The sequence below is a fragment of the Melanerpes formicivorus genome, unplaced genomic scaffold, assembly GCF_026170545.1.
Source record: "Melanerpes formicivorus ecotype bairdi unplaced genomic scaffold, bMelFor1.0.p_v2 SCAF_2, whole genome shotgun sequence".
NCBI classification, from domain to species: Eukaryota; Metazoa; Chordata; class Aves; order Piciformes; family Picidae; genus Melanerpes; species Melanerpes formicivorus.
Window position 1 is genome coordinate 3,567,278 of NW_027142354.1, and position 72,089 is coordinate 3,639,366.

Below are 72,089 nucleotides of genomic sequence, written 5' to 3' on the forward strand. Positions count from 1 at the left end.
AGAATCACCTCCCTCGACCTGCTGGCTGTGCTTCTCTTGATGCAGCCCAGGATGTGATTGGCTTTCTGGGCTGCAAGTGCACACTGTGGGCTCATGTTGAGCTTATCCACCAGCACCCTCAGCAGGGCTGCTATCAAGGCAGTCACTGCCCAGCCTGTATCTGTGTTTGGGATTGCCCTGGTCCAAATGGAAACAACTATGCAATTGAAGTCTAAGAGAAGATAGGTTTGTGCTGTAACAAACCATAAATTCAGGTACCTAACATTTATGAAAATAGACTGTTTTCCTGAAAGGATTATCCTGCAAGGAAGTGGCATAAACCAGCCCATGAAAAATCCCATGCCTCAGATGGCTTGTAGAAATTAACCCAGCTGTTTTAACACTGCCCTTTATCAGCCACCTTATGGAAGTGTTTGGCATGTGTAAGCTCAGCAAGCAAATGCTGAGACAGGATCTCACTGCTGTCCATAAATATGCTGAAGAAGGGAAAGAGGAAGCACTGGAGGGCAAAAAAGAGATAACAAAGCTCAAGGACCATGTTGGTAACCTGGGCAAGTGGTAAAAAAATGAGCAAATTCAGAGTGGGAATCGAAAAATTAGTTTTTAACCATCCAAATAGGATAGCTCAAGAGTGGCCCTCTTGTATAAAAAACCCAGCAGGATTAGAACACTTAATTGATTTCACCATTTAATCAAACTGGTGCTCAATTAATATTTTAAAGAAATTTTCATGGTACAGCTGTTTGAAATAATAGAGATTTGGATTCAGTGATCCAGAAGATTGCTTCTAATCCTCTCTTACTGAAATACAGTTGTAAATAAGACCAGAAAACGTGGAAATCTACAACATCAACAAGGAAAATCCTCTGGAAAAAAAAACAATAATGGGGAAAATAAATGAAAACTAATAATAATTAAGGAAAAGCAACCTTGTGGTCCCAGGAGAAAGGAGAATCTGAACAGGAAAGTGAAAGATGCATAAAGAAGGGAGGAAAGCACTAGGCAACAGCACAGTAATCTAGTAAAGAAAATGCTGTTGGTGTCAGAAACATTGTGATTTAATGTCCTTATTAATAATCTATAGAGAATACAAGCTGCACACAAAGGGCTCCCACAGATGACCCTGGTTTGGGAGGAACTGAAAGGTAAGTCAGGACATGGGAACAACACAGAGTGACCTCGTGAGGCTAGGGACATTACTAGAGAAAATAACAAGATGGGTTCACACTAGTAAGCAAGAAAACATTCTCCTTGAGGTCCCTTCCAACCTGGTATTCTATGAAGTCTATTCTATGCCTGAGGCAAAATCCTCCAGAGCACTTGTAGTCAATGGCAAACTGCTAGCGGGGATACTGAACCACTTTGCAGTGAGTGTGGGTGGCCAATTGAACATAAGTGCATATTACAGTTTGGCTTGAAAAAGGCTGATGCCATTTTTAGGGTGCAATACCCTTGATATTTGAATGGAAGGCAATAGAGATCTATTTTCTACATCATTTTAATGCAAATATATCTGGAATAATGCACTCTGTTGGAGGAGCTGCTGTGCATGGACAAATTGGAACAAGGAGGGTGGAAAACAATAAATATTATCAGGAATCTAGACAGGCTGACTTGCACAGTGGATTTTAAATCTCTGTGTGTATGTATTTATGAACAATAAAAGTCCTTCCAGCCTCATTTTACCTATGACTCTGTGCTAAGCAGACACCAAGTCAGAAGATACAAATGCCAAAGGGGAGAAAACAATTTAGACCACTAGAGAGACAGAGAAGTGCCAAATGGGGTGAAATTAGCAACATGAAACCAGCAGCTGACTAGCAGGAAAATCTTTCAAGATGTATCCAGCAGTTGAAGTGCTGTGGGGGGACCTAATGGAAGCCTGGTCACTTAGGATTTTTACAACAAGGCTGGACAAAACACTAGAAAATGTACCACAGGGAGCAATTCTCCGCTGGCAAAGAGCAGTGGAGCAGATGATCTAATAGGGCTGCTTGCATTTCTAACCTCTGCAGTTCTACTGTTGCGTATGGTAAAGCATGATATTTCAAAAGGAAAGAAAGAAAGAAAGAAAGAAAGAAAGAAAGAAGAAAGAAAGAAAGAAAGAAAGAAAGAAAGAAAGAAAGAAAGAAGAAGAAAGAAAGAAAGAAGAAGAAAGAAAGAAGAAGAAAGAAAGAAAGAAAAAGAAGAAAGAAAGAAAGAAAGAAAGAAAGCGAGTGAGAGAAAGAAAGAAAGAAAGAAAGAGAAAGAAAGAGAGAAAGAGAGAGAGAGAAAGAGAGAGAGAGAAAGAGAGAGATGAGAGTGAGAGAAGAAGAAGAAAGAAAGAAAGAAAGAAAGAAAGAAAGAAAGAAAGAAAGAAAGAAAGAAAGAAGAAAGAAAGAAAGAAAGGAAAGGAAAGAAAGAAAGAAAGAAAGAAAGAAAGAAAGAAAGAAAGAAAGAAGAAGAAAGAAAGAAAGAAAGAAAAGAAAGAAAGAAGAAAGAAAGAAAGAAAGAAAGAAAGAAAGAAAGAGAGAAAGAGAGAAAGAGAGAAAGGGAGAAGAGAAAGGGAGAAAGGGAGGAAAGGGAGGAAGGGAGGAAGGGAGGGGAAGGGAGGAAGGGAGGGAGGGAGGAGGGAGGGAGGGAGGGAGGGAGGGAGGGAGGGAGGGAGGAAGGGAGGAAGGGAGGAAGGAGGAAGGAAGGAAGGAAGGAAGGAAGGAAGGAAGGAAGGAAGGAAGGGAAGGAAGGAAGAAGGAAGGAAGGAAGGAAGGAAGGAAGGAAGGAAGGAAGAGGAAGGAAGGAAGGAAGGAAGGAAGGAAGGAAGGAAGGAAGGAAGGAAGGAAGGAAGGAAGGAAGGAAGGAAGGAAGGAAGGAAGGAAGGAAGGAAGGAAGGAAGGAAGGAAGGAAGGAAGGAAGGAAGGAAAAAATTTAAGGTAAAATATGAGATGTGTGGCAAAAAAAGCAGGCAAAAGAAGTTGGAGAATGAATGGAGTTCTGCCCTCTTGCCTGTCTATGTTTAAAGGATTTGCTTCTGGCACATGGTTTTCTTGTCAGAGGCACTTCATTTTCTCTTTCCCTCGCTTACCATTTTCTCTCTCTCGCTTGAAAAGCAGAAATAGCCACTTGGGACTGCTGATGTCTTTCTGAGGAAGGATGCTGCTCTCATGCTGTGGAACAGCATCAAGGCTTCGGTCAGTCAAACCTTATTGTTTTCTTTGGAAATGGATTGTTTTTAAAGCAGAGCCCCAAGCAAGCACATGCATCACAGTATATGCACCAGCATTTCAGCCCTGCTCCTTTCCCACATTGTCTTCACCCTTGTTCCAGTACAGGCTCTCATTTTAACACTTTGTTCACCCACTTCTCACCAGAGGTAACCCTGCTCTTTGGCACATTGCTGCATCCTGTGCTGGATTCTATGGTCCTGCTCTGGCAGGGGGAGTAGGACTGGATGATCTCCAGAGGTCCCTTACAACCCCTAACATCCTCTGATCCTGTGATGCTGTGAGACAGGAAGCCTGGAGAAGAAGAGGTTCAGTGAAGACCTTATTGCTGTATACAACTACCTGAAGGGGGATTGTAGACAGGCAGAGGTTTGGTCTCTTCTCCCCAAGCAACCCAGCTCGCAGAACAAGGAGGACATAGTCTCAAGCTGCACCAGGGGAGGTTAGGTTGGATGTTAGGAAGAAGTTCTTCACAGAAAGGAGTGATTGGCCATTGGAAATGTGCTGCCCAGGGAGGGGATGGAATCACCATCACTGGAAGTGTTTAGGAAGAGGACTGGATGGGGTGCATGTGCCATGGTTTAGTTGTTTGGATGGTCTTGGGTGATAGGTTGGACTTGATGATCTCAAAGGTCTTTTCCAACCTGGTTCATTCCATTCCAATTCCATTCCATTCCATTCCATTTCTATTCTATACTATTCTATTTCTATTCTATTCTATTCTATTCTATTCTATTCTATTCTATTCTATCCTACCCTATCCTATCCTATCCTATCCTATCCTATCCTATTCTAAAACAGTCACCAGACAATGTATTTGTTTATTTGCATATCTATCACAAGTTCAGAAAACTTATTATAAACTTATTATAAAAATATTAAAAACAAAATAAGCCAAACAACCCTGCCCCCCCCCCCCCAAAAAAAAACAACAACCAACCACCCAACCAACAAAAAAACACAAACCCAAAAAACCCACTCTGCATTTGTTAGGTTTCCAAGAGGCTCTTTCAGGAACATCTATTACAGGAAGGATCTGGGCGTGCTGGAATGTGTCCAGAGAAAGGCCACAAGGATGATCAGAGGGCTGGAGCTCCCCTGCTATGAGGACCGACTGAGAGAGTTGGGGCTGTTCAGTTTGGAGAAGAGAAGGCTCTGAGGAGACCTCATTGTGGCCTTCCAGTATCTGAAGGGAGCCCAGAAGAAAGCGGGGAAGGGACTTTCTAGGATGTCAGGTAATGATAGGACTAGGGGGAATGGAGCAAAACTAGAAATGGGTTGATTGAGATTGGACGCTAGGAAAAAAGTTTTTCCCCATGAGGGTGGTGAGACACTGGAACAGGTTGCCCAGGGAGGTGGTAGAAGCCTCATTCCTGGATGTTTTTAAGGCCAGGCTGGATGTGCTTCTGGGCAACCTGATCTAGTGGAAAGCCTTCCTGTCCTTGGCAGGGGGATTGGAACTAGATGATCCTTGAGGTCCCTTCCAACCCTAACAATTCTATGATTCTGATTCTAACACACTGGGGAGAAATAAACTAATACTATTGGTGTTTTCCTGTGTGTACACAAGGCTGGTTTTTGTAGAAGCTGACCATTCCATATTGCCTTTGGTGAGGATTCTCTTCAAACAGCACATCCAAAACCAACCGGACAGTGGTTCAGGTTTTTCAGTGCACATTTGGACTCACCTCATTCACCATTAGTGGGAAACGTGAGACCTCCAGTGACTTTGAAATCTTGATCAGTACATACTCATAACAGACAAATGCACCTTCAAAGGGAATAATGTACTGATTTTCAGAAGTCATGGCAGCTTTGACACACAAAACATGTCAGAGAGATACATATGTAACATAAGAATAAGCACTGCTGCCCATTGCCAGCATACTGGTAACGGTTTCACACAGCATACTGTCCCCTCAGACACCAGGACATCATTCACATTAGATCAGCAGGGGTAGTGAGACCTTCAGGCACTGTTTCAAAAGGCTGTCTGAGCATGGGCCTGCTTTGCCAAGGTCTGATTGTTGTGGATTTTTGGAGGGAGGTAGGAGGAGTAGTAAGTGGTAAGTATAAGAGGGCGGTTTGTAACTACCTATAGCAGAAAGGGTTTCACAACACTTCTCAGTGTTCCCAAGCAATATTTCCTAGAGACAGATTCACCGTATCACCCCTCAAGAAACACTTTTAGGTAACTATAATCATCTAATTGTGGGTTTGGTCATCCCTTTCAATTGGGTGGGCCTTTTATAAGGGAAAATACTTGTTGTATTTTTTGTGCAAATCACGCTTACCTACTCTGTAGAGAAAAGAAACGCTTCATCTGTCCACAAGCTGCAGGCAGCTTCCCCCAAGTAGCTGTGATTTACCATGGAGCAAGGCTGCACAAGCACAGTGAGAAGGGAACTATTCAGCCTAGTGACATTATTAGAATCCTAGAGCTTCTGCCTCAAATAGCCAAGCACATGCTGGGACAGTTAGTCTGTCAGAGCCAGTTAGTTCCTGTGTCCTCCAGCATACAGCTAGTTTTCAGCAGATAAGCAAACCCAGCAGAGGTGCTGCTGAGTAGCAGGAGGTCTGAGGCTGCTTTGGGCCCCAGTTTTGTTCTTTTTCTCCTTGCCCTTTCCAACCTACTTCTGTCCTTTAACAGCCCAACATCTGGAGGTGGTGCTAGCCTCACTTTGAGCTCAGGATATGATATAAAATGAGGATTAAAATCAAGCTGAACCCTGAAGTCGCCTACAGAAGCACTGAGCACAGGCTGTTGGAGATTCTTCTTCAGTGTCCAGCTTGTGGTCAAAGAGGTGCCTAGAGTGTCTGAGGGGATGGCATCTGCCTGTAATGTCTGCCTTACTAGACATGTAGGAAGAGAAATACCCATTTACCTCTGAAAACTACTGGGAGCCTATACAGATTTGTCATGGTTTGTGATATTAATGACAGCAATGGGACCAGGACTTTTAGATTTTACATCTCAGATTCACTTCACATCAGCACCTTTCTGTTAGCTCACCTGGTGCAAAACTACTGCTTTGGTTTCAGTTCAGGGAATCTTCTCACCTATTTGTAGGTACCTTAAGATTTGGCATACGGTCTGAGCCCTTCCCTTCAAAGTCAGTGGAGACAGACAAGACTGGTGAGTTATCCCACCCTGTCCTGGATGACACTGGGGCTGGGTGGGGACATCACACTATCACAGTATCACAGTATCACAGTATAACTTAGGTTGGAAAGGACCTCAAGGATCATCAAGTCCAACCTATCAACACAGACCCCATGACTAGACCATGGCACCAAGTGCCACGTCCAGTCTCCTCTTGAACGCCTCCAGGGATGGTGACTCAACCACGTCCCTGGGCAACCTGTTCCAATGACAAATGACTGCAACCAAAGGTAGCAGGTGCCTGGAATAGGCTGCAGAAGTGGCTTCACTGAGGCAGTTTGTGAATCTGCTTCTGTGTTCAGCTAAAGCTGTACCAGGGGAGGTTTAGGCTGGATGTTCTTCCCAGAAAGAGTGATTTGCCATTGGAATGGGCTGCCCAGGGAGGTGGTGGAGTCACCCTCCCTGCAAGGGTTTAAAAAGAGACTGGATGAGGCACTTGGTGCCATGGTTTAGTTGATTAGATGGTGTTGGGTGATAGGTTGGACTCAACGATCTTGAAGGTCTTTTCCAACCTGGTTAATTCTGTATTCTGTATTCTGTAAAGCACTGTATGACTATAGGGGAAAATGTGAACCATGTCTTCACTCTTAAGTTTGCCTACTGCCTTTAGAAAATACATTGGAATATCTGGGTTTCTTTTTTTGTGTCTAGGCATGCCAGTGCATGAATATCTTTGTTTGCACAGAGTAATCAAAGGGATATACAAAGCCAATACAAGCCTGGAAATTAGAAACGCTTACTTGCAAATATATCTTCACTCAAAATGGGAAAGGAAATGTACTGAGCTCTGTCTGACTTTTAAAAGTCTTGTTTCCTTCACCAAGTCAGTTGTGACAGGTGTGAATAGAACACCACCATGTTTAGTGGCTGCCCTGTAAAGAAAGTCATAAACCCCTGATTTTAAGTTGGAGGATTACATTCAAAGCATCAGGCTTACGATACAGCTCCAACCTCCCTCTTCACAAAACTCTTTGTGCTGCTCTGCCCACTGTCCTATGGTTCTCTTCAGGCTACATGGCCCTTGTGTTTCTACAGCTCCTGTGAGAAAGCACAAATCCAAACCAAAGCACATCAAGCCCAAATCCAAATATTTAACCTGGGGGATAAAAGGGAATATGCTGGCGACTCGTTACTGCACGCAGAGTGCCCATTATTTTTGTCGACTTCAAGGCTGCAGTCACTCACAAAGAACAGGGTGATAGTATTTACACTGGGATTTCAAGGAAGACTGCTCTTATAAATTAGTAAAAGGTATGAGTCATCCCAGCACAGTGTTTGATCCAAGAGATGAGCCCAGCATACCGCACTAGCATCCATCTAAACCACCGTGCACCCTCATTAGCACTCTATTCCTGGGAGTTAAGCAGGCTGGAGGTTGCAAAGAAGGTGCTATTGTTGTACCAGGAGTCGTTCTTATGTTTTATTGATACCCAATAAACTGTATATTAGCCTGTAAGCCGGGAGACAGAGGGAGCAGGCTGGTGGAGAGATCTCTTCCACTCAAGCAGAGGGAGCAGAACTGCCCAAATCCTTTCCAATTACTTTTTCTTTTTACCCTTCTTTTCAATAAATGTCAGGTTTGGGGAGGAGGACCATCTGAGCAATTTAATAATTAATAAGAAAGTATTCATCCCACCATACAGCTGAACACAGCTCCTATGAATAAATTCCCCAGACGATGTATTTGTGAATCTTCATAATGTTGTCTTTGTTCCACCTTTTTTCCCCCTTTTTTTTCCCCCCTTCTTTTTGTAAAGTTCATTCTAGTCCCTGTTGCCCTAGGATTTTCTTGGATACCACCCAGCTAACCGCTTGGGGGAAAGGGAACCAGCATGTGGACCTTAGACCCTTGCCTGCTCGGAAGCAGAACGTGGCATTTGCGCTGATTAGAGAGCTTCTGGCAGAGCGGGGAACCTGACTGGCGAGCTGCGGAGATTAGGTGACGCTACAGGACTCTGTGAAAGACAGGCAAATATGGGTGCTGTGCTCAAGCTGGGAATTATTGCAGGTGTCAATTAACCTCGCAGATCACAGAGTTTATTAGGTTGAATTATTTATCCCGGAGATAAAAACCGCTGAAAGAAAGAACAGCATCATTAAACCGCCCCAGCTTTGCGCAGAATTCAGGCAGCGAACCAAGTTTCCGAACAATTTAATTTATTAGGGACCTAAATTGTCCTAGATTATCAAATCAAGTGGAATGGAGGGAGGCAGTGCATTTTATTTTCGGTGCCCAGAACGGAGTAAGTGTGTTATTCCATTCATACCGTGCCTCAGCCTGAATTATGAAGAGCAGGGAATGTTTCCTCTGAAGGGTAATTTTCCACTTTTTTTCATCCATTTCAAAAGCTGTCAAACAGTTGTCACAAAGGGATGGGAAAAAAAAAAAGCCCACCACAACAAGGTTGCTGGTTTATCACTGGAGCTTGAAACCTGTTAAATGTGAATGTAAAGTGGAGCGCGATATACAGTCCCGATACAACGGGAAGAAGCCTAACTGTTTGAAGTCTGCCTTTGTGGGAGATTATACGCTGGCAGAAAAGGACAATGGGAGAGTTTTGCCTTGGGAAAAGAGAGACTGACAGGCCTGCATGTTTTTTCCACAATCAATATTGTAGACAGAGCTCTTCTTACATGGCGGGGTTCAATTAAAGGGAAAAATCAGGAGAATTTGGGGGGAATTCCCTGCAGAGTTCAAATCCTTCCCAGGAGGAGGAGGGAATGTTCTTTAAAAGAGGAGCTGGCATGAAAAATTCATGCAAGGGATGGATACGCTCATGCAACAACAAAAAAAAAAACATAGGAAGAAAAAATTGATAAATAAATAATTGACTTAATTTTTACTGCCTCACATAGCAATTGCACAGCCATACTGACCACTTCAGTCTGCAAAAACTAGCCCTCAGTGTAAACACATGTAAAATGAAATCACCCAGAAAAACAAAACAGGCCAAAAGGTCACACATGCTAACCGAAGCAAGTGGTTCATACTAAAGTCTGTCACAACACCCAGGAAACAGCAAAACTGCCACACGCAGCCAAGAAGCTGGTACAGGGATGAACACAAAGAGACAGACAAAACACAGCATGAAAACCAGTGATAAGCAGAGATTTGCAGCCATCAGGAAGGAGAGAAGAGGAGGCAGCTGCAAAGACAGGAGGCCGGAAAAGATAGAGGAATTGGGCTGGAAATATATACAGTTATGATAATGGCTATGAAAGCGATTACATGAGGCTGCAATTAGCTGGCTTATACTCGCCTGCTATTCAGTCATACTTGCATCTCTCTCCTCTTTTTTCCCAGTACTGACTGCATGGGGAAGACAGATATCTTTGTAGGAGAAGAGTTATGGACACAACACTTGGGTTTGACAAATAAGGTGCCGGCTGGGTTTATGATCTCTGCGTCTCTGGGCCATGGAGAAGTGCAAGAGGAGAGGATCTCAGGGAAACCCATTGCTCAGCACAGCCTGCCTCTCCATTCCTCTCCTCCACTAGGGAGATGAAACCAAAAAAAGAATAAATGCAATGCTCCCTGTCCTTCAGACTCAATGACATTTGTTTCTATCCATTTCTATCCATTTTTTAGTCCCCGTCAGTTCCTCTCTCTTGCTTTTTTTCTGCTTCTTTGTGGTTGTTTTCTACGTTGTCTTGCATAATTCAACATGTCCTGCAAGTGCAAGGTCCTGCATCTGGGTTGGGGCAGTCCCAAGCACAAATACAGGCTGGATGCAGAGTGGATTGAGAGTAGCTCTGAAGAAAGAGACTTTCGTGTACTGATTGATGAGAGGCTCAACATGAGCTGACAGAGCACTCATGCAGCCCAGAAGGCAAATTGTATCCTGAGCTGCATCAAGAGGAGTACAGACAACATGTCAAGAGAGGGGATTTTTCCTCTTTATTCTGCTTTTGTGAGACCCCCACCTTGAATACTGTATCCAGTTCTGGTGTCCCTGGCAAAAGAAGGGCACAGAGCTGTTGGAGTCCAGAGGAGGGCCATAATGATGATCCAAGGGCTGGAACACTTCTGCTAGGAGGTTAAGCTGAGGGACTTGGGGTTGTTCAGCCTGGAGAAGACTCTGGGGGCACCTTACAGCTGCTATCCAATACCCCATGGGATCCTACAGGAAGACTGGAGAGGGACTTTTCATAAGGGTCTTTACCAATAGGACAAGAGGCAATGGTTTAAGGTGAGGGAGAGTAGGTTTAGACTGGGTTTTAGGAAAAAGTTCTTCAGTATGAGGGTGGTGAGACTCTAGAATAGGTTGCCCAGGGAGGTCATGGATCTCTCCTCCCATGAGGTGTTCAAGGCCAGGTTGGATGAGGCCTTGGGCAGCCGAGTCTAGTTGAGAAGTGTCCTTGCCCAGAGCAGGAAGCTTGGAGTAGATGATCTCTAAGGTCCCTTCCAACCTCAGCCATTCTATGACTCTATGATGATTATCTTTCCTCAGCCAGTTCTTGCCTTGGTTACCTGTGTCTCTGTGGTTGATTCTGAAAATCTCCCTGCACCTTTGCTCATCTGCCTGCTCCCTGTTCCAGCTCCCTACCTGCACCTACTTTGCAGCATGTTTTGTTCACAGTCCTTCCCTTCATGGTCATATTTAGTTGTGTCATTTTGTACTTGCTGAGGAGAGCCCTAGGACATAGAGCTGAAAAGGTCTTATTTTCAACTTCTTTTCCTTTACTCTGAATGGGGCTCCCAAAGGCTTGCTCTGGGCATTCCTCTTGAACTTCTCCTCAGTGACAATGTCATAGAATCATAGAATCAATACGGTTGGAAAAGACCTCAAAGATCACCAAGTCCAACCTGTCACCCAACACCTCATGACTACTAAACCATGGCACCAAGTGCTATGTCCAATCCCCTCTCGAACATCTCTAGGGACAGTGATTCCACCACCTCCCTGAGCAGCACATTCCAATTGCTAACAACTCTCACTGTGAAGAACTTTCTCCTCACCTCGAGCCAAAACTCCCCCTGGTGCAGCCTGAGACTGTGTCCTCTTGTTCTGGTGCTGGCTGCCTGGGAGAAGAGACCAACCCCCACCTGGCTACAACCTCCCTTCAGGTAGTTGTAGAGAGCAAGAAGGTCTTCCCTGAGCCTCCTCTTCTTCAGGCTAAACAACCCCAGCTCCCTCAGCCTCTCCTTGTAGGGCTTGTACTCAAGGCCTCTCCCCAGCCTTGTTGCCCTTCTGTGGACACATTCAAGAGTCTCAATGTCCTTCTTAAACTGAGGGGCCCAGAACTGGACACAGGACTCAAGGTGTGGCCTAACCAGTGCTGAGTACAGGGCAGAATGATTTCCCTGCTCCTGCTGGCCACACTATTCCTGATGCAGGCCAGGATGCCATTTGCCTTCTTGGCCACCTGGGCACACTGCTGGCTCATGTTCAGCCTACTATCAACCAGTACCCCCAGGTCCCTGTCTGTTTGGCAGCTCTCCAGCCACTCTGTGCCCAGCCTGTAGCACTGCATGGGGTTGTTGTGGCCAAAGTGCAGCATCCGGCACTTGGACTTGTTGAATGCCATCATGTTGGACTCTGCCCATCTGTCCAGCCTGTCAAGGGCCCTCTGGAGAGCTCTTCTACCCTCTAACAGATCAACATCTGCTCCCAACCATGTCCTGACTTCCTAAGCAGACCAAATAGACATGAGGCAAAGTCATGCCTCCCTTCCTCCCCTGTGGAGCAGCAATCAGCTTGGGAAAGTTTTCAGTCTGTAGTACTACATAAGCCCACGCTCTGGTTTGACTCCTGACTGGTTAGTTACCTTCAACTGAGGGAACATCAATGTGTAGTAGAAAATATTTGGTTTTAAAGAGTAATCTGAAACCTAGAGGGTGATGGTTGTGTTTAGGACTAGGATACACTCAAACTGCACTGCTTTATTGTAAAACGCAGCCTTCGCTATGCTACGTTTCATCACCAAAGAGCCCCTCTGGGAAGAAAGCTGGTGGGTCAAGAACTGCACAGCCACTGCAGTGGTGAGGACAGGCAAACAGCTAGGTCCATGTGAAATGCCCTGTGTCTCTGCTATATAAATTTGTAAGATTCAGCCATGTAGTAAAAGGAAGAAACTCACATTCCTGCCTGGGTTTTTTTAAGGTCTTGTCCAAAAGACCCCACTACAGAAAACCCATTTAATCTACCTTAGAAGGATGAAGGGCTGAGTCAACCCTGCTAAGATTTGAACCTATCACTCCAGGGAGCCTAATTATTGCAAATGTGGCGCTTAGGCCACTAAACCCTTCCCTCCTGCTCTAATCACCTCTCAAAGAGTTCCTTTTGATCCGAGAAGGCTACGCAGCACCTATGATAAAGGCAAAGCATTTAACAAAGTCTCTGTAAGTGGAGTATATCATTATTCATATTACAGCAGGTTTGAAAGAGCCAGGCAAGGATGAGAACATTGTGCTATAACAAAGATGACAGTGGCAGTGCTGTGAATTGCTTCTCTGCTTTAGTCTCTGTTTTCCTTCTCTATATAACGGGAAAATGGAGCGAGAGGAGAGCTGAGCTAAATCACACTTGCTCCCATCGTGTTTCACCCCCTCAACACGTGTTTGCTTGAAGGACATTCCATCTCACCTACCTCAGCCACAGCCTAGTGGGCTGCACTAGGCTAGAGGGTGATGTCTCTGTGAAGCTTGTCCTCCTCTATACCTGCAACAGGTGTCTCCAGGAGCCATGCAGTTGGGAATGTTGCTGCTCTGGACTTACACCTCCACGTCTGCGCTGCAGTAGTGCAGGAGGCTCAGTCTTGCAGTAGTTTTAGGCTGTGCCTAGAAAATTTTCCACAGATCTCGAACAGAAAGTAGTAGAACATAAATAAATCAACACTGGATGTAAAAAGGAAAGTAATGAGTTCTAAATAATCCCATTGGACAGATATCTACCATAAAACCTAGCTCTGTAAAATAACTTTACAAGGGCAACAAAGCTGGGGAGGGGTTTGGAACACAAGCCCTATGAGGAGAGGCTGAGGGAGCTGGGGTTGCTTAGCCTGGAGAAGAGGAAGCTCAGGGCAGACTTTATTGCTCTCTACAACTACCTGAAGGGAGGTTGTAGACAGGCAGATGTTGGTCTCTTCTCCCAGGCAGCCAGTACCAGAACAAGAGGACACAGTCTCAGGTTGCACCAGGGGAGGTTTAGGTTGGATGTTAGGAAGATGTTCCATACAGAAAGAGTGATTGGCCATTGGAATGGGCTGCCCATGGAGGTGGTGGAAGAGACTGGATGGGGTGCTTGATGCCATGGTATAGTTGATTAGATAGTGTTGGGTGATAGGTTGGACTCGATAATCTCAAATGTCTCTTCCAATATGGTCTGGTCTATTCTATTCTATTCTATTCTATTCTATTCTATTCTATTCTATTCTATTCTATTCTATTCATAACTGTCTCTCCTTTCCCCTTACTTCACTCTAGCAGATACTCGCTCTGGCTTCTGCTGGCTTTGCTGACCTTGGCTGCATTGCTTTGTTTTGGCTGAGTGTTAACATACAACTCTCTGCTCTTCTCTCTCCTTTATCATGTAGAGGGGAGAAGGGAGGGGGAAGCAATCAGTAGCCCCCTGTTATGCCCAGGGGGCTTCTTGTGTTGTTTATAAATTGTACATACATGCAAATATTGTATATTCTGTACATATTCATTGCATTTCACATTTAGATTGCAGTTTTGCATGTAAATACAGCTTCATTTGCTTCCACTGAGCTAGTCTGGCAATTTTATGTTTGGGGAATTTTCAATCCACCACAGGTGTGCAGGCATCAGGGAGGCTGGTAGGGAGGGCATAGGTGCTTGCCCAGCTGCCAGGCAGCAGCAGAAGGATTATCTGCAGCAGGGCCTGCTAACAACAGCTCATGGAATTTCTTTGCTTATCTCAAGCTGTTGGTAGCATTTCTGCACCATTTAGTAGGCATAAGTGAAAGCTGATGAGAATCTCTTGTCTTATTATAATAGGTGGGAAGAATATCAGGGCTGGAGAGCAAAAGGAAGCCACTGATTTTGAAACTTGGAGCTCTAAAGAAAACATATCCCATGCTCCTCCTTGGAGATTACTTTGCAGCTAATAATTTTGCCTTTCATTCCCTTGGACAAAAGGTAATTTTTGACCCTCCCTCCTTCTATTATTACCTGAAGGGGATGCATGCCTTCTATGGAAGTGCAGCTAGACTGAATCTGAAATGCTAATGGACTGGCAGTGTTTGCAGTGGGGTGAACAGTTTTCTGCTGGAAGGCTGGTTGGCAGGATACCGTCCTGCAGTCATTGAATCATTGCACTGAATCACAGCCATGTTGGCAGGATCCCATTCTGAGGAAGTTCACAGTGCTGTCAAACACCTGCTGTTGCCATTGAATGATATTATGCAAGATCTGAAATTCTATTTATTGAGATCCCTACTTGATTTCTTTTTTTTTTTCCTTTCCCATCCTCTTCAGTCACCAGAATCTCAAAAGACTGCAATAAAACCTATTCCCAAGAGAATTATACAATGCTCAGCCTGGTGCCAGGATACCAGTTCTTACAGGGTGAAAATCCGTTCTTCCAACTTTGAGATGATGCAGAGATGCCAAGATAGCAGAGGATACAAAGGCATACAAGCATTTCTACAGTGTGCACTCTGCAGGGTTATTCAGGTAAGGAGACAAAACAGGATTTGACTTGCAGGACCCCAGCCAGTCACCCTTTTTTTACCTTGAAAGCCCTGGTTGTACACTCTCATGGGAGAGGTTATGCCTATAAATAAGTTTTATTTCCTAGTCTTCTTAAACACTGATTGCTTTAAGACAAAACACACACCTGGGAAGTGAAGAATACCAGGCTATATGAGTAAAAGAGCAAGCATATTCTTCTCTCTAATAGCTTTTAAGATAAGATAAGTAAATTGAAGTGGTATTTCCCTGGCTTGCTCTTTATCTTCTGACCTGCAGTATAGTGCACTTCACCTTGATGTTTTTGGCAGTCCTTTCCCAAAAGCCATAGTTCACATCCTGTGAAACCTTTCCAAGCTCCATTGGTCTCTTCTCCCAGGCAGCCAGTACCAGAACAAGAGGACACAGTCTCAGGCTGCGCCAGGGGAGGTTTAGGTTGGATGTTAGGAAGAAGTTCTATACAGAGAGAGTGATTGCCCATTGGAATGGGCTGCCCGGGGAGGTGGTGGAGTGACCGTCATTGGAGGTGTTCAGGAGGAGACTTGATGGGGTGCTTGGTGCCATGGGTTAGTTGTTTAGGTGGGTTGGATTAGTTGATGGGTTGGACACGGTGATCTTGAAGGTCTCTTCCAACCTGGTTATTATTATTATTAGTATTATTAGTATTATCATCTTGCCTCTTTGACATCAGGTACTGCTGGCCCATCTCTGCCCCAGGGCAGCCCCAGCCCTCTTGGCTCTCTAGCCACCTGCATCAGGACCAGGCCTGCTTCTTCTCTTTGCTTCCATGGATCTGGCCTTCTGTTGCCTGCAATCTTCTAATGCTGGATATTCTTCTCTGCAAATGCCATTAACTGGACAGCTCTTTCCTCTACAAATGGATCTGCTCTCTGCACAAGTCCTTTCCCTGTCCAAACTAAAATATCTGTTTGGTTGGCAATTCATTAGGAGATGTCAATGAGTTATGCCAGGCAGCAGCAGAGCTCTTCCTGTTCTGTTCAGCCTTTCCTGCTCATTCTTTCTTGACAGTGCTGTTACCTTGCATCAAGCTCAGAGTCTGGGTATGAGCTTCTCTTTTTCTTCTCATGTCTAACCCTTATCTTAAAATCTCAGCTCAAAAAAAAAAGAAGCAAGTCTTGCTTATCTACTCACACAAATACAACTCTCAACCAAGAGCTCTTGAGTCTCAATTCTTGCAGCATTCTTTCCTTTAGCACTAACACAGTCTTGCCTTGCTCTTGCCTTGCCACTGCACCACTGCAGAGATCATTTTCTTAGCCTGTCTGCCTTGCCATGTCAGCCCTCATGGTGAATCTCTCTGCTGGCTGCCCTTTCTCTTTTGTGTAAAGACCTTGCTTGTCCCTGTGCTGTCATTTTCTTTTCAGCACTTAAAAGGTGATTTCTGTCTCCTCTTTGCCCATGATTCTAATCTCTGCTGCCCCCTTTGAATCACAGACAAGTCCCTTTTCTTTCAAACAGTGTTGTCTCTGACACCCCTTGGAGTTTCAAACAGCAGCTCCCCAAAAAGCTGTAAAAAAATACCTTGTTCTTGTTCTTGAAATCCCTCCTCTACACTCACCTTGTGCAGAACAGTTACAAAAGCCTTACTAATAGTTAAGCTGGCAACAAATTCTTCATGGTGACCAAGAGCCCCTTTCCTTCTCTTAAAACAAGTTAGCATCTCTTCAGCACTCTGACATGACACTAATGAGGTATTTCAGAGGTGACTTTAAAGAAGCAACAGATCAACCAAGAAACAAATAAAAAGTCATTGAAAAACTGCAAGCTACACACACAACATTACAGGAGTGTTTTAGAACAGAGCCTCACAATTAGTTTATATTTTAGGAGGGAGACAAGGGATATGACTGAACCTGCAGCTGGAATATCAGATGTATGCGACTAGGATGGATATCAGGAGGGTGGTGGAACACTGAAGGGTGGTGGAACACTGGAACAAGTTGCCCAGTGAGGTGGTTGAGGCCCCTTCCCTAGAGATATTCAAGGTAAGGCTCAACAAGTCCCTGGGCAACCTGATCTAGTTGGGGTTGTCCCTGCTGACTGCAGGGAGGTTGGACTGGACAGTCTTTGGAGGTCCCTTCTGTCCTGGACCATTCTATCATTCTATCATCATTCTATCATCATTCTATCATTCTATCAGCAATGCAGAACTGTGCCCAAAATCTCTTGCTCCCCCCACCCAGTCACATGTGAAGCCTGTGGCAGGACAAGGACTTGGACCTCTCTCACAGATCCTCAGCTAATGCCAAGCACTCAGGCATTAATCATGGGCAAACTTACTGTGCTATTCATGCTATTAACTTCTAAGCTAAGAGCTTGGAAACAATGGCTTTTAGCACCAGGAAGCAAAGATAGTAATTAACATGGCCTGCCTATCACCCAGATTATTAAACTGCATTATAAATGTTTTGTTGCTGAGGATTAATTATGTAAATCTTCACAGGAGTTTCACACAACTGAAGGAAATATTAATGAGCGATCACCAGCTCAGGTCTCTTCTCTCAGCTCCCTCCTAAAGGTTGTCTGAGTTCTAGGCTGCTGTAAACATTCACACAGTTGCCTTAACAATAATCCCAAGCAGCTAACATCTCTCTGTGTGCATATGGTTGACTAAAGCTTGTAATGGTCTTTCAAGATAATGCTGTCTGGATTTATAGACAACTGCAGCTCTGCCTGAGGTTGCATCAGCTGTAACCTGCTCTTCATTCTATGACCATGAGTTGCTTACAGCTTAATGGAAAATATTGCTTTGTGAAGAATAAAAGGCCTTGGATCTTTAAGGCTATTAGAATAGGATAGGATAGGATAGGATAGGATAGGATAGGATAGGATAGGATAGGATAGGATAGGATAGAATAGAATAGAATAGAATAGAATAGAATAGAATAGAATAGAATAGAATAGAATAGAATAGAATAGAATAGAATTAACCAGGTTGGAAAAGGCCTTTGAGATCATCGAGTCCAACCTATCATCCAACACCATCTAATCAACTAAACCATGGCACCAAGCACCCCATCCAGTCTCTTCTTAAACACCTCCAGTGATGGTGACTCCACCACCTCCCTGGGCAGCACATTCCAAGGCAAATCACTCTTTCTGTGGAGAACTTCCTAATATCCAGCCTAAATGTGCCCAGAGAAGGGCAACAAAGCTGGGGAGGGGTTTGCAGCACAAGCCCTATGAGGAGAGGCTGAGGGAGCTGGGGTTGCTTAGCCTGGAGAAGAGGAAGCTCAGGGCAGACCTTATTGATCTCTACAACTGCCTGAAGGGAGGTTGTAGACAGGTGGGGGTTGGTCTCTTTCAGGTGACCAGCACCAGAACAAGAGGACACAGTCTCAAGCTGTGCCAGGGAGGTATAGGTTGGATGTTAGGAAGAAGTTCTTCATAGAAAGAGTGATTGCCCATTGGAATGGGCTGCCCAAGGAGGTGGTGGAGTTACAATCATGGGAGGTGTTTAGGAAGAGACTGGATGGGGTGCTTGGTGCCATGGTTTAATTAATTAGGTAGTGTTGGATGATAGGTTGGACTCAATGATCTCAAAGGTCTTTTCCAACCTGATTAATTCTATTCTATTCTAGTCTAGTCTAGTCTAGTCTATTCCTCCCCTGGCACAGCTTGAGACTGTGCCCTCTTGTTCTTGGAACACTGCAAGATTTTTGGGCTGCTTTTTCACTGTGTAACACAGATGTCAGGGCAACCTGATCTAGTTGAGGATTTCCCTGCTCACTGCAGAGGGGTTGGACTGGATGACCTTTGGCGGTCCTTTCTAATCCAAACCATGCTGTGATTCTATAAAGCCCACATATCTGTACCTGCCTTGCAGCTGAGGCCTCTCTGTGAATGGCAAAGTGCTATCATGCTCCTGTGTTTAGGGGATTTTGTGGAAATCTGCTAATATGTTCTGGCTCCAGCTTCAGGATTTTTGCCACTAGAGTCTCCACTGCCCAAAGTCACAGGGTTTGGCAACCTGAGAGAACAGAAATGAAGCTGCAGGGGAAACACTCCATTACAAGTGCACAGTAAATGCTATAGGATAAAAAGAGCATTTCTGCTTAGCTGGAGGTGAATTCAGCTCTTTCCTGATGTTAGCAGACTGGGAAACATGAAATTTAAACAGTGGTGCTCCCCAGGGACTGGTACTGGGTCCAGTTTTGTTCATTCTCCTTATCAATGACCTGGATGAGGGGATTGAGATTACCCTCAGCAAGTTCATGGATGATACAAAACTGAGGGGGGGTTGGCTGACACCCCTCAGGCTGTGCTGCCATCCAGCAAGATCTGGACAGGCTGAAACCTGGTTGCAGGCAAATCTCCTGAGGTTCAATAAGGACAAGTGCAGGGTCCTGCATCTGGGGAGGAATAACAGCAGGCACCAGTACAGGTTAGGAGCTGTCCTGCTGGAAAGCAGCTCCATGGAGACCTTGGAGTGCTGGTGGACAGCAAACTCTCCAAGGGACAACGATGTGCCCTGGTGGCCAAGAGAGCCAATGGTATCCCGGGGTGCATCAAGAAAAGTGTGTCCAGCAGGTCTAGGAAGGTTCTTCCTCCCCTCTGCATTGCCCTGGGGAGACCACACCTGGAGTATTGTGTCCAGTTTGGGGCTCCCTAGTTCTAGAGAGACAGAGACCTGCTGGAGAGAATTCAATGGAGAGCCATGAGGATGATTAGGGGACTTTAACATCTCCCCTCTGCAGAGTGACTGAGAGCCCTGGGACTGTTTAGTCTTTAGAAGACTGAGAGGCGATCTGATCAATATCTATCAATATCTGAGGGGTGGATGTCAAGCAGAGGAGGCCAATCTGTTTTCAGTGGTGCACTGCAATAAGACAAGGAACAATGGATACAAACTTGAACACCAAAGACTTCACCTCAACATGAGGAGAAACTTCTTTACAGAGCACTGGAACAGGCTGCCCAGAGAGGTTGTGGAGTCTCCTTCTCTGGAGACTTTCTAAACCTGCCTGGATGCATTCCTGTGCAGACTACCCTAAGTGATCCTGCTTTGGCAGGGGGGTTGGACTGCATGATCTCAGGAGGTCACTTCCAGCCTCTAATGTACTGTGATACTGTGAGCAACTCTGCAATATAAGCTACAGGAGAGAGCAAATAGAGTTAGCCACGCAGTTTCAGATCAGGATTTCCTCTTTTGTGCTCTAGACCTCACAGATTTATGACAGTCAATCTTTGCAGCAGAACTGGGATCTTTCTTTAAACCTCACTTTTTTTCTAGGGCTAAACCATAGAAAACTAATATGAGAATCTGTGTATTGCTGATCTCACAGCTTTAGTACAGTGTTGACCTGGAAGGGTGAAGACAGAGATACAAGATCTCATTGATTTTCAGTCCTTCCCTAATGATCACGTTAACAGAAGAAAAAAACCAAAACCCAACAACAAACCCAAGCAGTTATCTTGTTTGTTTTATATCATCCCCCAAGTACTTCCATGGTTCCTCAGGTGCCAAACCCAGCACTTATTAACACCCTGTTCCCCTGGGCTCCTTGTGGAACACTTTGTCACTGCCGCTCCTGGCTCTCGAGCATAACAGCACCAAATTAAAAACCAAGTGTGTTAAAGAAATAAAGCATGGAAAATGCAAAATTAGCATGTGAACAAACAACAGGGGCCACTCCACTGATTATATTTTCACTCTAGTGTTGTATTAATTAAAGCTTCCCCTCCCTTAATTAAAGTGAAACACGCAGAGAATCTCCACCATACTATGCAAGGTGACTGGACCAGTGCGTCTCTCTGTGGGGGTTATAACCACACTGCCAGATAGTCTCTGATAGGCTCTGAGCGTAGAGATCATCCTGATCAATCATAGAATCATAGAATTGTTAGGGTTGGAAGGGACTTCAAGGGTCATCTAGTTCCAACCTCCCTGCCATAGGCAGGGACACCTCACACTAGATCAGGTTGCTCAGAGCCACATCCAGCCTGGCCTTAAAACCATCCAGGGATGAGGCTTCCACCACCTCCCTGGGCAACCTGTTCCAGTGTCTCACCACCCTCATGGGGAAGAACTTCTTCTTAACATCCAGTATCAATCTACCCATTTCTATATTTTTTTTCCATTTCCCCTATTCCTGTCACTCCCTGACACCCTAAAAAGTCCCTCCCCAGCTTTCTTGTAGCCCCCTTCAGATCCTGGAAGGCCACAATAAGGTCTCCTTGGAGCCTTCTCCCCTCCAGACTGAACAGCCCCAACTCTCTCAGTCTGTCCTCATAGGACAGGAGCTCCAGCCCTCTGATCATCCTCATGTCCCTTCTCTGGACAGGTTTCAGCACATCCAGATCCTTCCTGTAATAGAGGCTTCAGAACTGGATGCAGTACTTCATGCTGGGTCTCACCAGAGTGTAGTAGAGTGGGAGAATCACCTCCCTTGACCTGTTGGCTGTGCTTCCCTTGATGGCATGACATTCAGGGTCTGAATCCAAATTTCCACAAGATGTAGCCTTGTGACCCAAAGTTTTGGGTTGGCCCCACCTTTAATTAGAGCTTGCTCTGGCTTTCCCTAAGTCAGTTGCAATACTTGGCATGGACCTCCAGCATATTTTGATGACAGCTAATGAGGATTTTTATTGAACTTGAGCCTTGGCCGACTGGGAGGAGGGAACAGCTTTTTAGCATCAGATGGAAAAGGCTCTTGCCTCTGGAATATTTCTCAGCACGGAGCAAAGAGCTGGGGGAGGAGAAAGTGATAGGAACACTGTCAGTGCCACCGCTAATGGGGCCTGCCTGGGGCATGCTGTTTGGTATCCCTTGGAAGGTGACCTTGGCTGCTAACATTTGCATTTTAGCAGCTATTTGGCATGTTAGATTGTATCTCCAGCAAAAAAAAAACTACCATAATGCTGGGAGAGACAGGTAGCTCAGATCCAGTTCTTCAATGGCTCTGTCTTCTCTTGTCCTGCCATACTCTGACACTTGCTGTTTAGTCTGAAAGCGCGTGCCACAAGAAGACCAAGGCGTGGCCCCTCCTTATTAATGCAGGTGATCAATCTCATCAGGCACCATCCATACAGGCTAACTCAAGGTGCAGTCTGCAAATTAATGGCCTTCTCAAAACAATTAAGTCATTCAGATAGGTAGGAACAGTGCTTCTTGGCCTATGAATCACAGAATTACAGAATGATGGGGGTTGGAAGGGACCTCCAGAGACCATCGAGTCCAACCCCCCCCTGCCAAAGCAGGCTGGGACTTTTTGTTCATGAAACAAACAGCTGGCCATTATTGTTTGCCTTTGGTGTCATTTATCAGCCCTGGACACGTGGGAGAGATTGTAGATATCTGCCAGAGGTATTGCTGGGTCAGATCCCGGAAAGCTTTGCATCTGCAGCCCTTGCCATTTCCTCACCCCTCAGGATCTGTCTTGCAAAAGGTGGAGATTTGACAATAGCTCCCAGCCCTTGCTGCCACATGTTTTAGAAGCTCAGCAGATGGCTGTGTGCTCCTACCACCTGGCCAAAGGGTGCTGTCGCCCTTCCAAACAAATGGCATTAGCACCTCTGAGGGACAGGCCAACCCACTGCTGCTGATGTGCTTTAACTCACAGTATAAGCATGGCTAAGAGCACACATGGGGCTAGATGTGATGGCTTACCAGATGGGTGGTAATTTGTTAAGCTGCTATGCTGCAAAAGCTTTCAACTGAGTATTCATAGCCTAAGATCTTCGGCCAACCTAAGAGTCATTCGCTTTGCCTCTAACATAATTGGAAAAGATAGGGAATTAAAATTTTAGACCACAGTGTCTGCCAGTCCCTTCACTTGCTTTGGAAATAAAAATCTCCCTCTGCCTCTCTCTGCTGCTGCAAGTTCAATCACTTATCAAAATAGTGATGCCCTTTGTCCTGGCATATTATTCTAATACTCAAACATATGCTAAATTAAATATTAACCAACCACTAATTGGTGCCTCCTTTGGCCAAAGAAAGAGGTGGCTTCAGAATGTCAGTGGCCTTCTTCACTCTTATGATGACTCAATATCCTTTGCTGCTTCTTTCCCCTCCTGCTTGGGTGTGATGAGTGCTGGCTTTGGGCTGGAGGTGCAAATATGAATCCAAGGGCATGAGATTGAACACATCCAAGTGCCGGGTTCTGCGCATCAGCCACAGCAACCCCAAGCAGTGCTGGGGTCAGAATGGCTGGAGAGCAGCCAGGTAGAGAGGGATCTGGGGGTGCTGGTTGATGGTAGGCTGAACATGAGCCTGCAGTGTGCCCAGGCGGCCAGGAGGGCCAATGGCATCCTGGCCTGCATCAGGAACAGTGTGGCCAGCAGGAGCAGGGAGGTGATTCTGCCCCTGTACACTGCACTGGTTAGGCCACACCTCGAGTACTGTGTCCAGTTCTGGGCCCCTCAGTTTAGGAAGGAGGTTGACTTGCTGGAACGAGTCCAGAGAAGGGCAACGAAGTTGGTGAGGGGTTTGGAACACAAGCCCTATGAGGAGAGGCTGAGGGAGCTGGGGTTGCTTAGCCTGGAGAGGAGGAGACTCAGGGGTGACCTTATTGTTCTCTACAACTACCTGAAGGGAGGTTGTAGACAGGCAGAGGTTGGTCTCTTCTCCCAGGCAACCAGTACAAGAGGACACAGTCTCAGGCTGCGCCAGGGGAGGTTCAGGCTGGAGGTCAGGAGGAAGTTTTACACAGAGAGAGTGATTGCCCATTGGAATGGGCTGCCCGGGGAGGTGGTGGAGTCACCATCACTGGAGGTGTTCAGGAGCAGACTTGACAGGGTGCTTGGTGCCATGGTTTAGTTGGTTGGGTGGAGTTGGATGATAGGTTGGACGCGATGTTCTTGAAGGTCTCTTCCAACCTGGTCTGGTCTATTCTATTCTATTCTATTCTATTCTATTCTATTCTATTCTATTCTATTCTATTCTATTCTATTCTATCCCTGCACACAACACTAGGGGCTTTCAGCCTGGAGAAGAAGAGGCTGAGGGAAGACCTCTTTGCTCTCTACAACTCCCTGAAAGAATGTTGGAGCCAAGAAGGGGTTGGTCTCTTGTCACAAGTAGCAAGTTATAGGACAAGAGGAAATAGACTCAAGCTGCCCCAGGGGAGGTTTAGATTGAGCAATAATTTCTTCCCCAAAAGGGTTGTCAAGCCCTGACCCAAGCTGCCCAGGGCAGTGGTGGAGTTGCCATCCCTGGAGGGATTTCAAAGCCATGAAGATGTGGTGCTGAGGGAAATGGTTTAGTGGTGGCCTGGCAGCACCAGGTTAAGGGTTGGATTTGATCATCTGAAAGGTCTCTTCCAACCAAAATAATTCCTTGATCCCATAGTTCCAGTTAAAACACTTTGACCTTCAGCTAGCTTACCACATTACTCTGCCTCTGTCAGCCTTGAGCTTAAGGAGCATTTTGACATCTCCTGAAAGCAGTTTTGTGCTACCTTTTGCATCTTGGGGGTTGGTCTCTTCTCCCAGGCAACCAGCACCAGAACAAGAGGACACAGTCTCAAGCTGTGCCAGGGGAGGTTTAGGCTGGATGTTAGGAAGAAATTCTTCATAGAGAAAGTGATTGGTCATTGGAATGGACTGCCCAGGGAGCTGGTGGAGTCACCAGCACTGGAGGTGTTTAGGAGGAGACTGGATGAGGCACTTGATGCCATGGTTTAATTGATTAGATGGTGTTGGATGATAGGTTGGACGTGATGGTCTCAAAGCTCTCTTCCAACCTGGTCTGGTCTGTTCTATTCTATTCTATTCTATTCTATTCTATTCTATTCTATTCTATTCTATTCTATTCTATCCCATCCCATCCCATCCCATCCCATCCCATCCTATTCCATCCCATTCCATCCCATCCCATTCAATTCCATTCCATTCCATTCCATTTGTCAGGACTCTCAACTTTGGGTGATTTCAACTGGCATGTGTGCTGCTGGGTTGAGCTCTGGATTTTGATTCATTTTGGCAACTCTCCTCCCAGGTAACCATAAGAAAAAAATCACTTAATCTACCTCTTGCTTGTTTCCCAGGTGTTAACTGCAGGAGGAGAAGCAGTGATGTTTAAATTACTATGGTTGTCCCCTCACTTCAGGACATAGGGAAAAACATGTGTTGTAAAATCCCATGCTGGAAAAATCTTTCTCAGAAGAATTGCATCCAGTCCCACTGGTGGCCAACTATTAACTAGGAGATCAGTTCACTCAATGCACCTAGAGATGGTGAGTGACACACTGGCTGTCTCACAGTGTGAGATGGAGAAGTGGCTGATTAACTGAATGGTGGTGATTTTTCAGAACAAGACATTTATCACTACCTTTATTTGTATGGCAGGATCCTCAGGACTAAAAGTAGTTTTCAGGTGCCTGAGCAAAGCAGACTTCTCTCTGAGGGCTGCTGTTGGAGCAGCTGCAAGGAGGGAACAGTGGGTGGATCTGCATCATGTCAGGGATGACAGAAGTCCAGCCCTCTCAGGAACAGGATGGTGCATGCTGGAAACTATGACGATATTGCAGCCTGGTCACTATTTATCCTTGTTGATGCCTGCACAGATGCGATGCAGTTGGACTTTAAATTAACATTCCCCAAGCCTCTTGGCTGTTATCCTGTCCTTGCAGGTCCAGATGTACCAAACTGGTCTATGTGTAGTCTCACAGAGCTGGCCCCATGGTCCATGTTTCCCCAAAATTCTGACGGTGCTGGTGAAAACTCTGAGGCTTCTAAACAGAAGTTGATCATTGCCAGCTCAGGGCTGGGACTAAACTCTCATAATAAAGAGGTTGTTCCCTGACTGAGAGATCATCCTGAAGCACTACATACCTGTCTGACTGAGACAACTGAGTAGGATGGGTGAGGGGTCTTAGTCTCAGGGTACACAAAGGCCCTCATCTCTTGTTTAGAAAGAACAGGAATAAGCAGAGCCTCTCTGTCTGTACTTCCCTCACTGCTGCTCTAAAGCATGGATGAGAGAAGAACCACTCAAGCACCTCCACTGGGGGCAGAAGCCTGAGCTGACCATCTCTTCTCTTCTCTTCTCTTCTCTCTTTCTTTCTCTTCTCTTCTCTTCTCTTCTCTCTCTTCTCTCTCTTCTCTTCTCTTCTCTTCTCTTCTCTTCTCTTCTCTTCTCTTCTCTTCTCTTCTCTTCTCTTCCTTCTCTTCTCTTCTCTTCTCTTCTCTTCCTTCTTCTTCTCTTCCTCTTCTCTTTCTCTTCTCTCTCTTCTCTTCTCTTCTCTCTCTCTCTTCTCTTCTCTTCTCTTCTCTTCTCTTCTCTTCTCTTCTCTTCTCTTCTCTTCTCTTCTCTTCTCTTCTCTCTTCTCTCTTCTCTTCTCTTCTCTTCTCTTCCCTTCTCTTCCCTTCCCTTCCCTTCCCTTCCCTTCACTTCCCTTCCCTTCCCTTCCCTTCCCTTCCCTTCCCTTCCCTTCCCTCTCCTTCCCTTCCCTTCCCTTCCCTTCCCTTCCCTTCCCTTCCCTTCCCTTCCCTTCCCTTCCCTTCCCTTCCCTTCCCTTCCTTCCCTTCCCTTCCCTTCCTTCCCTTCCCCTTCCCTTCCCTTCCCTTCCCTTCCCTTCCCTTCCCTTCCCTTCCCTTCCCTTCCCTTCCCTTCCCTTCCCTTCCCTTCCCTTCCCTTCCCTTCCCTTCCCTTCCCTTCCCTTCCCTTCCTTCCCTTCCCTTCCCTTCCCTCCCCTCCCCTCCCCTCCCCTCCCCTCCCCTCCCCTCCCCTCCCCTCCCCTCCTCTCCTCTCCTCTCCTCTCCTCTCCTCTCCTCTCCTCTCACTCTCCCCTCCCCTCCCCTCCCCTCCCCTCCCCTCCCCTCCTCTCCTCTCCTCGAGTCTCCTCTCCTCGAGTCTCCTCTCCTCTCCTCGAGTCTCCTCTCCTCCCCTCTCCTCCCCTCTCCTCTCCCCTCCCTTCCCCTCCCCATATAGCCAGGCTTAGCTGTCAGGCTCAGAGCCAAGCTAAGGGAAAATGATGATGCTTGTGGTCAGGAACCAGTGAGGCTCCCAAAGTGACAGTCACTGAAGAGCAACCTGCCCCACTGAGCCTGGGTGGCCAGATATGCTGTTAGCACAGCTCTGGATCTGCTTTCCACAGCAAAAGTTGTTGTAGGAGAGAGAACTAAAATCTTATCCTGGACTCCTCAGTTTAGGAAAGATGTTGAGTTGCTGGAACATGTCCAGAGAAGGGCAACAAAAGCTGGGGAGGGGTTTGCAGCACAAGCCCTATGAGGAGAGGCTGAGGGAGCTGGGGTTGCTTGGCCTGGAGAAGAGGAGGCTCAGAGGAGGCCTCATTGCTCTCTGCAACTACCTGAAGGGAAGTTGTAGCCAGGTGGGGGTTGGTCTCCTCTCCCAGGCAACCAGCACCAGAACAAGAGGACACAGTCTCAAGCTGTGCCAGGGGAGCTTTTAGGCTAGTTGTTAGGAAGAAGTTCTTCCCAGAAACAGTGATTGGCCATTGGAATGGGCTTGCCTAGGGAGGTGGTGGAGTACCCATCACTGGAGGTGTTTAGGAAGAGACAGGATGGGGTGCTTGGTGCCATGGTTTAGTTGATTAGATGGTGTTGGATAATGGGTTGGACTCGATGATCTCAAAGGTCTTTTCCAACCTGATTAATTCTATTCTATTCTATTCTATTCTATTCTATTCTATTCTATTCTATTCTATTCTATTCTACTTCCTATTCTGTCTTGTCCTGTCCTATCCTATCCTATCCTATCCTATCCTATCCTATCCTATCCTATCCTATCCTATCCTATCCTATTTGTTGTTTGTTTGTTTGTATTCCCAAATGTTCTAAGGAACTGAAAAGTCCTGTCCTGATTCCACAAAGAGTTAAGAAAAATGATGCAGTAAAAAAAATCTTTGCATTGTACAGCTCCCAGGCTTTGGAAATGTTTCAGTGGGCTACTGGGAAATCTCTTTAGTACACAATGTGTCTGGCTGAGCTGTCAGATTGACTGCTAGAGGCGCAGCTGAGTTTCAAATGGGCGAGCAGCGTGCGTGTGAGACTCATCCCCCCAAAAAGGAAGATGTTTGACAAGGGGAATGTTTTTATTTTATGATGGAGGACGAGCAGAAACATCAGGCAGGTAAATCACCCTGCCAAACATGAGAGTTCCTGACTGACAGGCTCCTTGCCTGCCCTGCCTGCTTGAGAAGATCCAGCATTTATTTCTGCTGAAAAGCACCTGTCTGTATTACCATTTGCTGACTTTTCATTGCTGATGATAATTGCAGCGTGCAGGTTCAGAAGAGCAAAGGGAAGCCTTTGTTTTTTGCAGATGGAAGTGACTCTTCTCATACCAAACAGAAATGAAGGAGGTTGGGAGAGCAAAAGAAAGCTCACACCATTCTGGGCCCCCTCAGTTTAAGAAGGACATCGAAAACACTTGAATGTGTCCAGAGAAGGGCAACAAGGCTGGGGAGAGGCCTTGAGCACAGCCCTGTGAGGAGAGGCTGAGGGAGCTGGGATTGTTTAGCCTGGAGAAGAGGAGGCTCAGGGGAGACCTCATTGCCCTCTACAACTAAGGAACTGGCTTGATGGCCGCACCCAAAGAGTTGCTGTCAATGGCTCCATGTCCCAGTGGAGGCCAGGGACAAGCGGAGTCCCTCAGGGATCAGTCCTGGGACCTGTCTTGTTCAACATCTTTGTGGGTGACTATGGACAGTTGGCATTGAGTGCACCCTCAGCAAGTTTGCTGATGACACCAAGCTGTGTGGTGCAGCAGACACGCTGGAGGGAAGGGAGGCCATCCAGAGGGACCTTGACAGGCTGGAGAGGTGGGCACAAGCCAACCTCATGAAGTTCAATAAGAGCAAGTGCAGGGTCCTGCATCTGGGTTGAGGCAATCCCCAGGCACAAATACAGGCTGGTCAGTGACTGGCTGGAAAGTAGCCCTGAGGAGAGAGACTTGGGGGTGCTGGTGGACAAGAAGCTCAACATGAGCTCTCAATGTGCACTTGCAGCCCGCAAAGCCAATCAGATCCTGGGCTGCATCAGAAGTGTGGCCAGCAGGTCGAGGGAGGTGATCCTCCCCCTCTACTCAGCCCTGGTGAGACCCCACCTGGAGTACTGCCTCCAGTTCTGGAGCCCCTATTACAAGAGGGATGTGGAGGTGCTGGAGCGTGGCCAGAGAAGGGCCACAAGGATGATCAGAGGGCTGGAGCACCTCTCCTATGAGGACAGACTGAAGGAGTTGGGGCTGTTCAGTGTGGAGAAGAGAAGGCTCTGAGGTGACCTAATTGTGGCCTTCCAGTATCTGAAGGGGGCCTACAGGAAGGCTGGGGAAGGACTTCTCAGGATGTCAGGTAGTGATAGGACTAGGGGGAATGGAATGAAGCTGGAGGTGGGGAGATTCAGGCTGGAGGTGAGTATTAGGTTCTTCCCCATGAGAGTGGTGAAGCCCTGGAATGGGTTGTCCAGGGAGGTGGTCGAGGCCCCGTCCCTGGGGGTGTTTAAGCCCAGGTTGGATGAGGCTCTGGCCAGGCTGATGTAGTGTGGGGTGTCCCTGCCCATGGCACGGGGGTTTGAACTAGATGATCCTTGTGGTCCCTTCCAACCCTGAATGAAACTATGAAACTACCTGAAGGGTGGTTGTAGCCAGGAAGGAGTTGGTCTCTTCTCCCAGGCAACCAGCACCCAAACAAGAGGACACAGTCTCAAGCTGCACCAGGGAAGTTTAGGCTCAAGGTGAGGAGAAAGTTCTTCACTGAGAGAGTCATTCATCATTGGAATGTGCTGCCCAGGGAGGTGGTGGAGTCACCATCCCTGGAGGTGTTCAAGAGGGGATTGGATGTGGCACTTAGTGCCATGGTCTAGTCATGAGGTCTGTGGTGACAGGTTGGACTCGATAATCCTTGAGGTCTCTTCCAACCTTAGCGATACTGTGATACTGTGATACTGTGATAAAGAGGTGAAAACAAACAAATAGGACTAGAAAGAGGACACCAGATAGTGTGACATGAAGTTGTTCACCTAGCTGAATGCGAGATGTCTTCTTTAGTGACAAGTGTCAAAGCCACCAGTGAATGTGTCCTCTCAGCCCTGAATGGGTGAAGAAAAAGCCTCCTAGCATGACCTGATGTATTTTGTATGGACTGTATTCAGCAAAGTGTTTAAACATCTGCTTCAATTATTCAACGGTTAAGTACTTGTACTAAAATCCAAGAGAAGACAAAGACGGACTGAATCAGAGACTACCCACTGCCTGGTTTACAGTAAAACTATTTTGCTGATGCTTGAAAACACTTTAAAATTGTTGTTTGGACTATTTTGTGACCTCTTGACTTATCACAGAATCATAGAGTAGTCAGGGCTGGAAGGGACCTCGAGGGTCATCTAGTTCCAGACTCCTGTCATAGGCAGGGACACCTCACACTACATCAGGTTGCTCAGAGCCACATCCAGCCTGGCCTTAAAAACTTCCACAGATGAGGCTTCTACCACCTCTCTAGGCAACCTGTTCCAGTGTCTCAGCAACCTCATCGTGAAGAACGCCTTCCTAATGTCTAATCTAAATCTCCCCTCCTCTAGCTTGGATCCATTCCCCCCTAGTCCAATCACTACCTGACACCCTAAAAAAGTCCCTCATCAGCTTTCTTGTGGCCCCCTTCAGATACTGGAAGGCCACAATAAGGTCTCCTCAGAGCCTTCTCCTTTCTAGACCGAATAGCCCCAACTCTCTCAATCTGTCTCCACAGGAGAGGTGCTCAGCCTCTGGTTACTGTAAAGTGAGCTGTACACAGCTCAGAAAGAAATATTATACTTAATCAGTCCAAAGTCATTCAGAAGATGTCCAGAATAACTTTACTCTGCATAGGAAAATGTCTCAGCTTTGAAGTTTGGCTCAGGGCAAAACCTTGATATCTTGGCAGATGACTTTGAAGCTCCATTTTTCACCACCAATACAAAGTTCACATTTCTAGTCAGAAAAAAATTATAAGGAATCTGATCCTCAGGCAAGGCCTGGGACAAAACTGAGTCTTGCATGCTGCGGTAGTCAAGACAGAGTAACCCCAGGGGTGAGAGCTGGGAGGATCTTTGGAAAGAAATAAATAGGCAAGATATCCAAAATGGCAGCAGCTGGAAGCTTCTCTGAGGTGGGATGTCAGGGGTGAATCCCCTGAGAGATGTGATACTGCACACAGGGCAGAGGAAGAGGTCAAATGTGCAACGCCCTGCAATTTGTCAGAAGGCTAACACCATCATTACCTGTGTGTGTGTGCATGCAGGCATGCTTGCCTATAAATTAAACTCACAAATTTCCAGGCTAAATGTTCTCGTATTGGCAGCACAGAGCTCTGCACTCCTCCACCCCACCCCCCCAGCCCCACCCCATTAGGAGACTGGGTTTTCTAATGAGCAATAAAACTACGCTCTCATGGTGTGAGGCTGCAGATGAGTCATTGCTGAAATCAGCAGCGATGTCAATAGTCTTGATTTTTCCTGCATATTTCACATTTCTCCTCTTTTCTGACATCAGAGGGAGGATGAACATAAGAAGAAGTGTGGGATTGAAAAAGATACAAGAAGCAGAGAAGGGGCCCGAGGGTGGGACAAAGGAGATGGACGGAGGGAGAAGCGTAGGTACCTTGTTACTATAGTTATCCAATGTCGCGTTCAGGAGAGAGACATTCAGGAGCCAGATGCTTCTTAGGACTCCCTGGCAGACAAACCTCTGCACTGCCTGCACTCATGCTGGACCTCTCCATTATTGTCATTTTTGGTAAGAGCCCTGCTATTAGAGTCATCTCTCTGTGCATCAGGAGAACAGGCACATCAGCCTCAAACATTGGGCTTCAGTGGAGGAAGCATCTCTTGCAGTGCTGTGCAACATCACTGGAAGAGAGGGGAGGAGAGAAGACAAAAAGAGGGAAAATTAGAGTCTTCCTGCTCACAGTAGAGAGCAGATCCTGCCCAGAAGGAAGGAAAACCATCAGACACTTCCACAAAGTGACTGCAGAGAGAAGTTCTGTCCCATTTCCCTGCTGGCTCCAAGATTTGTGTGTGACCTGTCTCAATTGCACTGCCCCAAAGTTCCCACAGCCATTCTGGGCTCAGGATGAGGGCACTCTCTGGCACTCTCAAGGCTTTAGAGAGCTTCCAGGACTGGGAACTCAGGAAACTGCAATAGATGCCATTTGTCCAAATAAGGGAAAGCCAGAAGCCTTGGTAGTGGCATTACCCCTCCTTATGCACACTGCTGTGCCTTGGTCCCAGGGAGCCTGCCAGGAGTGGGAATAGGAGAAGGTGGTGAACGCAGCAAAAAATGTCAGCACTGGGAAATGTAAATATGTTGAAAATCTCCCACTTAATCTGCACCTGCTGCTTTCCTGAGAGCCTAATACACCCACTTCTCTGGGCCCCTCTCTCTCCTTCGTTACGATCAGAATGGCCATTTCATTATGGCTTGTGGAAACACATCAGCTGCTGCGCTGGTACCTCCTCTAGAAAACAATGAGGAGAGGTGGAAAACAACAAACACAAGGGAATGCTTATGGAGAGAAACCTTTTGAACTACTTGCATGCATTGCTGGGTTCTGAATTTACTGTAGCCATTTGGGGAAAAAAGGCCCAGGCAGCTCACTGAAAATTTCTGTTATTTTCTGCCATTGTCTCACACTCCATGGAGGAGATTTTTATATATATATATATATATATATATATATATATATATAAGCATTATTTTTGTGCTATTATAGAAATTGAAGTCTTCTGTTCCATCCTGGTCATTTCAGATCCAAAAAGTGATGTGGTAAAAATAGCAGGGGCCTGGGGACAGGTGACAAAGAGGATTAGAGGGATGGGAAAGCCAGTGTGTGAAAGAGATTGAGACACAGGATTTGTCACAGTTGCAAGGTTAGATGCTCCTCTGACCTCTTTGTAGGATAAAAGCCAGCTCCTCTTCTTCAGGTCCCTGGTGGGAGCCTGTCTATCTGCGAGTCCCTTCCCTGCAAAACAGCTCCCTGACAGTTTAGTGAACCTCTCTTTCAAGGAACTCACTTTTTAATGCCCAGCACCATTGGGATGTTGTGGCTTCTGGTCTTGGTAAAAGAATCTGCAGCTGGACTCTGGAAACAGCATCCTCCCAGCTCCAGCTGTCTTGTCATGACCTCTGCCATGCTAATTGCTCATGTGGAGGCACTGTGCAGCCTTTCACTTAGTTCCCTAATAGCCCTGGTATTAAACTAAACCAATGTTTATACAGAGTAAATCTCCACTACCACCCCATCACATACCTTCTCCTCAGAGACTCACAAAGCAGCCCTGCTTCCTCCACAAGGTGGTTCAGTGCTTACCACCCCCACTTGAAGATCACTCATTCTCAGGTCCATCACTGCCTCCCTGTGTAACCTTGTGTTCTCTAGGTGCCATTCACTTACTCTAACATTGGCCGTTTGACCTGAGATCCTCTCAATGAATAATGCCTCTTACAGTCTTGAGGGAGAGATAGCTGCAATGTATGACTTGTCTTAAGCCTGTATCTCAGAATGAGACAAATTGCATTTGTTTCTGGGTGGATGTGGAGGGAGGCCAGAGGAGTATCCAAGGCCAGGCACAAGCTTTTTATAGAGTAAGGTTTATGCACAGCTGAATTTGTGAATCTGTAGGTGACAGAGCCTACAGTGGGGAGAAGGCAGAGCTTCATACAGCTCGTATCTGGCCAGTCATCTGCATGAGCAGGCTGTGAGGCTCAGGGCTAGCTATCTCCATTGTCTAGCACACAGTCTATAAAGACTTAAGGGTGAGATCTGAAGGCTTAGGAGGTGGCAAGCACAGCCATGAGAAGCCTGGGTGGAGGAACTACATATCCTCTGCTCTTCTGTGCAACTGGACTGCTGTTAGCAAGCAAGGAAAATTGCTCTGTTCTTCCCTGCTGTGGGACTTTTAGGCTGTGCCTAGGAAAAATTTTCATAGGTTGAGCAGAAAAGTAGCAGAAAGTAAATAAATTGCCATTGGATGTCAAAGGGAAAACAATGATAAAGTCTAAATAATCCTTTTGGTCTAGCATCTATCATAAAGTTAGTTGTATAAACTCTTTCTCTTTCTGGTTTCTTTGCTCTAGCAGATGCTAGCTGGTGCTTTTGCTTGGCTGTTGCTGACCTTGGCTGTGTTCTTGTTGTGGCTAAGTACTAACAAGCTGCTCTCTGTTCTTTTCTCTCTCTCTCTTTTACCTTGTGTAGGGTGGGGGAAGGGAGCAGGGAGGGGGAAGCTGTTGGTAACCCCCTGGTTTTGTCCAGGGGGGTTCTTGTGTTATTTATAAACTGTAAGCACCTGTAAGTATTGTAGCTTTTGTACATATTCATTGCATCCCATATTTTTAGACTGTAGTTTTGCTTGTAAATAGAGATTCATTTGCTTCCACTGAGCTAGGCTGGCAATTTTATTTTGGGGGATAATTCCAACCTACCACACCTGCATAAAGCTGAAGGATGGAATGAGGGTGACCAGGAGAAGATTGACTGAGGCTATTCTGGTCCATAGGGAAAGTGGGCAAACTACTCCAGAGCCACTGAGAGAATAGAATAGAATAGAATAGAATAGAATAGAATAGAATAGAATAGAATAGAATAGAATAGAATAGAATAGACCAGGTTGGAAAAGACCTTTGAGATCATCGAGTCCAACCCATCATCCAACACCATCTAATCAACTAAAGCATGGCACCAAGCACCCCATCCAGTCTCTTCCTAAACACCTCCAGTGATGGGGACTCCACCATCTCCCTGGGCAGCACATTCCAATGGCCAATCACTCTTTCTGTAAAGGACTTTCTCTTCACCTGCAGCCTAAACCTCCTCTGGCAGCTTGAGACTGCATCCTCTTGTTCTGGTGCTGGTTGCCTGGGAGAAGAGACCAACCTCCACCTGGCTACAATGTCCCTTCAGGGAGTTGTAGAGATCAATAAGGTCTCCCCTGAGTCTTCTCTTCTCCAGGCTAAGCAACCCCAGCTCCCTCAGCCTCTCCTCACAGGGCTTGTGCTCCAATACCCTCCCCAGCTTTGTTGCTCTTCTCTGAACACCTTCCAGCAACTCAACATCTTTCCTAAACTGAGGGTCCCAGAACTGGACACAGGACTCAAGGTGTGGCCTAACTAGTGCTGAGTACAGGGAAAGCTACTAGGCTTGTTTGAAGCAAACCTAGAAGGCTGAATTGAAAACCACCTGGTGTCTTTCACTTACCAGGCTGTTCCAGGCTGTTGCCATCTAGGGAAAAGCAGGTACTGAAGGATGAAGAAGTGATCAGTAACTTTACCAATACATCAGCCTGCTTCTCAAGGCAAAAATCAGAAGGATCTTCTGGTAGGGGCAATCATATCCTTGTGAAGAGTTAATAAAGAAAGATATTACTGTGAAAAAATAAAGAATGAGTCGTGCTTTCAAGTCTCCTCAACTATGGAGATGTGCAACCCCACCTCATTTTTCATTTTTCTTATTAATTGGCCTGTTTTGCAGAACTGTTCTTTCATACAAACACCACCAAACATACCCTGCCTTCCTTCACTGTCATAAATTATCTTCTGGATGCTCCCTGTGAAAGTCTTAACTGAACTTTTGCAATTAATCTTAGCTCCATTTTTTTCTAGAGCACATCTCCTTGCTGATCCATCTCAGGCAAGAGAGGGAGTGCTTTGGCTGGGACTCTGCTCCCCTCCAATGGAGCATCACTCTTGCTATCTCTGAAGTGTCCTTAACTATGCACTTTTTAATAATGCTCCCCCTTGGCTTTTGCTGGGCTCACAGCAAGACTTGTACTCCATTTTCCTGCAATAACTCAGCTGCCACCAGGTTGGTGCTCCTGACAGTTACATCCTTACCAAGACTTTCCTGATTTGCCCCAGCTGGAGCAGAGAGATGCAAAGTGACTGCCGTGCTCTGGGGAGGTGATAAGGCCTCACCTCTTCAGTGACCTGGAGTCTTTCCACTGGGGATACAATAGGCAGCAGGCAGCAGAAGAGCACATGAATTAATGCTCCTTGCAGCTCCCTGGGGTGGTGTCATTCACTCGTTTTCCTACACATCTTTCTGCAGACGTGAGCCCATACATGCTTTGTGCCTTAACAACTTCCTTTAGTGGACTGTATCAAACTACAGCCAAAGAAAATTTGTTGTCCATTCTAGGTGCTCAGAGAACTCTTCAAATGAGTAAAACAAGCGGTGTAACTGTAGTCAGAGTAACTACATGCATGCAGAATGCAGTCAGAGCATTTATGCCCTTTACCTCCAAAGAACACATCTCTACCCAGTAATCTCCAAGAGCATTTTTGCAGGCTCAGCCAGTGGAAAGAATTGATAAACACTTGAGTGGCCCTCATGTATATTTCATCTGGTAGGCAAGGGTGATGAGTGTGCTTGTGCGCACACATGCCCATAAGCACTATCCAGTACCTAAAATTCATCTGTCTCTGTACAATACCTCTGACATGCTTTTAAATATCACAGACTGTGCAAGCACCTCCCTACCTTGCATTCCAGAATAAGGGGGGGGAGGGGGGAGGGGGAAAGAGATGAAGAGGAGGTGCAGCATGACAAAGTACAGGCCATGTGTAAAAAGCTAGTATGTGAGATCTTGTTTTATTTCTGTAAGCCAGTGCCTGACTTTGCTAAAGTGCATCACAGGCCACTGTGCTCCCAAACCCAGCTGGACTCAGATATGTTTGTTTCAGAGGTGAAGGTAATGCCTGTAGGGTAGGATGGAGTTCAACAGCAGCCGCACCAAAAACACAAACAAGTACTTTGTTAAAAACAAAACTAAACAAGGCAGAACATAACATCCTTCCCTGAACAGCAGGACATAAAAATGTGAGAACAACATCCTTTCCGGGAAACACTCAGTTCTGTGAGTCTAGGATCCTTGTTAGAATAGAATAGAATAGAATAGAATAGAATAGAATAGAATAGAATAGAATAGAATAGAATAGAATAGAATAGAATTAAGCAGGTTGGAAATCATCAAGTCCAACCCATCATCCAACACTATCTAATCAACTAAACCATGTAACCAAGCACCCCAACCAGTCTCTTCCTAAACACCTTCAGTGATGGTGACTCCACCACCTCCCTGAGCAGCCCTTTCCAATGGCCAATCACTGTTTCTGTGAAGAATTTCTTCCTGACATCCAGCCTAAACCTCCCCTGGCACAGCTTGAGACTGTGTCCCTTTGTTCAGGTGCTGTCTACCTGGGAGAAGAGACCAACCCCCACCTGGCTACAACCTCCCTTCAGGTAGTTGTGGACAGCAAAGAAGTTCCTGCATCCACCAGTCTAGCAAAACAATCTTTGTCCATACTTCCCTGTTTCTTGAAATATAAACTCTCCAAAAAAATCTTGAAAATGAAAGAGGTGTGCTGAGACTACAGGAGCACCATGGCTGGCATAGACATTTAAGGGAGGTTCAGGGTTGGTCTCTTCTCCCAGGCAACCAGCACCAGAATAAGAGGACAGAGTCTCAAACTCCCCCAGGGGAAGTTTAGGCTAGAGGTGAGGAGAAAGTTCTTCACTGAGAGAGTTGTTAGCCATTGGAATGTGCTGCCCAGGGAAGTGGTGGAGTCACTGTCCCTGGAGGTGTTCAAGAGGGGATTGGACGTGGCACTTGGTGCCATGGCTTAGTAGTCATGAGGTCTGTGGTGACAGGTTGGATTTGATGATCTTTGAGGTCTTTTCCAACCTTATTGATTCTATGATTCTATTAAAACAATTTTTCTTCTCACTTCTTTGCTCTGGGAGAGCAAACTTGCTTCTGCTTGACCTTGGCTGCATTGTTTTGGTATTAACTTCTCTGCTCCTTTCTCTTGTCCCTTGTTTTGTACAGGGAGTTAAGAGGGAGGCAGAGAGGGAGAAGCTATTAGCTTCCCCTGGTCTTTGACCAGGAGGGTTCTTGTGCTGTTTATTAATTGTAAATACCAGTAAATATTGTTAACACTGTATATTTTGTACATATCCAGTGCATTTAATTGAAGATTGCAGTTCTGCTTGTAAATACAGCTTTCATTTGCTTCCAGCTGGGCTGGTCTGGCAAAGTTAATGTTGGGGAGGAAATTTCAACCCACTGCAGAGATCACCTTCCCTGGCCTATTCCCTGGTGACCTTGGCAACTCATGGTATGTGGAGAAGGACAATAGCATTTCCTGACTTGTGAGTGGTTCCAATTCTTCTGTGGTTTAAGACAAAATTTCCCACTAATAACAGAAGAGTGCATGCAAAGCCTTCAAAACTAGGGCCCCCGTACCCCCGCAGAAACATAACTCAGCTGCCTGCTGCAGACACAGGGCCCAAATTTTGGGGAACTTCTGCCCAGAAAATCCAGGAAAGCTGGAGTGCATGTTCTCATCATTGAGGAGCTGAATCCATTGAAAATAGGGATTGAATTGCTGACAAGCAATATTCCTCCTAAAGGAAGGAAAAAACACCCTCTCAAAGGGTAGAGCAGCAGTATCTAATTGCTTGAATAATTTCAGTCTTCTGAAGGAGACTGGGGGGGGTTTCTTCTATCATGCTGTCATCTTCCCTCTCAGCTTGAGGCTGTTAATTTTTGACAAGTTCCAAGGCCTGATTTAGACTTATCTGATTTGATAGAGTGACCTATTTCTATTACCTGATACCTTGTTCCTCCTGCTGCTTCACCTCTCTGATGGCCACTCTGGCTAAGTCCCACAGCTCTGCTGACAGCTTTTGCTATTTCAGCTCTTGGAAGAGCACACATAATGGTGGAAACTGAACAGTTTCCCAGCTGACAGGAATTTTTTCCAGCCATTTCTTGTGTCTCACACACCTCACAGGAAAACCTTACACAAAATCTTCTCTTTTTTTTTCTCCTATGCTTCACACTCCCAATGCTGAGAAGTTCTGCTATTGAGTAGACAAACTTGGGTATCTTTAGGTAGAGTTAGCTGAACTATCCTACCTGCCAGTTTTTCTCCATTTACTGGTATCACTCTTGTTATAGCAGAAATGCCTCACAAACATATGTGAAGAAATCAGGCTACAAGCTAGCCCACCAGTTCCTGGGATTTCTTCTCCCTTCCTTCTACCTGATACCAGCTGAGGGTGACTTCTCCTGAGGGATCCCTACCCTGAAAACATGGAGGGGCTGCAGAAAGCAGAGTGGGGAGGGAGTTGTCTTCACTCTTGACTTGGTCCACAACAGACTTTATTAGAATAAACCTTTATTAGAATAAACCAAACCAGGTTGGAAGAGACCTTCAAGATCATCGTGTCCAACCCATCAACCAATCCAACCCACCCAAACAGCTAACCCATGGCACCAAGCACCCCATCAAGTCTCCTCCTGAACACCTTCAATGACAGCAGCTCCACCACCTCCCCGGGCAACCCATTCCAATGGGCAATCACTCTTTCTGTATAGAACTTCTTCCTAACATCCAACCTGAACCTCCCCTGGTGCAGCCTGAGACTGTGTCCTCTTGTTCTGGTACTGGCTGCCTGGGAGAAGAGACCATCATCAGCCTGTCTAGAACCTCCCTTCAGGTAGTTGTAGAGAGTGATAAGGTCACCCCTGAGTCTCCTCTTCTCCAGGCTGAGCAACCCCAGCTCCCTCAGCCTCTCCTCATAGGGTACGGTTTCTCTTCAGAATGAGTGTTCAGCATCCTGCCAAGCTGCAAAGCTGTCAGGATCTGTCCATTCTTTTATAAGCCATTGTGAGAACAAGCCAAAAGCCCTGGCTGGAGAGCTGAGCCCAGAGAGTGGTGGTGAATGGTGCCACATCCAGCTGGTGGCCAGTCACTAGTGGTGTGCCCCAAGGATCAGTGCTGGGCCCTGTGCTCTTTAACATCTTTATTGATGATCTGGGTGAGGGCATTGAGTCCATCATCAGTAAATTTGCTGTTGACACCAAGCTGGGGGCAGGAGTTGATCTGCTGGAGGGTAGAGAGGCTCTGCAGAGGGACCTCGACAGGCTGGACAGATGGGCAGAATCCAACGGCATGAGATTGAACACATCCAAGCGCTGGGTTCTGCACATTGGCCACAACAACCCCATGCAGTGCTACAGGCTGGGGTCAGAGTGGCTGGAGAGCAGCCAGGTAGAGAAGAACCTGGGGATGCTGGTCAATAGTAGGCTGAACATGAGCCTGCAGTGTGCCCAGGCAGCCAAGAGGGCCAATGGCATCCTGGCCTGCATCAAGAACAGTGTGGCGAGCAGGAGCAGGGAGGTCATTGTGCCCCTGTACACTGCACTGGTTAGGCCACACCTCGAGTCCTGTGTCCAGTTCTGGGCCCCTCAGTTTAGGAAGGATGTTGACTTGCTGGAACGAGTCCAGAGAAGGGCAACGAAGTTGGTGAGGGGTTTGGAACACAAGCCCTATGAGGAGAGACTGAGGGAGCTGGGATTGCTTAGCCTGGAGAAAAAGAGACTCAGGGGTGACCTTATTGCTCTCTACAACTACCTGAAGGGAGGTTGTAGACAGGCAGAGGTTGGTCTCTTCTCACAGGCAGCCAGCAAGAGGACGTAGTCTCAGGCTGCACCAGGGAAGGTTTAGGTTGGATGTTAGGAAGAAGTTCTATACAGAGAGAGTGATTGCCCATTGGAATGGGCTGCCCAAGGAGGTGGTGGAGTCACCATTACTGGAGGTGTTTAGGAGGAGACTTGATGAGGTGCTTAGTTGCATGGTTTAGTTGATGAGGTGGGTTGGATTGGTTGATGGGTTGGACATGATGATCTTGAAGGTCTCTTCCAACCTGGATAGAATAATTCTCTCTTCTCTTCTCTTCTCTTCTCTTCTCTTCTCTTCTCTTCTCTTCTCTTCTCTTCTCTTCTCTTCTCTTCTCTTCTCTTCTCTTCTCTTCTCTTCTCTTCTCTTCTCTTCTCTTCTCTTCTCTTCTCTTCTCTTCTCTTCTCTTCTCTTCTCTTCTCTTCTCTTCTCTTCTCTTCTCTTCTCTTCTCTTCTCTTCTCTTCTCTTCTCTTCTCTTCTCTTCTCTTCTCTTCTCCTACTGAATTTGGGGAATTGTGCAAATCCCTAGGATTAATCTTCTGGGTTTTAATTGTTTGGGGGGTTGGGGGGAGGCTTTTTTTCTCTGCTCTGCAAGGTATTGCCCTTTTCAAACTTCTTGAGAGAGCACTGATGCAATGCTGACAAGAAAATATTGAATGGTTAAATGCTTTTTTATAAAACAAGGTGGGACAGCTGACCACCAGAAAATAGACCATGGCCAGAGCCACTGTAATAAACACCATCATCATCTCAAATCAGTGATGATGCTTGATATAACATTGGGACTTGGAGGTCTTAAAACAGGATTCTGAGCCCTAAGAGATACAATGCTAAGGTTTATATTTTTTCCATCTAGTTCTTTATACTAGGGCAAGCTGAAAGAGCCTTGAAATTTGTTATTGATTCTGACCTAATGTGCTATTGATAGGAATTTGAAATGCCTTGTGTAGATAGAAAGGGAGCAATGTTCAGATCAAATATGGTCTATTAATGCTGGCCCAGGAAATTTTGTATTGTATATCATGAAAAAGATTGGGCAAGGCCTTACTTGGCTTCTGTGTGCCAAGCTCTAGCAGGCATGTGTGTTTTATGTTCTCCCTTCTGATCAATACATCTTGGTTCTTTGGATTGGTGACAGAGTCCCTGCTTAAGGACTGATGAATCTTAAATGCTGGGGCTTTACCTCATACTGCTGTTTTCCCTTCCATTTCTGTATAATCACTGTCATTCTGGAGAGATTAGGTATTGTATATTGAGAAACATATTCACAGGCCTTTTGTGTTTGCCTTTATAATAGTGATGACAATAGCAAAAGTACTGGTGGTAGCAATAGTACAAGCAGTAATAAAAATCCAAATACTTGCCCAATAGCATCCTATTGTGTCTGTGCTCTAATCCTTGTAAGTGCTGATCATCTTTTGTCTTCCTAGAGCTAGAAGATGCCTTACTCTTTCAAGCTTTTCTTCACAGAAGCTCCTTTCAAGGTTGAGGCATTGTCGGAAGCTAACAGCAGTGGCTTTGAAATATGTCATTTAAGCTGGAGAGTGACAAACACCCTACCCTGCTCCTGTGAGAGTAGCTGTGCATTCTCTTAATGAGGTAGCTGAAGACATTTCTGGTCCTTTTCCCACTTTGAGCACGAGTGCCAGAGGCAAAATGGTGAGCTCTCCTTGCATGTCTGTGAAGATTTCGAGCTCTGTGCACTTACAGCTGTGGTCACCTTTCTGGAAGGGTCATTCTGACTTGCATAGTTATTAAATCCTCTCTCCTTTGTTCTACCCAGATCAGTCTTAGGTCAACACACTGAAGGAGCAACGTCTGCTGAGAAACACTTCTGATAAAATGGAGTATGATGGTCAATATTGTTGGCAGGCAAAGGCAACATAGGCTTGACTATATTCTGCTCCCTCTTGAGCGTGTGACACTTCTTGGTGAGAGGGTAGCTGGGTCTCAGTGACCATTGTACCTGTTACTATTCATGCAGAGTGGCAATAAGAGCATGACTGTACCAATTATGATAATTGCCTGGTTCAGTGGCACTGAACAGAAACAGGCAGAGAATTATAACTTGGTGATCATTGCATGCAAGCTACTGCAGACAAGTATATGGGAAGAAGGAGCTCTCATCTACCCCAAAAGTTGGCTTGACCTGAAAAACTCTTTTGCTTCATACCCATGGCTGTGCACTACTTTCTTCACTACACACTTCAAATATTTACTCCAATAAGGCTCCTGGGAAAGAGAGACTATGCAGCATCTCCATATGTTGCATTTGGAGCATATGCTTGAAGAGAATTCTTACAAACTCTTCTTCTTGTAGCACTTGGATAATGAGCATGCCTGAAATTCCAAATATAGGGTAAATGCCACATGCATGGGGAAGAAGTCATCCATGAGATATGTTACAGATTTATGATGCACAGCTCATTAGGTTTTGTTATCTGATTCGCCAAGGTTTCAGTGAAGACAGATTGCCAAACAGGGAAAGAGGCAAAGCAAATCCAGTCAATTTGCTCAGAAGGACCCATTCTTTTGAGCTGACATTTTGTTTGGGCAAGCCTGCTTTAAATCAAGGTGCATGCAATTGGTTTACGCTACTGACTGCTTTGACGGTACTTAGCAGCCCTCATCAAGGGGTATTTATTTCATCAAAGGAAACAGAAACTTGTCCAGAAATTGGAAGACCCACTCATTAATCTAATGAGAACTGCCTTTTATTCCCATTTCACTTTCATGCCTGTTGGGGACAAGAAGACTCTTCGTTTTATCATGGTTGCCCATACCGCTATCCTGCCCTGCAGAATCCATGATGACTGCATCTTTGAAAGAGTATCTCCCCAGGGACTGTAATTATTCATCTTTCTGGAGACACAAGATCTATAATACACAAGTGCTGCAGACAAGAACTAGTTTACAGGTTTATCTCATGACTGAAAGTATAATCCATCTTCCCTGGCATGATTTAGGAGGCGCTGCATAAGAAAAGAAAGAAAGTGGGTCAACCCCATTTCAACTTGCATTCCCTTGTTCACTTGGGCCCTATGCTTGTAATTTCTCATTGAAGGGAATTAATGCTTGAGTGAGCAGAGGAAATGGGCCCTATTTCCTGTATCCTGCACCTTGTAGCCATTAGGATTGTGCCTGCAAGCAGTTTTGGATTCCCTGTGAGCTTGCTCTCACCCAGCTGTGAGTGTGTCCAGAGAAGGGCCACGAGGATGATCAGAGGGCTGGAGCTCCTCTCCTATGAGGACAGACTAGGAGAATTGGGACCATTCAGTATGGAGAGGAGATGGCTCCAAGGAGACCTTATTATGGCCTTCCAGTATCTGAAGGGGGCCTACAATAAAGCTCATGAGGGACTTTTTAGGGTGTCAGGGAGTGATAGGACTAGGGGGAATGGAGCAAAAATAGAAATGGATAGATTCAGATTGGATGTTAGGAAGAAGTTCTTCACCTTGATGGTAGTGAGGCACTGGAACAAGTTGCCCAGGGAGGTGGTGGAAGCCTCACCCTTGGAGGTTTTTAAGGCCAGGCTGGATGTGGTACTGAGCAACCTGATCCAGTGTGAGGTATCCCTGCCTATGGCAGGAGGGTTGGAACTAGATGATCTTTGAGGTCCCTTCCAACCTTAACAATTCTATGGTTCTATGATTCTATGGTTCTATGATTCTAACGATTCTATGATTCTAACAATTCTATGGTTCTATGATTCTATGATTCTAACAATTCTATGGTTCTATGATTCTATGATTCTTAGGCATAAAATTTTACTCACCAACCCCAAAAGATATGCCTTTTTGGTTTTTGTGCTCTACTTTTTGTGCTCTTACATGCAGCTTTGCCTGCTTAAAGTGCACCAAGTACTCTCCAAGAAAGCTGATAAAGGGCTGCTAATAGAGAGAACACAGGGTCTCTAACATCAGGTACATTAGGAAGCAGGCACTTGGGTGCTCGCATTGGAAAGTGTTTCAAATAACCAGAGTCAGACAGGCAGGAACAGCTAAACTGTACTCTAGACATCTAAATTGAAGGATCTGCGTTTCTGCTGATGCAATGGCTGACATTATTGATTCTGAAAGCAACAGAAGGAGCATACCTCTCTGCCTTGCTTTTGCCATTACAGATTAAATCATCTCTGCTGAGTCTTTGCAGGTAAAAGAGCCTAAAAAGCTCTTAGCACGCCATTGCAAAATTGCAAGCAGCAGACTTCAAGGGTCTGAATCTCACCACTGCAACTTTAGCTGCCTGAAGCTGTAGTTTGTAAAGACTTTTAAAGTATAGTAAGAGGGATGGAAAACCTAAATTTAGGCTTCTTTGAACATGCAAAATCAATTATCATCGTTAGTCCTAGAGGTTGTCTCTGATTTGGAGCCTGTTTCCTGCTTAAAGGTACTCCAGATAGACAGTGCTGATATATCAAGCCACCAGTGATTTGTTGGGCAAAATTACTGATTTTAGTTGTGAATCACCCTCTGAAATCAATCTCATGATCTGCCCAATATTTAGGGAAAATATAATTATCTCTAGTATTTATAACTTATTCAATTTCTACCACATAAAGTGAACTAAGATCAACATAAATCTTATTTAATTGTCACTATTTCACATTATTGAGCGAGCTGACTGATTTATGTGATCATTTGTGCCACTGTAATGTCTAGGAGAACTTGCTCACATTAACTGCCTTTGCTTTCCTGGCTCATGTGGACTGCCATGCAACTGGAGCTTGCAAACACTGCAAGCAAACCATCCCAGGAAAAAGGCAAACCCAAATTAATTGGATCATTTTCACAAGTCTCAAAGTCTTGCAGCACACAATACCAAGCAACAACTAAATGGAAGTTTGGGCCTCTCCTACTCAGACCATGTCCATTAAATGACATGGTTCTTCCAAAACTCTACCTCATTTATTTATTCTAAAAGCCTTTCAGATTTTCAGCTCACCTTCATTTTCATGCAATTTCAGGATGGTAAATTGTGGCAGGAATTGATTTGAATGGCCTCATGCATTGCCAGTTCTCTGTATCTGCCTCCTATGTTACTATAGTTTCTCCCTGACACCTACCCTGCTTTGACATTTTTCTGGGAAGCTGGCCACTGTGCTTCAATTTATTTAGCCCTCCCCATGAAGATATCAATTGCCTCCTGGCAACAGGAACATTAAATATCTTTGGGGGGGGTGGGCATTTTCAATAATATTTTCTGATATGAGCCTCTTGCTGCTAGTGCTGTGGAAAGGAGGACACTATTTACCCTTTCTTTCATCAAAATTGTTCAAAGGCAGAGAGCCTTTCTTGTCAAGGAGATTTTTCTCTGATGGAGAATAAATCATATGAGGAGCAGCTGAGGGCACTGGAGCTGTCTAGTTTGGAAAAGAGGAGGCTGAGGGCAGATGTCATTCCTCTCTACAACTACCTGAAAGGACCTTGTTGAGAGGCTGCTGCTGGTCTCTTCTCACAGGTAATTAGTGATAGAACAAGAGGGAATGGCCTCAAGCTGAGACTGGATAGGTTTAGACTGGATATTAGGAACAATTCTTTCACAGCAAGAGTGGTCAGGCATTGGAATGTGCTGCCCAGGGAGCTGATGGAGTCAGCAACCCTGGATGTGTTTAAAGGACATCTGGATGTGGTGCTTGGGGATATGGTTTAGGGGTGAACTTTGTAGAGTAGGGCTATTGGTTGGACTTGGTGATTGCTGAGGGTCTTTTCCAACCTGAATGCTTCTGTGCTCCTGTGTAAATGGTCACTCACAGAGAGGTGAAGAGTCAGATTTAGAACAGACATGTGAAACAGTTGTGTCCTGTTTTTTCAGAGTGAAAAATCTCTTGAAGGGAAAAGCATACATGCCTCTGTTCCTCTGAAAGTTTGCAGTTTTGGTTGTGAGATTTGCTTAAAGCTCTAAGGCAGGCCAGGGCCTCCAGACACCAGGGGCACCACAAGGTGTTTAAGCCCAGGCTGGATGAGGCTCTGGCCAGCCTGATCTAGTGTGGGGTGTCCCTGCCCATGGCAGGCGGGTTGGAACTAGATGATCCTTGTGGTCCCTTCCAACCCTGACCGATTCTATAAGTCTAACTCCTTTATGGCTGTTTGCACACAAAACCTACCTCATAGCTACCTCTATCATCCCCTTATCGCCCTGATCTCTTGTAAAGGGTGTCTGGCAAAGCTCTTTGTCTGTGCAGAGCCTTGCTCAGCTAGAGGTTTCCTCCCTCCTGGGCAACTTACAATCTAATTTAAAAAGAAATTGAGACTGTTATAATGAATGATTGTGGGGAGAGAGTAATAAACCCAATGAAGTCCTTAGTCTGGTGCTAAGACAGGGGGACATAGTTTAGCACCAGACTTGCTAGAGTTAGATAATGGTTGGACTCAATGATCTTAAAGGTCCCTTCCAACAAAAATGATTCTATGATTTTATGACTAATAATTTCTTCCTGCTGCATGTTTCAGTATTCAGTATCACTAAGGTTGGAAGAGACCTCAAAGATCATTGAGTCCAACCTGTCACCACAGACCTCATGACTAGAGTAGTTTTTAGAGTACTGAGCAGGATAGTGCCCACATTGAGGATGGGATAGTCTGCTAAGGAAGTGGGCACTAGCACAGAGGGAGTCTGTCCTGGCTATCAGATGAGGTGAAGTCCCTGGAGAAGCCAAAAGAGTATAATGGTTTAGACCCAGCTGGCAGCTGAGCCCCACACAGCCACTCACACATCTGCCCCCCTACCCCCACCCCTTGGTGGGATGGGAAGAAAGATCAAGAGAAAAAAGCACACTACTGGCTCATGGTCAACTTTCCATGGTCCAGGTCCTTTTTGCCTTCACTGCTTCCCAGCAGGTCAGTCCCCAGCCCATACTGATCCATGGGGTTGTTCTTTCCCAGGTGCAAGATACACTTTCATCTCTTTTAACTTAATGCCCACTTAAAAGGCATGGTGGACCCTGCTGAAAGCATCAGCTAATTTTTTGGGCCAACTTAATGATACAGCTGATGAAACCAAAAATAAAGCCAAAGCTCTTGCAGGGCTGTACATCAAAACTCACAGAGCAACTGATACGTAAGGCTTTTCAGTAGCTTGCCACTGTGGATTAACCAGGTAATCTACTACACCTAGAAATACTCTCCATTTCACAGGCTGCTGGATCTGCTTTAAATGGCAGGTAACTGGAAAAACAAAGTAAGATGGGATGAGATGTCCATTCATGGAGCACTTCTCCTATGAGGACAGACTGAAGGAGTTGGGGCTGTTCAGTCTGCAGAAGAGAAGGCTCCGAGGTGACCTCATTGTGGCCTTCCAGTATCTGAAGGGGGCCTACAGGAAGGCTGGGGAGGGACTGCTCAGGATCTCAGGTAGTGATAGGACTAGGGGGAATGGAATGAAGCTGGAGGTGGGGAGATTCAGGCTAGATGTGAAGAGGAGGTTCTTCACCATGAGAGTGGTGAAGCCCTGGAATGGGTTGTCCAGGGAGGTGGTTGAGGCCCCGTCCCTGGAGGTGTTTAAGACCAGACTGGATGAGGCTCTGGCCAGCCTGATCTAGTGTGGGGTGTCCCTGGCCATGGCAGGAGGGTTGGAACTGGATGATCCTTGTGGTCCCTTCCAACCCTGAATGATACTATGATACTATGCATGCTTGGAAGAGAGTCCCTGGATAGTAAGCCAAAGGCCCTGTGTGGGGTGGTGCCATCAAAGTGATTTCTTAAGAGAAAATGTGGGCTTAGATACCTTGCTGACCACCCATTTGTGGTTAAGTGAAAGGACATACATCACTGGAAAATATTAATAGCTAGTCTTCAGGGAAAAACAGTGGAATGCAGTCAGCATTAATCACATCCCTGACTCTATCTCAGGAGCCAAGAAGAGGTCATTTTTTTTTCCCCCCCCATCAGGAACATCTTGGTACTTAAAGGGGGGGGAAAAAAAATGCATTCACACTTAAAGATTTCTGTGGTGTAACCATAGAGATGTGTTAATGTAATAATCACACACAGCCATGTAAGGGCTTGTGCAGGTTTGTGCAAAGGGAGTTAGCAGAGTCCAACCTTTTGTCTGCACAAATGTAGCCTTACGAGCACATAAGTTGAAAACAAAACAAAAATAACACCACCCCCCCCAGAAACACAGAGCTTTTATTTCAAATGTAATAGGCTTAGCTCCCCTAAAAACTATGTTGTTTGTGGTCTAAATTTGTGCTAGACTCTCCACATGGTACAAATCCACATAGCCAGGGCAGCTCAGGGGATTTGCACCTGCACAGAAACCAGTCTGTCACTTCCTGGAGGCTCTGACATTTTGAGGGCTGTGCCATGACACGCAGCAATTCTGAAATGCCAGAGTGATCCTACTTCATCACTGTGTGATCCTGCTGAGCATAACAACACAGCTCAGTTTCTCCAGGCACATGCAAGGTACCTTTCAGCACATGAGTTGAGATTCCTGCAACGACTGCTTGCCTCCTTCTCTTAATTTTGTGAGGAATGAAAATGGTCTCTCATACCTATTCATCAGCTGATATCAGCTCAGCAAACACAGCTGGTGAGGGGTCTGGAGCAGAAGCCCTATGAAGAGTGGCTGAGGGAGCTGGGGGTGTTTAGCCTGGAGAAGAGGAGGCTCAGGGGAGACCTTATTGCTGTCTACAACTACCTGAAGGGAGGTTGTAGCCAGGTGGGGGTTGGTCTCATCTCCCAGTCCACCTGTGTCAGAACAAGAGGACACAGTCTCAAGCTGTGTGGAAAGTTTAGGCTTGATCTTAGAAAGAAGTTCTTCACAGAAAGAGAGATTGCCCATTGGAATGGGCTGCCCAGGGAGGTGGTGGGGTAAATGTCCCTGAAGGTGTTGAAGAAAAAACTGGATGAGGCACTTAGTGCTATGGTCTGGTTGATTAGTTAGGGTTGGGTTATTGTTGACTTAATGATCTTGGAGGTCTCTTCCAACCTGATCTATTCTATTCTATTCTATTCTATTCTATTCTATTCTATTCTATTCTATTATATTCTATTCTATTCTATGTTAGGGTTGGGTGATAGGTTGACTTAATGATCTTGAAGGTCTCTTCCAACCTGGTTTATTCTATTCTATTAGTTAGGGTTGGGTGATAGGTTGACTTAATGATCTTGGAGGTCTCTTCCAACCTGGTCTGGTCTATTCTATTCTATTCTATTCTATTCTATTCTATTCTATCAGTTAGGGTTGGGTGATTGGTTGACTTCATGATCTTGGAGGTCTCTTCCAACCTGGTTGATTCTGTGATTCTGTGATTTGTTACAGCTTCTGGACAGAAACAAAATTCATTATACTAATCTGCCCCTTTGATAATTCCATAGCATACTGCTCCCTAGTGTGATGTGGAACTACAAGTGTAAGCTTTATGCTATGGTGAGATATCTTAACTGACAGTTCCTTTGCTGATGTGTACACCTGCACTGTTAATATTCTACGGAGCCATTCTGAGCAGGCATAGAAAAACCCAGAAGAACACACTATTTTCCATAGCTGTAAGAAGCAAGCCCACCTCTGTGGGAACCCATCCCCAGCACAGCACAGGGGCATCTGGTAGTTAGCAGCAAAGCCACAAATCCTCTCTGAACTCACCTAAATGAAGCCACAGCTGATCTCATTGTAGAATCATAGGATACAGGCTACCATCAGGTCCCCCTTCAGCCTTTTCCTCTCCAGCATGCACAATCCCAACTCTCTCATCCTGTCTACAAAGGCGAGGTGCTCCAGTCCTCTGATCATCTTCATGGCCTTCCTTCAGATGCACTCCAACAGTTCTATATCCCCCTTGTGTTGGGGCTCCAAAGCTGGACACCATGCTCCAGGTGGGGTCTCACAAGAGCAGAGCAGAGTGGCTTGATCACCTCCCTCAACCTGCTGTACCCATTTATTTTGATGAATCATTTGGCTTTCTGGGCTGCAAATGTACAGTGCCAGCTTCTCATCAACCAGTATCCCCCAAGTCCTTCTCCTCAGGACTGATCTCTATCCATTCTCTGCCTAGCCTGTGTTTGTGGTTGGGATTGCCCTCACCCAGGTGCAGGACCTCATACTCAGGTTTGTTTGAGGTTGACACTGGCCCACCTTTCAAGCCTGCCAATGGTCCTTCTGGATGGCATCCCTTCTTTCCAGCATTTTGACTACACCACATAGCTTGGTGTTGTTGGCAGACTCCCTGAGGGTGCTCTCAATCCTGCTCTACATGTGGCTAACAAAGATGCTAAAGAGCACCTGTCCCAGTACCAACTCCTGAGGGACACCACCCATCACTTGTCTCCACTTAGACATCAAGACATTGAGCATCACCCTCTGAGTGCCATCATCAAGCCAATAATCTCTTGCTGGTGACAGACCTTCTTTGAGCTGCTATACAGGTGGCCCCAGCAGTCCTCCACCAGCCAAGAGTGAAAATAAATCTTTCTTGACTTGAAATGAACTGGGAGTGTTTGGGGAGGGCTGTGGGGAAGGTGTTCAAGGTTTGAAAAATTACACAAACATTTCTAACTCACCCTGAAAACTGTCCCCTTTAATCTTGAAAACATTTTTCATTTCCAGCTCTCTGACATGTTCCAAAGCATTACTTCTCTAAAATGTGAGAGGATAATTACTTGTCTAGACGTGAAAAAGCAGCATGCTACCTTTAGCTGGTTTCCATTCTGTATATCCATGCAACTCCTGTGAGTCCCTGATTGCCAGGACACAGTGTACAGCAACAATATGTTAACTTGTTTTTCTGCTCCTAAAAGGGTTGTTAGTGGATGTTTCCTTCTTCAACTGTGGCATCACAAAACATATATTATATTCACTGGCAGGCAATTCCCTGATCTTCCACTGCTTCCAGCTTACCATTGCTCTGTTGGCTTCTATCTGTATTTGAGCGCTGAATTTGCAAGCAGTGATGACTATTGAGCCCTACATGCACAGGATTGCACTTCTACATGGCTCCAACTTCCTTTCATGAGTATTGAATAAAAAACCTTTATTAGAATAGAATAAATCAAACCTTCAAGAGACCTTCAAGATCATCGCATCCAACCCATCGAACAATCCAACCCACCCAAACAGCTAACCCATGGCACCAAGCACCCTATCAAGTCTCCTCCTGAACACCTCCAATGACGGCGACTCCACCACCTCCTCGGGCAGCCCATTCCAATGGGCAATCACTCTCTCTGTATAGAACTTCTTCCTAATATCCAACCTGAACCTCCCCTGGCGCAGCCTGAGACTGTGTCCTCTTGTTCTGGTACTGGCTGCCTGGGAGAAGAGACCATCACCTGCCTGTCTACAACTTCCCTTCAGGTAGTTGCAGAGAACAATAAGGTCACCCCTGAGTCTCCTCTTCTCCAGGCTAAGCAACCCCAGCTCCCTCAGCCTCTCCTCATAGGGCTTGTGTTCCAAACCCCTCACCAACTTTGTTGCCTTCTCTGGACTCATTCCAGCAAGTCAACATCCTTCCTAAACTGAGGGGCCCAGAAGTGGACACAGTACTCAAGGTGTGGCCTAACCAGTGCAGTGTACAGGGGGAGAATGACCTCCCTGCTCCTGCTGGCCACACTCTTCCTGATGCAGGCCAGGATGCCATTGGCCCTCTTGGCTGCCTGAGCACACTGCAGGCTCATGTTCAGCCTGCCATCGACCAGTACCCCCAGGTCCCTCTCTGCCTGGCTGCTCTCCAGCCACTCTGACCCCAGCCTGTAGCTCTGCATGGGGTTGTTGTGGCCAATGTGCAGAACCCGGCACTTGGATGTGTTCAATCTCATGCCCTTGGACTCTGCCCATCTGTCCAGCCTGTTGAGGTCCCTCTGCAGAGCCTCTCTACCCTCCAGCAGATCAACTCCTGCCCCCAGCTTGGTGTTGTCAGCAAATTTACTGATGATGGACTCAATGCCCTCATCCAGAGCCCTATGCATACAAGATTGCACTTCTACGTGGCTCCAACGTCCTTTGATGAATATTGAGCCCTACATACAAAGGATTACACTTCTACATTGGGCCACGAGGATGAGCAGAGGGCTGGAGCTCCTCTCCTATGAGGACTGACTGAGAGAGTTGGGGCTATTCAGTCTGGAGAAGAAAAGGCTCCAAAGAGACCTTATTGTGGCCTTCCAGTTACGAGAAAGCTGGGGAGGGATTTTTTAGGGTGTCAGGAGTAGGGGGAATGGAAAAAATATATAAATGGGTAGATTCAGATTGGATGTTAGGAAGAAACTCTTCCCCATGAGGGTGGTGAGACACTAGAACAGGTTGCCCAGGGAGGTGGTGGAAGCCTCATCCCTGGAGGTTTTTAAGGCCAGGCTGGATGTGTCTGTGAGCAACCTGATCTAGTATGAGGTATCCCTGCCCATGGCAGGAGGGTTGGAACTAGATGGTCCTTGAGGTCCCTTCCAACCCTAAAAATTCTATGATTCTATGATACATGGCTCCAACTTCCTTTGATAACTATTGAGCCCTACATACACAGGATTGTATTTCTACATGGCACTAACTTCCTTCAATGAGTATTGAGCCCTACATATACAAGACCACACTTCTATGTGGTTCCAATTTCCTTGCCCTAGCAGCTGAGGGCACATGGCTCTGAAGTTTGCTTGAGCTATGCTCATCCCATCATCATTACAGAACAAGGAAAACATGGACAATTTTTCAGACACAGAGCATGACTTATGCAAGGCTCTGCATAGACCATCCCCACTTCCTCAGGTTATTATATCTCCCTCAGGAACTTCATCTATTCAAATGAGCTGGCATGAAATCTAGGAAAGAATCAAAGTGCTGGCTGAGCTTCATTTCCTGTACATGCCACCAGCAATTAGGAGCAGCAAGGAAAATCCTATTGTGCTGAAGCAGGGAAATAACTCTTCCCAAAGTTTCCTTTCACAAAGGTGTTTGGGCTTTTAGTAGTGGCACCTGAAGGACTGAAAAGCAGAGAACTCAGTTCAAATGGAGGAGCATTTGGAAACTCCCTACAGTCATCCTATTTCGAGAGAACTGTTTGACAAATGAGAAGATGGTGAGTGCTAAACAAAGGTGATCTGTTCAAATAATGTCACAGCCTGAAAGAAAATGCTGCTATCAGAGCTAGTCAAGTGTGTGTCCGTCACAACTAATAGCTTGTGTCAATCCCCCCTGAGTGACAAGCCTTGTGCTCTGGGGCTGGAGGAGCAGCACACTGGGCCGGCAGCGGCTGCGATGCTCTGAGCAGCTGCAGTGAGGTAGCACACCAGCTGGGACCCTCCAGCTGGCTGGGCGGCTGCTGCAACCCCAGGGGCTGTGCACATGGAGACACAGGAGCAGGACCAGGCCAAGTCAGAGCTGGTAAGGAGGCTGATAAAGCATCCTTGAAAATATAGGTCAGAAGCCATTGCTAAACTAACATGAGGAACCAGTTCATTTATTGCTTGACAGCTGTAGTGGGTGGGGCTGGCGTAGAATGCATCTATGGGTCCCTGAAGAGCTCGCACTTCTGCTGTCCAGATCAGTATGGATCATATCAACAAACATAAAAATATTAGTAGCACTGCAACTCTGGCAATTTCCATTGAACAACAAACAAAACAAAACAAAATAGAACAAACCAAAACAAAACAACACAAACCCAAACCAAACACAAACCAAAACAAAACAACACAAACCCAAACCAAACAAACCAAACCAAATGAAAACAAAACAAAACACAAGTACAACTAAATCCCCCACAACCAACCAACCAAAAACTCCACACCCCACAACAGCACCACCACCAACACCAACACAAAGCAAAGAGACAAAAAAGCATCACCAAAGGAGGTGCAGTGGGAGAGCTGCAGATTTTCCTTCCTTTTCTTGGTTTAAGTCATGCCCAGTTCAAGTTACATGAACTCATGTATCCTGGATTTGTAAGGGCTTTGTTGTGGTTACCAGGAAAATAGGAAGGAATGACTGTGCTGGTGATTTTGATTATGCAATAAAGGATAAATGACCATAAAAGATGAGTGACTTCTACAGAGAGTGTGTAATATTTTTCCTCCTTTTCCTGACTACTGCCCCTGCAATCATATAAGTAATTGAGCAGACTGCACCAGCCCTTATGCTCCCTCTTCAAGGCACTTAGAAGGGATGAGAACTCGTTTTGTCTCATTTGCAGACAAACTTTGCAATTCTGAAGGTTCCTATCCCAGAAAATCAGATTTATGAGAAAAAAAACCACACAACCATAGCGAGAATGTGAGTCTGAGAGAGGAAGAAGGGAGTGAAGGCTGATTAGGTTAATGGTGTGTCTGCAGTGTTAACCATGTTCAAACTGAGGCCAGGGGAACAGGACAATGTTCTTACCAGGCCTCCCTGATCGATCCCTTTAGGAAAAAAAAAAAAGAAAAAAAAAAGAAGAAGAAGAAAAAAGCAAAGACAAGAAAAAGAAAAAAAAAGAAGAAAAGATAAAAAAAAAAGAAAGAAAGAAAGAAGAAAAAAAGGGAAAAAATAAGAATAAAAAAGAAGAAAAAAGGAAGGAAAAGTAAAGAATAAAAAAGGAGGAAAAAAGGAAGGAAAATTAAAGAAGAAAAAAGGAGGAAAAAGAAAAAAAAAAGAAAAAAAGAAAAGAAAAAAGAACTAAAATAAAAGTAAAAAAAAAAAAGAAGGAAAAAAGAAGAAAAAAAAGAAGAAAAAATGCAAAAGAAGATAAAAAAGGAAGAAAAAATACAAAAGAAGAAGAAAAAAGAAGAAAAAATACAAAAGAAGAAATAAAAAAGAAGGGAAAAAAAAGAAGAAAAAAGAAGAAAAAAAGGAAGGAAAATTAAAGAAAAAAAAAGAAGGAAAAAAGGAAGAAAAAAAGAAAAGACAAAAGAAAAGAAAAAAGAAGGAAAAAAGAAGGAAAAAAGAAGAAAAATACAAAAGAAGAAGAAAAAAGAAGCAAAAAAAAGAAGGGGAAAAAAAGAAGAAAAAAAAAAAGAAAAAAAAAGAAGGAAAAAAGAAGAAAAAAGGAGGGGGAAAAAAAGAGAAGAAAAAAAGAAGGAAAAAAAGAAAAAAGATTAAAAATAAAAAGAAGGGAAAAAATAAGAATAAAAAGAAGAAAAAAGGAAGGAAAATTAAAGAAGAAAAAAGAAGGAAGGAAAGAAAAAAAAAGAAAAATGAAGAAGAAAAAGAAGAAAAAAGAAGGAAAAATTTTAAAAAAGAAGGAAAAAAGAAGAAAAAATAAAAAGAAGAAGAAAAAAAGAAGGAAAAATGAAGAAAAAAGAAGGAAAAAAGAAAAAAAGAAAAAAGACAAAAAAAGAAGAAAAAAGGAAGGAAAATTAAAGAAGAAAGAAGAAGAAAAAAGGAAGAAAAAAGAAAAATAAGAAAAAAAAGAAGGAAAAAGAAAATAAAAAGAAGGAAAAAAGAAGAAAAAAGGAAAAATACAAAAGAAGGAAAAAAAAAAGAAAAAAAGAAGGGAAGAAGAACAAAAAGAAGGAAAAAAGAAGAAGAAAAAACAAGAAAAAAGGAGGGGAAAAAAGAAGAAAAAGAAGGAAAAAAGAAGAAAAAAGACACAAAAAAAAAAAAAAGGAAAAAAAAAAGGAAGGAAAAAAAAAAAAGAAGGAAAAAAAAAGTGGAAAAAAAGTGGAAGGAAGTGAGACAGATAAATCCAGAGGAGGAACATGGTGGAAATAGTGCAGAACGAAGTAGGAAAAGGAAGAAATAAGGGAAGAGAAAGGAGAAAGAGACAATTCTGTCCCCAAAAGCAGGGGACAAGCTGCACAATTTTTCATCTAGCAAAGATCAATCAGCCCAGCTGATGGTTTGTTCTGCTCTTCATAACTGCACAGGGTGCCTGTTCAATGTATTAGAAAATAAGACCTGTTTCTTTATTTTAGGTGGGGTTTTAAGTTCAAATCACCTTTAACGTGCATTACCAATCCTTTAACTCTTGAAAAGGAGGAAAAGCCAGCTACAGCTCTTTCTCCCCAGTGCAGCCAGCCTTCCACGCCGTACTCTCTGCCCCTCCCCAAATACACAGAAAGAAGCATTCTAATCTCTACGGACCATTGACTTCAATGGGCTTTGGATGGCTTGAGCCATTCGCTTTTGTATTCTAAAGAAACCAAGAGAAAGAGCATGAAGATCAGAGGCAGCTGAACGTCTTTATGTGTAAAATAACTTGAAAGGCAGGACTTAACCCAGCAAAGGGAGAGAAAAATCACAGTCCACCTACTCTATCCACTTGTGGTGAAACTGAAAGAGTGAAGTTAAAATTACATGGGGAAGGGAGGAGGGTCATGAGTCTGATCTAAAAGCCTGAGAGAAAAATAATTTCAGGTCTTCGACTGTATCTACTGATTTCCTTTCAAGATTGACAGCATGTGGCATTATCATCTTACTCTAATTTTCTCCAAAGGAAAAATATGACACCGTATTAACATTAAACTAATCAGAGGAGCCAAATATATCTGCATCCACGGAGTATCTGCATCTTTCTATCTCAGAAAACTTTCTACCCCAGTCGAGCACCAGCTGGAAGAGAAATTCTTGCAGCAGAGCCCTTTCTGTTTAATCCCTTAATCTTCTCAACATCCCTCAAACAGTAGGGAGTCTCTCTTAAACCCGACTGGAAACTAACATCTGCACTGTTGAAAGAGAGGAAGCACCAGAAGGCAAGCCACTGAGGTCTCAGCTCTCTCTCTCCCACTCAATAGTTTTCTCTTGAGGATGCCTGTTAAGGACAGTTTTCTATTTAATGGAAATGACACAGCCCAGGCAAAACACAGGGGCTGAAATATTTTCTATTTCTGAGCAGTTATGCCTTCCTATTCTATTGCCATGGCAAAGGCAGGAGAACTTTAAATGCCAACAAGACCACAGAGAGGGATTAACCCTCACAGATGGATTAACCCATAGGTGTTGTTACACCCTGAAAGTTGCTAGCTATTCCCTCTTCCACCACCCCTCCTTATTATTCCTGTTTTGTGTTTTTACATCTTAAAACACAGTGAGGTTCCTCTCTATGGCTTGTCCCAACTGTTAGTCCTGGGGCTTTATTATGGGATGCAATGGATCTCTTAGATCTGAGGTTAAGTGCCATAATAGCCCAGATTAGTTGAGGGGCCGCCTCCCAGATGCTAGACCCCAATTTCATGGGTCTCTTGGTTAACCCAGCCTTACAAAACCCAGTGAGAAGTCAGGCAACAGCACTCACAGTCTGGCTATCTCTTTTTGCAGTCTAATAGAAAGGGGGAAACATCCTTCTCTAATTAGAGGTAGATGTAGAATGTGTACTAGTGTGTAGAATTCCTGTGTAGTAATTGTCTTGGGTTGAGCAGACAGAGAGCTGTTTTACCCCTCCCAAAGGAGTAAAACAAAAGTGCTCCACAGCATTGGAAAGAATTGGAAATTTAAATGGAAAATGCTATGCACAAATATACACCCCCCAAAAAAAATGCAAAACACAGAAATTCATATTCAGCCTCAGCCCAGTCCTCCAGCCTGAGCTTACCAAAACCTTCCCCCTGCCCCCGCCAAAACCAGGCCAAACACCAAGCCTCAATGCCCCACCCCAATACCTCAATGATTCCCCCCCCCCCCCCCCATACTAGACCCAAATTGCACAGCAATACTTAGGCTGCTCAAGACTGAAAGCTTCCTCTGGAACACCAGACAAGAGAAAAATAGCCCAATGCTCTGGGAGCAAGGAGGGGGAGAGAAAACAAGCCAGCAGGAGCAGGAGGTCATTCTGCCCTTACTCAGCACTGGTTGGGCCACACCTTGAGTCCTGCATCCAGTTCTGGAACCCTCAGTTTAGGAAAGATGTTGAGGTGCTGGAAGGTGTCCAGAGAAGGGCAACAAAGCTGGGGAGGGGGTTTGGAGCACAGCCCTGTGAGGAGAGGCTGAGGGAGCTGAGCTGGGGTTGCTTAGCCTGGAGAAGAGGAGGCTCAGGGGAGATCTTATTGTTGTCTACAACTACCTGAAGGGAGGTTCTAGCCAGGTGGGGGCTGGTCTCTCCTCCCAGGCAACCAGCATCAGAACAAGAGGACACAGTCTCAAGCTGCACCAGGGGAGGTTTAGGCTGTATATTAGGAAGAAGTTCTTTACAGAAAGAGTGATTTGCCGTTGGAATGTGCTGCTCAGGGAGGTGGAGTCACCATCACTGTAGGTGTTTAGGAAGAGACTTGATGGGGATACTTGGTGCCATGGTTTAATTAATTAGATGGTGTTGGGTGGTAGGTTGGACTTGATGATCTCAAAGGTCTTTTCCAACCTGGGTTAATTCTATTCTACTCTAGTGTATATTAAAGGCAGAGCAGAGAGTGATGCCATTTATAAAGGGGGTGCAGGCTGATGGGAATGAAATAACACAGATGACACTTTCCATTGTCCACCCCCTGGACTATCTGAGCCTTCTGGAGGACATAAGAACCTCTGTGGCTCTTAAACCTGTAACACTTCTAAAGCCCAAATCACCCTTATCATAGAATAATAGAATCCCAGAATTGTTTCATTGGAAAATACATCTACAATGGCTCCTCAATGTCCCTCACTCCGTTCTGGTCTCTCTTTGAATATCTGCCTGGTTTTCTCCCTGCCCCTTCCCCCCTGCTCTTTGAGTTCCCGTTAATTTGCAACACAATTATCTGCGGCAGGAAGGAGAGGTGGCTGTAGCTAGTCTTAGGCTGTTAGAGTGGCCTGATTCTGAAATAGCACTCACAGCCAATTAAGGCAAACTTTTTACCAATGCCCAAAGAAAATTTACACACAAAATCTCCATTTCTTCAGCAACCCTCCAGCTTTATAAGAGTCATCGCTTCCTCCAGAAAAGAGAGCCTGATCTATGGGATACCTTAGTGTAGAAGCTGCCTTTTGGGAAGAAAGATGAGGCTGGCAGTCAAAACTGGGCATATACAGAAAAGAGCACAGTGGTAAGAATGCACCTTTTTGGTCTTTGACCCTTTCATTTTGCCATCTGAAATCTGTAATTTATCACAGAATGTACTGTGACTTCTGATGAGAATTAAACAAAGACTGCTCTAGTTTAACTTCCTGGGCTCAGGATCTATGACTTGTTCCGAGATTGCGGTGAAATTGGTGCACAAGCCCAAGAGCTTACTTCATTATTGGCTGGAAAGTTTCTGGCTCCTCATCAGGGGTGAGATCTGGCTGGGAGCCAGTGAGTCACTGAACAGTGACACCACAGAGAAGATGTCCAGGTGAAACATTCATAGTTTCATAGGTTCATAGTTTCATAGTTTCATAGTTTCATTCAGGGTTGGAAGGGACCACAAGGATCATCTAGTTCCAACCCCCTGCCATGGGCAGGGACACCCCACACTAGAGCAGGCTGGCCAGAGCCTCATCCAGCCTGGGCTTAAACACCCCCAGGGATGGGGCCTCGACCACCTCCCTGGACAACACATTCCAGGGTCTCCCCACTCTCATGGTGAAGAACCTCCTCCTCACATCCAGCCTGAATCTCCCCACCCTCCAGCTTCATTCCATTCCCCCTAGTCCTATCACTCCCTGAGATCCTGACAAGTCCCTCCCCAGCCTCCTGTAGGCCCCCTTCAGATACTGGAAGGCCACAATTAGGTCACCTCGCAGCCTTCTCTTCTCCACACTGAACAGCCCCAACTCCTTCAGTCTGTCCTCATAGGAGAGGTGCTCCAGCCCTCTGATCATCCTCGTGGCCCTTCTCCGGACACGTTCCAGCACGTCCAAGATCCCTCTTGTAATAGGGGCTCCAGAACTGGACACAGTACTCCAGGTGGGGTCTCACCAGGGCTGAGTAGAGGGGGAGGATCACCTCCCTCGACCTGGTAGCCACACTTCTCCTGATGCAGCCCAGGATCTGATTGGCTTTGCGGGCTGCAAGTGCACATTGAGAGCTCCTGGTGAGTTTCTTGTCCACCAGCACCCCCAAGTCTCTCTCCTCAGGGCTACTTTCCAGCCAGTCACTGCCCAGCCTGGATTTGTGCCTGGGATTGCCTCGACCCAGATGCAGATGGCACTGCAGTGGTGATCCAGGATGAAACTCAGGAGGGTGGAGCCCTGAGTATATGTAGGGCAGAGTACCTGTGGGTATCCTCTGCATAGAATCATAAAGGTTGGATATGATATCTAAGATCATCAGGTCCAACCATCAACCCAACACCACCCTGGACATTAAACCATGTCCTGAAGTGCCATATCTACCATTTTTTTTAACAGGATGAGGGATGGTGACTCCACCAGCTTGCTGGGCAGCCTGTTCCAATGCCTGATCACCCTTTCAGTAAATTACTTATTTCATATTATTAAATTTAAACCTCCCCTGGTACAACTTGAGGCCATTTCCTCTCATCCCATTGTTATTTAGTTGGGATGGTGGTGTTGCAAAAAAAAGGGCAAGTCTCAAAATTTGATACCTTTACTTGGGAAATCCTGATAATGCCAGAGACACGCAATATACTTCCCATGGGAGCCAACAGCTCTGCTGTGCTGAGGGCTTTCAGGGAATAGCAGTTGGGTAGAGATGTAAGCACATGAGCCTCTAGCTTCCAGTTCTCTTGATCCAGGTCCAGTACCTTGAGGCTGAGGATAGAAAAGAACAAGTTGTTTGAATATATATATTTCCTTCCTTCCTTCCTTCCTTCCTTCCTTCCTTCCTTCCTTCCTTCCTTCCTTCCTTCCTTCCTTCCTTCCTTCCTTCCTTCCTTCCTTCCTTCCTTCCTTCCTTCCTTCCTTCCTTCCTTCCTTCCTTCCTTCCTTCCTTCCTTCCTTCCTTCCTTCCTTCCTTCCTTCCTTCCTTCCTTCCTTCCTTCCTTCCCTCCTTCCTTCTCTCCTTCCTTCCTTCCCTCCACCATCTCTGCAAGTGCACAGAGAAGAGGAGGAAGGAGGAGGGAAGGGGTGTGTGTTCTCCTGCAACATTATTACCAAGACCACTTGTGACACTTTCTCATTAGCCCGTGTAATGGGAAGCCAATCTGCTGCTCAGGAAGCAGCGCTGCAAATGATTTTCAGCCACAGATGATGCAGCCTGGCTTTGAACTGCTTAGGCCTTGTTCTAACAGAAGCACCAGCAATATTCATTTAATGTGCATTGACCTTTCCCTGACCTGGGAGACACAGACAGCCCTTGCTCTCGCTCTAGCTTATCACCATGTCTGTTTCTGAAAAGATTTCTATTTGGCAGACTACAAGCAGGAAAATATTAAATTCTGTTTGCAAAAGGTGCAAAGTTTTGGTTGGGTTCTTTTGTTTTTGTTTTGTTTTGTTTTTCTTCAGTATAAGTAGGGGAGAGAAGCAAACTTGTTTATTTTTCCCCTCCTGCAGCCATGCTGAGGACACATGCCAACTTCTGAATCTTATAGAGCAGTGATATAAGGAGAGGGTAAAGGAGTAATCAGAACAATGGGTGCCCCATGGGCATTAAATAGAGCTATTCCCCTTGCCTTCTGTTGCTGCAGTAAGCTCACACCACTTGTCACTCACTAGGAGACCTGTATCACAGAGGATCAACTTGGGGATAAGAGGAAGTTCCCAAATGTAAACAGATCCATCAAGTCTCTTGCTCTGACACAAGATGGAACCACCTCCTGCTCCTAAGCTGTTGTCATTTGTATGTACAGTTGCAGAGCCACAACCTCCACATCCCATCACAGCAGAAAAAAAGTCTAGGGATGTGCCATGGTGTGGATCCTCTGACCCCAAAAAAGCCTTACATACTACACAGTAGCAGGTCAGTGCTGCCATAGGGCTCAGCGCACCTAAATTGGAGCACCCACAACACAGTCAGAAATGAGGAGAAGGGGAAATGTGAGACAGATATGAAGGGGAGTTGGAAAACCTTGCAAACCAGAAGAATTCATGGAGAAGCAGAATGCTAAATAAAAGCTTACTGCTCAGCTAAAAGCATGACTTCATGCTTGAGCTGGATAAGCCTTTGCTGGCAATATTACACAACCATCACCGTGCCCATCTGGGCTGACAGTGCCTCAAGACCTAATGGTATGGTTTTATCTCATTTGCCATTAGAAGGCCACTTTTGTTCTGTTTATTCCCACTCCATCTTGGTTTATGCCTCCTTGCTCTACAGATCACTCTGAAAGTTGTGAAAAGCACACTGCTGTTTCAGTTGCCTCATTGGAAGAAGGTAATTATAGTTCCATTTCCTTCTTGGCCTTTCTTGCTTCTGCAGTTTATGGATTGCTGACCTGCTCATGTAGCCTTTGTTGTGATCTCTGCAATAGAAGTCAGGGCTTGAGAGAACTCATCCAGGGAGCAAATGGGCATTTGTCAGAAATATCTACGCAAAGAGGGGGCAGTTTAAGGCCAATGATAGCTCTGAGAGCCTGCCCCAGATGCAAAAGGATTGTGTCATGTTGAACTGCTTTGACATCAGTTAACACCTTGGCTGACCATGGAAGCTAGTGCTGGGCTTGTGCCCGCTGCAAAACAGCTGTGAAGAAAGGTCTCACTTTTCCAAAGTGCTGTCTGATTAGCTGCAGGGCTGTGAACTCTTCCTCTCACAAATGGAGATTTATCCTATGCAGAATCAGAATGCCAGAAAGAAGGAGCTAAGTGTTTGTGGCAATAAATCAGTTCAAACCAATTGCAGAGTCACAGGACAAAGCCTTGCCACACAGAAAGCCCAAGAGAGGAAGTCATTGTGCCCCTGTACTCTGCACTGGTTAGGCCACATCCTGAGTACTGTGTCCAGTTCTGGGCCCCTAAGTTTAAGAAGGACATCGAGACACTTGAACGTGTCCAGAGAAGGGCAACAAGGCTGGGGAGAGGCCTTGAGCACAGCCCTACAAGGAGAGGCTGAGGGAGCTGGGATTGTTTAGCCTGGAGAAGAGGAGGCTCAGGGGAGACCTTATTGCTCTCTACAACTACCTGAAAGGGGATTGTAGCCAGGAGAGACTTGGTCTCTTCTCTCAAGCAACCAGCAGCAGAAAAAGAGGACACAGTCTCAAGCTGCACCAGGGGAAGTTTAGGCTGGAGGTGAGGAGAAAGTTCTTCACTGAGAGAGTCATTCACCATTGGAATGTGCTGCTCAGGGAGGTGGTGGAGTCACCATCCCTGGAGGTGTTCAAGAGGGGATTGGATGTGGCACTTGTTGCCATGGTTTAGTTGTCATGAGGTCTGTGGTGACAGGTTGGACTTGATGATCTTTGAAGACTCTTCCAACCTTAGTGATTGTGTGATATCAGAGCCAGTTGCACTTACCTGCTAACCCTAGTACTTCTAAAGCTCACCTCTCAGCACTACTGCTGGCTTGACAGCAAGCTTGAATGTTTACATACAATTGTAAATAAAGGTTTGGACCATTAATTTCTGGTATTTCTGGAAATCCTGGCACTTCCCTTCCAACATGCAAAACACACAGAGACACACAGACAGAGTTCTGTAAGGGCTCCAAGTTTGATCAACTCAGTATGATCTCTGATCTCTGCCCTCTGTTCTGAAATCCCCCCCATGGATCCCTACCCTATTTTGAGATCTATCTGAATGTATCCTCTGACAAAATGACTACACCAGATCTCAGCACACTCCTACTCCACATTCTGCTGAGTTGATTATAGAGCTAATTGGATCCAGGGAACAAAGCAATTTAACTTCCCTGGAAGATGACAGCACTGAAATGCCCAGTCATTCAGAGAAGCTCTATGCAGCAGCTAATTTTTCCACCTCACTTACCACAGTCAGCCTTCATGCACTGGAAGTTTTAGGGCACTACTTTTCATCAGAAAAGAAACAAAGTGTTTGGAAGCATGCTGCACCAGCCCAGGACATTAATTTGCTCATTCTCTAATATGAGCCAAAGTGTGCCTCAAATGGCCCTTTTCACCACTGGGAAACCTAAGAGCCAGCAGCATTACATCTCCTTAGGAAAAATGTGGCAGAGGATGGAGCGAGGAACTGCTGTTCTCTAAAGACAGATGAGGGAAATGGTATGAGAATGGAAACAAAGCAAAGAGTGAGCATTTGGAGAAAAGTGATTAAAGGACTAGAGGAAGAAAAACAAACGAGAGGCTTCTGCTTCACTGAGGTTGCACCTTACTGTACCTAAAGAGAAATGGCATTGAATAGCTTTGGGAAAGGCTTTCTGGTCACCTGGCAAAAAGTTTCTGAGCAAGGGGGAAGCTGAAGGTTGTTTCTGAAGTATATCTCTGCGTTTTCTAAAGCTTTTCAAATTCCTTATTTCCTCCTGGTACTCAACAGTGCTGGTTCTCCATGAGTATAACAGAAAGGGGACCCCTTTATAACCACTAGCGACAATGACACAGCATCTCAGAATGTTAGAGATTGGAAGGGACCTCTAGTGATCAACTCCACCCCCCCTGCCAAAGTAGGATCACCTAGGGTAGTCCACACAGGAATGCATCCAGGCAGGTTTTGAAAGTCTCCACAGAAGGAGACTGCACAACCCTCCTGGGCAGCTTGTTCCAGGGCTCTGAAACCCTCACTGTAAAGTTCCTCCTCATGTTGAGGTGAAATCCTCTGTGTTCAAGTTTGTATCCATTGCTCCTTGTCTTATTACTGTGCACTGCTGGAAAGAGCTTGGCCCCATCCACTTGACACCCACCCCTCAGATATTTATAGACATTGATCAGATCCCCTCTCTGTCTTCCCAAGACTAATAGCCCCAGGTCTCTCAGTCTCTCTGCACAGGGGAGATGCTCAAGTCCCTTAATCATCCTCATGGCTCTCTGTTGTACTCTCCCCAGCAGGTCTCTGTCCCTCTTGAACTGGGGAGCCCAAAACTGGACACAGTACTCTAGGTGTGGTCTCACCAGGGCAGAGTAGAGAGGGAGAAAAACTTCTCTAGACCTGCTGGGCACACTTTTCTTGATGCACCCCAGGACACCATTTGCTCTCTTGGCCACAAGGTCAAAGGCCACATTGTTGTCCCATGGAGAACTTGCTGTCCACTAGGACTCCAAGGTCTTTCTCCATACCCAAGCTTTCTCACCCCACTGTGTGACTTGAGCCCTCCCAGATGCCTCAGTGTCTTCTCACAATGGGTGTGGGGCTCTATGGTGGGGGCAGAGGAAAGGTCTCCTTTCCCAAGCACTGCCCTAGGAAATGCAACCTGTTGTGTGTCAGCATGTCGTCCTCTTCCCCAAACAAAGAGCAGCTGGGAGAAAATCTCTACCCCTAAATGCAGATTTATTAACACTCAACACCAGGAAAGTCAAGGTCAGGGGTTAAAGCTCGCCTTTATCCATCACCTCTTGATATGACCTTGGTGAGGCTTTTTGCAAAGGGCAGGGACAGTTGACGCCGTAATGAGCTGATCTTCCCAGGAGACCCAGCGTGGTGAAAAAGTACAGAGCATCCACCCTCATGTACCAGTGCAAGAATACAGGTTTGATTGGTAATAAGTTGCCCATTAAAAATACATGGGAACTTACCTTGGAGAGAGAGAGAGAGAGAGAGAGAGCAGACCCTACAGGATAGAGTCTATATTATAACCAGTTCAGCCAGCTTTTAATGACAGCAATTAAATTCTTCTATTTGAGATTTTCCTTCCTCATTCTTCTGCAATGAGACAAAAAAAAAAGATCATTTCATGGAGGAAAACTGGAATGAGACATAAATCCACAACTGTTGTTCTTTAACTGGGTCAATTACGTTTTGGTATTTGAGTAACAGCGGGTTTAATACGACTATGAAGGTGCATATTTGATATTAGCTTGCATGCAGGCATAATAGCTACTTCTCAGAATAAAATGGTTTTTAAAGTCTGTGAAAATTAGTAGTTTCTAAAGAAATGAGGAAAAGGCAACTTGGGTGCTCACTGAGACCATTAATGTTAGCCAACATGTTGAATAAAAACAAGGAAGAATCTAATGCTGTTTTGTCCTCAGGAACTATGGAGGTATTTAATCATCACAGTATCACAGTATCACTTAGGTTGGAAAGGACCTCGAGGATCATCGAGTCTAACCTGTCACCACAGACCCCATGACTAGACCATGGCACCAAGTGCCACATCCAATTCCCTCTTGAACACCTCCAGGGACGGTGACTCAACCACCTCCCTGGGCAACCCGTTCCAATGACAATGACTCGCTCGGTGAAGAACTTCCTCCTCACCTCGAGTCTAAACCTCCCCTGGCACAGCCTGAGACTGTGTCCCCTTGTTCTGGTGCTGGTTGCCTGGGAGAAGAGGCCAACCCCTTCCTGGCTACAACCACCCTTCAGGTAGTTGTAGAGAGCAATGAGGTCACCCCTGAGCCTCCTCTTCTCCAGGCTAAACAATCCCAGCTCCCTCAGCCTCTCCTCATAGGGCTTGTGCTCAAGGCCTCTCACCAGCCTTGTTGCCCTTCTCTGGACACGTTCAAGTGTTTCAATGTCCTTCTTAAACTGAGGGGTCCAGAACTGGACACAGGACTCAAGGTGTGGCCTAAGTAAAGCAGAGTACAGGGGCACAATGACTTCCCTGCTCCTGCTGGCCACACTATGCCTAATGCAGGCCAGGATGCCATTGGCTCTCCTGGCCACCTGGGCACACTGTTGGCTCATATTCAGGTGGCTGTCGATCAGCACCCCCAGATCCCTCTCTGTTTGGGAGCTCTCCAGCCACTCTGACCCCAGCCTGTAGCTCTGCATGGGGTTGCCGTAGCCAAAGTGCAGCACCTGGCACTTGGACTTGTTGAATGCCATCCCATTGTCTCTGCCCATCTGTCCAGTCGGTCAAGGTCCCTCTGCAGAGCCTTTCAACCCTCTAACTGACTAACATCTGCCCCTAACTTGGTGTCATCTGCAAACTTGCTGATGACTGACTCTACCCCTTCATCCAGATCATCGATGAATACGTTGAAGAGGACAGGGCCCAGCACTGATCCCTGGGGGACACCACTAGTGACTGGCTGCCAGCTGGATGTGGCACCGTTCACTACCACTCTCTCAGTCCAGGCTGGATGTCACAAGTTTTGTCATCTGTTTGAACTTAAATTCTAAACATAATCCACTCCTAAGTTCTCTCTTTCTCTTTTTCCTGTTCCCTGCCTCGCCCCTCAAACATGTATGAGCTTGAACTCCAATATCATATTCAACAACTGATTCAATCTGAAGCAGGGAAATACACAGCAGGCAAAACATCCTCCTGTGCTCCGCTGGTCCTCTGTTACTACTGACACTGTAACAAAGCCTTTATAAGGACAAGGGAGAAGGCCATCAGTTGCCACTCCAAGCTGAAATGATGCCCAAAAATATTGGCATTGTAAGTGGGATAAAAGCACAAAGAATGTGTGTCTAAACCCGTTTGCAGGCTGGTTGCGAACTCACCTAATCTAGGAGGATTAAATCGTTCCCATCTGCAAACGTTGCACATTGTGTCTTCTGTGCAGTAGAATCACAGAATCATGGAATGGTTTGGGTTGGAAGGGGTTTCCAAAGATCACCTAGTCCAAACCCCCACCCCTGCAGTCAGCAGGGGCATCCTCAACTAGATCAGGCTGCCCAGAGCCCTGTCAAGCCTCACTTTGAATATCTCCAGGGATGGGGCCTCAACCACCTCCCTGGGTAACCTGTTCCAGTGTTCTAGCACTTTTATAGTAGAGCATCATCTTATGCAAAGCTAGGGATGCAGATGGAGTTCAAGCATCAGTCTTAGTAAAAAATAAAAAAGAAGAGGTAATTTGGATTACTCAGGCCACTTCTAAAGGTGGCCAGCAAGTTTAGATCAGACACAGTGTAAAAAACATCTCTTAAAATTGTCTCCAGCTGGGGACCAAAAGAGGAATCATAGACACTACCATTTTTCAAATCTTTGGCCTTGATTTGAAGGGCTGAACTGAGAACAGAGTGACCATAACAGTCTCAAAAACTTAAAGCAGACCTAGAATAGAATAGAATAGAATAGAATAGAATAGAATAGAATAGAATAGAATAGAATAGAATAGAATAGAATAGAATAGAATAGAATAGAATAGAATAGACCAGACCAGACCAGGTTGGAAGAGACCTTCAAGATCATCACATCCAACCTATCATCCAACAACATCTAATCAACTAAACCATGGCACCAAGCACCCCATCAAGTCTCCTTCTAAACACCTCCAATGATGGCGACTCCACCACCTCCCTGGGCAGCCCTTTCCAATGGGCAATCACTCTCCCTATGAAGAATTTCTTCCCAACATCCAGTCTAAACATCCCCTGGCACAGCTTGAGACTGTGTCCTCTTGTTCTGGTGCTGGTTGCCTGGGAGAAGAGACCAAATCCCCCCTGTCTACAGCCTCCATTCAGGTAGTTGTAGAGAGCAATAAGGTCTTCCTGGAGCCTCCTCTTCTCCAGGCTAAGCAACCCCAGTGCCCTCAGCCTCTCCTCATAGGGCTTGTGCTCCAACCTGCAATATGCCTCACAAATGGCCAGAGATGCAGGGCCAGTCTCTTCCCCATCCACTGCCACCAGCAGCGCTGCTGAATAGTATGATAGCATCATAGTATCAGTCAGGGTTGGAAGGGACCACAAGGATCACCTAGTTCCAAACCCCCTGCCATGGGCAGGGACACCCCACACTACATCAGGTTGGCCAGTGCCTCATCCAGCCTGGGCTTAAACACCTCCAGGGACGGGGCCTCAACCACCTCCCTGGACAACCCATTCCAGGGTTTCACCACTCTCATGGTGAAGAACTTCCTCCTCACATTCAGCCTGAATCTCCCCACCTCCAGCTTCATTCCATTAATGCAGAGGCACAAAACATCTGCCACAAGACACACACACTCCTATCCCAGGAACCAGCAGATCAGATGGTACAAAAACAAATTAGACAATCCAGTCAAGAATCCTTGGGCAGTGGTGTGGAACCTTAGCTGACTCCAAAGCTGGGTAGATTTGGACAAATGGCGTTTTGCCTTTTCTCTTTTTTTGCCTGTCTGTGTGCTCTGCCTTTCACTTTGTCCTTGTGGGAAGCAGCCATTGCAGGCCACCATTATGACACTGGGCTGTGATCACGTTCACCCCCTGGAGGTGCAGGGAACTGGCACAGGGGTGCTCTCTTGGTAGCCCCAGCCCTGCCAGGACAGGCTGTGGGTTCAAATTGCATCAATCTGCAAAATCCTCTGATTTCTGTCTGGGCAGCTTCTCTGTGGTTTAGTCAAAGTGCCTCTCACTGAGCAGTCTATTCTTTCTCAATATTGCATTTATAAGAGGAATCTCCTTACCCAGAACCAGCAGATACTCCCCCTGCCCCACCCTTCTCTCTATTCCTCCCTGCCCCCCTAAAACTATTATTTAAAAACACAGAAAGAAAAAAAAAATTACTCTGGCAAACGATCTCCCCTCCTTCCTCCCTGCTATCTGTTTAAATATCCTTGACTGCAAGACATTCAGTACAGAACAATCATCAATTTTTAATTCATTTAATCTCTTGGTAACAGTGTTCTTGTGAACTGAAGGGGCCCTGAGGAAGCTTCAGAGAAACCTCAGACTAGCATCTTTCAGTGGATACAGGGATGAGATTTTGTGGATAGAGTGGACTCCAGGCAACCCTATGGGTTAATGGAGGTTAAAAAAAAAAAGTATTTCAGCTTGAGTATCCTTCACCCCCAGTCAAATCAAAATACATTGTGATCTGGTGCACTGTACACAGCACAGAGTGAAACAAGCACCAGGGAGAGAATTTCCAGAGCTGTTCATGACTCAGCAAACTTGGGAAGGAGCCCTCTGAGTAAACATGTGAGTTGTCTGCACTCCTGGTCCCACTACTGCTTCGTTCTTGTTCCAAGAAGCTCAGAGAACATCCTAATTGGCTGTCAGTAATTAAATTCTGCCTACTTAAATGCCCTGGAAGTCTCAAGAGGGGATCGCTTTTCTCCTGAAGCCTATCGGTTTGGAGGAAGCTAATACTGTGCCTATCTGCATTGCTCTCAAAAATAAACATCCTTCATAGAATTACATAGAATAAACCAGGTTGGAAGAGACCTTCAAGACCATCGTGTCCAACCTATCAACCAATCCAATCCACCTAAACAACTAACCCATGGCACCAAGCACCCCATCAAGTCTCCTCCTGAAAACCTCCAATGACAGCGACTCCACGGCAAGAAAGTACCTCTCCATACATGAATTCACTCAGTCCCTGCTTTAGAATCATAGAATCACAGAATTGTTAGGGCAGGGACACCCCACACTACATCAGGTTGCTCAGAGCCACATCCAGCCTGGTCTTAAAAACCTCCAGGGATGAGGCTTCCACTACCTCCCTGAGCAACCTGCTCCAGTGTCTCACCACCCTCATGGTGCAGTTTCTTCCTAACATCCAATCTGAATCTACCCATTTGTATTTTTATCCCATTTCCCCCTGGTCCTATCACTACCTGACACCCTAAAAAGTCCCTCCCCCAGCTTGCTTGTAGGCCCCTTTCAGATACTGGAAGGCCACAATAAGGTCTCCTTGGAGTCTTCTCTTCTTCCGACTGAACAACACAAATCTCTCAGTCTGTACTCATAGCAAAGGAGCTCCAGCCCTCTGATCATCCTCATGGACCTTCTCTGGATACGTTCCAGCAACTCCAGATCCTTCCTGTAATAGGGGCTCCAGAACTGGATGCAGTATTCCAGGTGGGGTCTCACCAGAATGGTGTAGAGGGGGAGAATCACCTCCCTCGACCTGCAGGCTGTGCTTCTCTTGATGCAGCCCAGGATGTGATTGGCTTTCTGTGCTCCAAGTGCACACTGCTGGCTCATGTTGAGCTTCTCATCCACGGGCACCCCAAAGTCCTTTTCTTCAGGGCTGCTCTCAAGCCAGTCACTGCCCAGCCTATATTGTTGCCTGGGATTGCCCTGACCCAGCTGCAGGACCTTGCACTTGGTCTTGTGGAACCTCATGAGGATGTCATGGGCCCAACTTTCCAGCCTCTCAAGAGGAAGAGAATTCTTGGTTATATTCAATCATGGCATGCAAAGGTAGTACCCAGTAAGTAATAGCTTTCATTGTAGTGGTGTGTTGCATGAAGAGAGGGAAAGAGCAAACTGCTGGCCCTACTTTCTTCTAAGCTAATAAAACAAGCTGAAAAATAACTTCTAGCTCAAATTCTCATATAGCTAGAAATGATGCATTTTATCTGAAGCCAAGCTGCCTCATCACTGCTTGTATAAGAACAGGAGTTTTCTGGGGAGGCTTTTTAAAGGCACAGCAGGTTTGATTACACTGGGTATGACAATGAACTTACCGCAGACACACAGCCACATCATCTCCCCTGCATCCAAGCAACACCAAGCGTGTGCACACTCTGGTGGGCTGAAATTCGCCCCCCAGCACAGAATTACCAAACCAGCTCCCCTGAAAGCAAATGGATCTGTATTTACAAGCAAAACTACAACCTAAAATACGGACTGCAATGAATACGTGGAAAATATACAACATTTACAGGGATTTACAAACAACACAAGTACCCCTCTGGGCAAAACCAGAGGGTATCAACAGCTTCCCCCGCCCTGCTCCCTTCCCCTCTGTACAAGTGTCTCAGTCCAGAGAGGGAAAGAGGCTCAATTCTTTTGAATATTCCCGTGTTATGAAATTAGAGGCACAGGCACGGCCAAAATATCAACAGCGAGGCTATTTATTACACAAAATAAAGTGGATGGATCAGAAGGAGAGAGAGACAAAATAGAGAGGGAGAGAGAAGAGGAAAGGAATTATATTACCACACCCCTCACCCTCCAGGAGAGTTTGAGTCTGTGGAGGAAGGCTGCTGCAGCTTTGGAAAGGTGCTGCAGCTTTG